The sequence below is a fragment of the Mytilus galloprovincialis genome, chromosome 9, assembly GCF_965363235.1.
Source record: "Mytilus galloprovincialis chromosome 9, xbMytGall1.hap1.1, whole genome shotgun sequence".
NCBI classification, from domain to species: Eukaryota; Metazoa; Mollusca; class Bivalvia; order Mytilida; family Mytilidae; genus Mytilus; species Mytilus galloprovincialis.
In genome coordinates, this window is record NC_134846.1 from 17441315 (window position 1) to 17504521 (window position 63207).

At 32.2% G+C, this 63207-nt stretch overlaps 1 protein-coding gene across 1 annotated transcript; it reads right to left on the reverse strand.

The window, feature by feature from the left end:
* Positions 1–26455: 26455 nt before the first annotated feature.
* Positions 26456–47883, reverse strand: LOC143046503 (uncharacterized). Its single transcript, XM_076219659.1, has 3 exons — positions 47733–47883; positions 46890–47582; positions 26456–27767 (listed from the first exon to the last, which is right to left on the reverse strand). The coding sequence occupies exons 1-3, from the start codon at positions 47881–47883 to the stop codon at positions 26503–26505; spliced, it is 2109 nt and encodes a 702-aa protein (XP_076075774.1). The 3' UTR covers positions 26456–26502.
* Between the last annotated feature and the right edge of the window lie 15324 nt (positions 47884–63207).

Here is a 63207-nt window from a genome sequence, read left to right on the forward strand (position 1 = left end):
TGCACTCATAATGAAACCAGTGTTAAAATTAGGGATGATTTATGCTTACCATGATGATACACCACTATCGCTCTTTTTTGAATTCATGAGATTCGATCGGGTTTTGTCAGTTACTTGTATTGTCCATTTTTAATGTCAAGAGTGTATCTCTGCATATATGAATCACTACGTGATAAACCAGCTTACGTTTATCTAAAATGTCACTGCAACTTTTGGGAATTAAAAGTTGTGTTAACATTGCAAGTACACTTTGATGGGATATCATCTTACTAGAAAGTAAATAAAACAATAGGGAACGAGACAATGTGTCTCATGTCGTTAAACTTAGTATAGTGTTTCTCTTTTGAAACGAAAATAACTAAATTAGGACTATTTTCGTGTTTACATAAGATTATTCTAAAGTCAGTTCCCGTCGGTACTTTTTCGTAATCTTTTATATATAATATAGTGTTTCTCTTTTGAAACGTAAATAACTAAATTAGGACTATTTTCGTGTTTACATAAGATTAATTTAAAGTCAGTTCCCGTCGGTACTTTTACGTAATATACTAGGTATATTCTTGATAACTTAAAGCAAAAATACCATCATAAAATGAAATTACTTGGCTTATTTTACAATATATGGAGGCTGAAACTAGATGACTTCTGATACAAAGTTATGAAAACAGCCTTTGTAATCCTTTTTTAGTGCATACCTATTTTGTTTTCGTTAGTACATGAGAAGTACAAAAACTGCAGAAATATGAAATATTAATCAAATAAATAAATTATCATCTTTCAACTTTTCATGATGATTGTGAACGCATATTACCATATAAATGTGGTTTAGCAACACAGGCATAAATCATAAACAAGACTTTGAAATCCCTTTTGTCATGCATTAATTCCACTTTAGGTTTTAATCTAAAATTGTACTACGTTGTACTAAGTTGCATACATTTATTGAAATTTAGCAGATGAATGCAAATAAATCATATAGTTATTGCAATACAGCCTCCAAAACACATAGTAAGTCATAGGATGTTGCCATTGGTATGTAGAGAGTATACATATTGGTCTTTTTATTATTCATCTTCAATTAGTACGCGTCATTTTACTACCGTTGATATTTTTCAACATCCTTCAAGGCCGTATTTTACTCTATTTTACTAAAAAGGAATTGCTGTTCGTGCATTTTGTAAATGCAATTTAATTACAAATGTTTGTTGCTTCATTTTTCTATTTTCCATTGTACAAAACCAAAATTATTTTGATAAAAGATTTTTTTATTATGAATTACTTATGTTTATGATTACACCAATAATCAAGTTTTAAGATAGACGTTACCAAACACGTTCTGAAAGCGATGAAGAAATAAGCTCTTGATTAATTCCGTGCGTTGGAAACGATGTTTTGAATTTGCTTTCAGTAATATACAATATGGAGATGTGATATGATTTGCTATCGGACAACTATCCACCGAAGTTCAAATAAAGTGGTTGTAATCAATAATGGACAACCTCGCCGCCTTCAACAATAAGAACAAACATTACTGTATAGTCGGTTGTAAAAGGCTCCGACATGCTAAATTTCAAACAAAAAAGTTAAGGACTTATTTAAAGTCATATGAAACGAGTGACTTTCGAAAAAAAATGTTAATCAAATTCTTGAACCAATCTATGTATAAATCATAAACTTAGTATTATGTGCACGATTTTATCATTTTTAATTTTTAACGCATCAATACCGTATAAGCGTCAAACAAGTATTTTACTCGGTGTGTTATGATGTGAAAATGTGGCAGCTAATAAGTTTTAAAGCTGAAGTTTGCCAATTAACACTTAATAGACAATCAACAACGATGCATTTTAAAACCAGTTGTTGGAATGATACGGGTTATGTTCTTCTCATATACGTTATGATGGTATGATACTAAAACCCTAACGGGAGGAATTGCACTTGATTTTCAATTGATGAAAACACAATCTTTCAAACAGTTTAATTGAGGTCTTAGGCTGACATGTCAGTAACTGCGAGTAGTCATTTGTTAATATGTGTATAATTGTCATTTTGCTTTTTGTTACATATTCTGACATCACACTCGGACTTCTTTAAAATTCTTTATAACTGAGTTAAACAGTGCGTATTGATATGTGCCCCATTTCCATTTTGAAATTTTATGGATATTGAGGACGTGTATAAAATGTTCAGTTAGATAAAAGTTTATTTCAGTTTAGTTCAAATAAGTATTATAAGAAGTTGTATTCGCATAAGCTAGATATTCAGAAAAATACATTCATTACGATGTAATATATATATAAACATAAGAAGAATGAGCTTGATGACAGAAACAGTTTTAGGCCACCAATGTGTTTTCAGCTGGTCCCTTAGCAAAAATGTATACTAGCTCAGCGAGTGGCCGCCCAATAAACTCCAAAACATACATATGAACCACAATTAAAACAAAACCACAAGACTAACAAAGACTAGAGGCTCCCTCCTTGGGAAAGGCGCATAAAATGTTTATGTATAGAAACAAAACCACTGCAATATAAAAAAAAAAGAAGTTGTGGTATGATTGCCAATGAGACAACTGTATACAAGAGACCAAAATGACACAGACATTAACAACTATAGGTCACCATACGGCCTTCTTTCAAGTTATTTTTGACAAATAAGGAGATAATGTAAGCATTCATGGTTTCACTAGTTAACGTCTCAGACCAAAAACTTTGGGATATTTATTAAATTGACATATAACAGTAGTTAATGGATTTTCAAATCTCATCAATAGATTAAAAAGTCATAACTAGATAACAGACGGAAACTTAGGGAATATTTTCCAAAACATAAGTATTTGGTTTCTTAAGGGTACATAACGAGAATTTCTCGGGTATTCAATATCTTTAATCGTGTTGATATTAAAACAAATCCTGATCAAAAATGAATTCGCCCGTCATTTTGATCATTAGCCGAATAGCTTAAATTACTTTTTGTGGTTTTTGTTTCTTCGAAGTCATTGTTGGCGTGTTTGACATGGATCATAATAACATACCTCCCCTAACATTTACTACACCTGAAAGTGTAACTTTTGAAAACAAAACAAAAAATAATTTAAGATAACTAAATGTTCCTTTCAAATAATATTTCTCTGTTTGGCTATTGCTTAAAAAACTCATTTTTTTTTTTATCTTTACCTTTACGCCCTTGTCAAAACAAACTCACGACACATCTATGCAGCACAACGACATGACATTTGGTCAAAATTGGTCATCTGTGATCGTCCTACGACAGTGGCACGATATTTATAGCATCGTGGCGCTGTCGTGTGTCGTAGGACGAAATTGGACATGCACTTTTTTTGCTCTACAATTTTTTGCGTATCACTGTCTTGCGGCTGTCGTGAGAGTGTCATGCGATTAAAACATTGTCGTGGGTACCAAAATAAACCATTTTGATAAAATAAAAATCGTACGACTATCGCACGACGGTCGTAAGATAATCACACGACTGTTGCAAGAGATTCGTAATACAGTTGCACGATTGTCTCACGAATTCCAAATTTCGTACGATGCTCCCACAACATTGATTGTCTGTCGTACGACAGTGGTACGTCCGTCATACAACATATTTTCGATTTATTAAAAGAATACAATTTGGCGGGAATGAAGGTTTGGAAAACACATACAGTATGTCGTTTGAAAGGAATGGGTATTCCACCAGAACGATTACGCTTGGCCCTGCTAAATAGGCGCCTTGCCGGACTCTAACAAGAGTAACATATGGTCCTGTTAACGTTGATTCGAGCCCGTGAAAATCATAGAAACCAGTGAGACGCCCGACGTTGGTGGGTTAAGCCATAAATCGAACGGCGCCTGATGTTTGTGCAGTTGAGTACACTGAGGCAAGAGTTGGAGCTGGAATCTGCCAGTGATTTCTTAGGATTCTTGCGGATTTAGCCTGGCATGTTTCAAGACCTTTTGCTGAAATTCGCCCCTCGCATCGCGAACCCAATAAATCGGGCCTTTCTTATATACTACTAGTTCGGAGTCAAAAGGCGCGAGTGACCCACCACTATTGTGCGACAGTCGTACAACATTGGCACGACAGTAAAACGCGCCTCCAATGACATCAAAACCTGAAAATTAGCCCAAAATAACTCCCGATTGTCGTACGACTGTCGCACGACAGACTTGCGACAAACCCACGACAGTAAATTTACATTTTTTTTCTGTCGTGTACTCATGGTAGACATGTTGTAGCTGATGTGACCACTCGAAATATTTTTTTGACATTTTACACGACAGTGCCACGACAACTTATATATATATATATATATCTTCCACGACGGCTTTACTCATGTTACTTCTAAAAGAATACTATTTTTCGTACGAAAGAAAAGTGACGTGAATATAAGCAGATACCTTAAATTAAACTTCTGTGAATTAAGATATTAGAAAAAAAAATCTATTTTGGAAATCCATATATCTAATTTTACAAGGAAAATATCAAAATCAAATCTTCTTTTAGTAAAAGTCATCATTATTTTAATTTGAAATGTAATAATTGATAACACATTTCGAATAAAAACAATATAAAACAATCAAAGTGAATACCAATTTGTGTGCATGCAATTTTCGTAATACGGTAATTTCCTCTAGTTTCAAAACCAAAAGGCGACGTATAAATCATAACAAAAGTTGATACAATTATCGTAATATAGTTCCTCTTTCAATCGGTGCTAAGAAATCCAAAATCATTAAATTAGGAATACAGATACTATAGGAATCTTTACATTTTTCTGCAAACTTGACATTTATAGTTCCTATATTTTCGTATGTTTTCAATCAATTAACAATCTGACTTATATATAGTAAGGTTTAGTCCTTTACTTCTGTATTCACTTTGCAGCAATGTTCGTTCAGTAATGACTCATGACTTGGCATCAAAGAATACCAACAATATGCTGTAAGGTAGATACGGTGTCTTCCTCCATCTTGGATTTGGTAATACCAGAAAACAAGATATAGATCCTTAATAAAATGTGCAAATTTTGAGAGTAGTAGGAAATTTCATTTCGATATAGAAAATGACCTGTTTTAACATATTTATGGTTGTATTTTTACAAAAAACAGAAAACTTTTGTTTGAGTAAATTTTTTCCAACTTTGCCGCATAAGGGGAGGCAACTCAAATACAAGGGCAGAAAATTCAGACAAAGGTACTTTTACAATAGAATGTGTTAGGAATTTACCTATTTTATCATGTAGCAAGAAAACGGGTCCGGTGACCGCATTTTTTTCTTTCTATTAACTGAAAGCATACTATTAAAGTATCTTCTCATATGCTATCTCAAAATTCTATGGTGTAGTGTTCCCTTTATTGCAGAAAATTGAGTTTTCCATGCATAATTTATACAAAAATCTGTCAATTGTGAACACCGTGTAGGATATATAGATAAGCCCCGTGACCTATTCTTTTTATTCTTTTTTTTTAAAGCATGATACAAACTAAATTTTGGCAAATTATTCAAATATTCTATGGAATATAATTAAGACACCCCATCTACCTTAAATGAACTTATCTGAGTGAGATAATTGAATTACAAGTAAAACCTTACCAAAGTCATGAAAGTAGTGATATAAGGTTTTGTCAATGACGTCAGACAATTAAGTTATTTGATGTTCGTATCAAAGCGTATATTTAAGTATATAGAGATTTTTCACCACCAAGACTAGCAACACGTTAGCCGTAAGTCTTAATACAGTTTAGGCATTTATTTCAGTGACATACCATATAACAGCTCAGAGTCAAAATTCTTTAAATGTTCCTTCTGCACATGACATATAATCTATACACACTAGATATATATGAATTTCATGCATGCTCAAAAGCATTTATGATGTTTTGATCTGTTATTGTCTGTTGTTATATCGTCCTCATTTATTTTGTATTCATTACTATAACGTAATACTTAAGACTAGTTTTGTGAAATTCAATTTCTTAATTAAATGTTCTATAATTTCAATAATGTCTTCAATTTATTTAATGACAGAACACAAACAAAAATAAGTCTACATATAACCCGTCCGAATCCTTTCAGGTGGTACCTAACACTACAGGGAGATAACTCTGTAAAGTTTAATTAAGTTGTGTTGTAAAAGGAATATTAAGCTTCTCAATGATCAAAACGGGTGTTTGTCAAACTGCTATATAACCAGTGTAATTTTTCTGACAAAACGGTTGGTTCAAAATTTTTGAAATTTTTATATTTTACTTACTTTTACAAAATTTTATGAAAATTAAACGAGCCAAATTAATTTTAGTGCAAGTGTTGGGTACCACCTTAAATACTTATAATTGACATTGACTTGCTGTCTTTCAATTTGACTAAATGTCGGATTAAAATTTTTCTTTCACGATTTTGTTTTGACATAGAATATTGCTTTTGAGCAATGGACTCTGAATGATGCAGTTTTTCGGGCGACAGAGCGGCATTCTATTTATGATAACATTATTGGAATTTCCCCATATTTTTTACTATAGATTGATTTACGGAAATATAAATGAGTAAATTTGAATGGTGTATGTTCACATGGTGTATTTCACTGGCGACGTACTTCCGCTGTTCCTAAAATAATATAATTAATCTACGGACAAACTGTACTCAAGAAGACTATACATAAAATAAACAGCAGTATACCGCTGTTCAAAAGTCACAAATCTGTTGAGAGAAAACAAATCCGGGTTACAAATTAAAATCGAGGGAACCACATCAATTACAAGAGGGAAAAAACGAAACAACAGAAATACTGAAGTGCAAACATAAAACAAACGACAATGAAACATACAAAAAAATGAATTGTTTGAAAGCAACAGCCGTATTCCTGACCTGGTATAGTTCTGTTTAAGAAAATATGGTGGGTTGTACCTGGTATTGTGGCTAACCAAACCTCGCGCTGTATGGCAATGTTAAATATACCACAAAAATGACAACATTACATGACAGGAATACAGGAAAAAACAATGCAAGAACATTCAGCAAAGAAAAATATATTATTAAATAATATAATAGTATATTTCAACATTACTGTATAAACTTCAAAAATGTCAGGCCACTTCTGTTTGATAGTTTCTTATTTACAGAAATTGACTGTAGGCTAATGCTGACATTTAAAACCATTTGAATGGCTTTTTGTTTTCAAAATAGACTCAAATGCGACAGAGGGAAACCTTGCAGTTTCATCTCGTTAGCTACAAAATACACGTTATTAAATTACAATTAGATGGAATTTCGGAGCTCTTTGTTTCTTAGAATCGATTATTATTGTACCGAAACGCCTGTTTTCCAGGAATCCTCATGCACTTATTTAAGGAAAATCATTGAAGAGAGAAAAATATTCAATATCATTAGTGTACTCTCCTGAAATAAACAAAATAAATAAGATACTTTCAACCGTAGATGAACATATATACGTTAGGTGGTGGAATTATTCAGCTTAAGGCTAACAAGAACAAAAAAAGTCTGAACTATATTCAAAACGTCATACTTAAGTAATGATACGAAGAAAATCGTCACCTGGAACGTCATTTTTGAGATTCATATTTCAAACAATATATCTTTTTTAATTACTGGAGTTACTTCTTCATCCATGGCAATGTGAAAGCAAACGAAATGACGTTTTGGAGTTTTAATTTTTCCACTTCTTCAAATGTTGTTACATAGATAATATTATGAATGTCAATAAAATATTAATTGTAGAGTTGTTACAAATATTAATTTATTCAGATATTTATACTAACTTTATTCATAGTTAATTTCACTTAATATATTCCCTGTGTATTCAGCGGTAACTTTAGCAGGTGATGGAATGCTGTAAATCAAGTTTAATTAGTAAACAGCAATATCTACAATTAATTTGATCTTATGAGGATGTATGAGATGTGCTGTGTATTTACATAACAGGTATATATACATATGATAAGGACAATGTTACTTTGAGTTGATGTTAAGGTGGTATCTAACACTTCGGGGAAATAACTTTGTAAAACCAGCTAATTGTCTTAATAACGTTATGTTGTTAAAACCAGTGTAATTTTTTTTTAATAAATTGGTTGTTCAAATATTTTGAAATTTTTATATTTTTGTGAAAGGGTCAAAGTAAATACTTTGTCAAAATTTGATGATAATTAAACGAGCGAAAATTAATTTTAGTGCAGGTGTTGGGTACCATCTTAAAAGAAGTTAGAGTTGTTAAATTTTTAGTTAAGATATTTCATTTACGTCTTTGTCAGATAAATAGGTCAAAACAATACTTATAATGAACAATCACTCCATTGTTTACTGCTTTGTTAGCGTGTACTAAGACATAAAGTGAAAGGAGTTCACTTTTTTGTTTAAAAATTACTAATTGTCAAAACAATATCATTATACATAAATGATAAATATAATCAACTGAATAAAAAAAGGCAGAAACAAATGAATTATCTCCCGTGTTTTTTATATAAGTAACATTGAAAATTTGTTTAGAAGTGTTTCTCTCTTCAACTTATCAATAGTGTCTTTAACATGTTTAAAACGAATTTAAGTATTTTAAAAGAATTCGAAAAAATTGGTCATTTAAACTACAGATCAATAAATGTTGACAAAACCATACTGAGAGGATTCGGAATATCAAACAAAACTCAAAAAAAGATCTGCAAGAATTTTCAGTATTGTAAATTACGTTATGATTTAATTTATTGATACCCTCATAAAGCCGAAAAGTGTACAGCTGTATAAACGTTCTGTTCAATCAAGATATCAAGCTCATAAACATTCACACCTTCTCGAATGTCTAGACATCATTCATATACATTTGGTTATAAAAAAAGAAAAACCGCAGGATACTGATAACAAGTCTCTAAACATAGCATAGCTATGTTGAGATTAACAAAAAAAAATGAATATTTAAGTTAGAGAAACATTTGATTGAAAAAATAGAATGTTTCGGTATTTAGATTAATTTGATTTTTTGTATGGGAAAAAAAACATGAACAAAAGACAGATGATAACCAAGTTTATTTGCACTTTTGAACAGTAACGGTATTTACAAATATAGAATGATTTCACTCTCCAAAATGTCAAGAAATATAACTGTTGCAAATTTATAGAAATCTTCCTCAAGCTACCATTGGCATTTACGAATATTTGATTGGCTTTATGTTTTCTGAAACAAACTTAAACGCGTTAAAAGAATCCATACAGTTAAAATCACGCCAGCCAGAAACACAAGATATCCAATTACAATCTTGAGTTCTGTTTTCGTGAATCAATTGTTCACCACTGAAAAGCTTGGTGTCGGATATATGTTGTTAGAGTCATTAAAAGTAATATTATAAAATTCCTTCAAGACATCAAAAAAAAAATTATTCCTACCAATATCTCTATCTTCGTCAAAATAGAAATGAAATGAAATTTTCTTCCTACGCAGCACAGACTGTTATAGAATAATGTAAATGGATATAAAAAGCTTGTTTATAACTCCAGGTAATGAAGCACTTGATCAGATAGTTCAAGTGGAAACACATATCAAACAAGATTATTATTTTTATAATAAAGCAATTCCCATGTTCCCGTTAAAGACAGAAGACAAGAAGTATAGAGATGTCAGAGATCTTTGGAAAAATTACCTTGTTGAAATTCTAGTCCTACTGTTGACATAACTTTAAAAAAACATCACCTTTGTATTAGTTTTTGTGCCATTTTTGTTATCGAGTATGAATTCGCATGATAAGTGATAAATTCTGGCAGAAAATTCTTGTCATGTTGACGTAACCTGTATCTCCGTACCTTTGATAACTATTTCCACAACTGGGTCGATGCCACTGCTGGTGGTCGTTTCGTCAGCCAGTCCAGTATTCAGCACTTCGGCATGAATATAAATTATATGTAAAAAAAGAAGATGTGGTATGATTGCAAATGATGCAACTGTCCACAAGAGACCAAAATGACACAGAAATTAACAACTATATGTCACCGTACTGCCTTCAACAATAAGCAAAACCCATACCGCATAGTGTAAAAGACCCCGAAATGACAATATAAAACAATTCAAATGAGAAAACTCACGGGCTTATTTAGGTACAAAAAATGAACGAAAAACAATATGTAACACATACACAAACGCCAACCACTGAATAACAGGCTCCTGACTTGGGACAGGCACATAATACATATCATATGTTAATTTTTATAAATTTCCTATTTACAAAACTTTTAATTTTTTGAAATACTTAGGATTTTCTGACCCAGGCATAGATTACCTTAGTCGTGTTAAATTATAATTCTGGTACCTTCAATGATATATGTTCCTTATGTCGTAACTACAATACCCTTCCCTTTCCACGACTATTTACCGGGTTTTTAATAACATAAGTATTACGACGGGTGCCACATGTGGAGCAGGATCTGCTTACTCTTCCGGAGCATGTTGTCTCTTGTTAGCTATTATTTGTCTGTTTGCCTTATTGTTGTTTAGCTATGGCATTTTCAGTTTATTTTCAACCTATGAGTTAAGCTGTCCCTCTTCTATCTTTCTCCCCCTTTTTGATAGCTATTCATTTGTAATTTCTTCCTGAATTATATATATCCAAATTCGATTAATGAGATTTGAACTACGTTAGGTTACTTTTCCTCTAATTTTTTTTTTTATCTTTAAAGTTGCGTTTTATAATTTCCATTTTTCCAGTAAGAACAAACTTGCTATACCCTATTGATTTACATCTATGGAACAGTTATACATGTTATATATAATGCATGACGATGTGTATGTTAGCATCAATCTCAGCCGTTATTTTTTCGCTACGATACTCTCTGGAGGAGTGTAGCATATCACAACATAATGAGACGGTGTTAACATTATATGGAATTCATTTACTTATAACATACAGTCATATATCACCCAGCCTTTAGTTAAAGACAAAATGACTTTATAATATACAAGTTCAAGTAATGATCAAGTCATCTTAAGTGAAGACCTTTCAAGGGTATTAACTCCTAAGGAAAGGGAAATTAAGTGATGTAAGATCACCACTCGGTCAGAATTGAGTAAAAATTCTAGAAGATGTAGCAAACAATTTGATAAAAGAGTTCATCTGTATCTTTTGATAACGGAGGACATGCACTCATATTTAAACCAGTGTTAAAATTAGGGATAATTCATGCTTACCCTGATGATACACCGCTATCGCTCTTTTTTGAATTCATGAGATTCGATTGGGTTTTGTCAGTTACTTGTATTGTCCATTTTTAATGTCAAGAGTGTATCTCTGCATATATAAATCACTACGTGATAAACCAGCTTACGTTCATCTAAAATGTCACTGCAACTTCTGGGAATTAAAAGTTGCGTTAACATTGCAAGTACACTTTGATGGGATATCATCTTACTAGAAAGTAAATAAAACAATAGGGAACGAGACAATGTCTCTTGTGTCGTTAAACTTAGTATAGTGTTTCTCTTTTGAAACGGAAATAACTAAATTAGGACTATTTTCGTGTTTACATAAGATTATTTTAAAGTCAGTTCCCGTCGGTACTTTTTCGTAATCTTCTATATATAATATAGTGTTTCTCGTTTGAAACGGAAATAACTAAATTAGGACTATTTTCGTGTTTACATAAGATTATTTTAAAGTCAGTTCCCGTCGGTACTTTTTCGTAATCTTCTATATATAATATAGTGTTTCTCGTTTGAAACGGAAATAACTAAATTAGGACTATTTTCGTGTTTACATAAGATTAATTTAAAGTCAGTTCCCGTCGGTACTTTTACGTAATATACTAGGTATATTCTTGATAACTTAAAGCAAAAATATCATCATGAAATGAAATTACTTGGCTTATTTCACAATATGTGGAGGCTGAAACTAGATGGCTGCTGATACAAAGTTATGAAAACATGTAATCCTTTTTTAGGAAATACCTATTTTGTTTTGTTTAGTACATGAGAACTACAAAAACTACAGAAATATGAAATATTAATCAAATAAATTATAATTATCATCTTTTAACTTTTCATTCTGATTGTGAAAGCATATTACCATATACATGTGGTTTAGCAACAAAGGCATCAATCATAAACAGGAATTTGAAATTCCTTTTGTCATGCATTAATTCCACTTTAGGTTTTAATCTAAATGTGTACTACGTTGTACTAAGTTGCATACATTTATTGAAATTTAGCAGATGAATGCAAATAAATAATAGAGTTATTTCAATACAGCCTACAAAACACATTGTTAGTCATGGGTTTTTACCATTGATATGTAGAGAGTACACATATTGGTCTTTTTATTAATCTTTTGTTTTGCAATCAGAACGTGTCATTTTACTACCGTTGATATTTTTCAACATCCTTCAAGGCCGTATTTTATTCTACTTTAATAAAAAGAATTGCTGTGCATGCATTTTGTAAATGCAATTTAATTACAAATGTGTGTTGCTTGATTTTTCTACTTTCCATTGTACAAAACCAAAATTATTTTAATAAAAGATTTTTTTATTATGAATTTCTTAAGTTTATGATTACACCAAGAATCAAGTTTTAAGACAGAAGTTACGAAACACGTTCTGAAAGCGATGAAAAAATAAGCTCTTGATTAATTCCGTGCGTTGGAAACGATGTTTTGAATTTACTTTCAGTAATATACAATATGGAGATGTGGTATGATTTGCTATGGGACAACTATCCACCAAAGTTCAAATAAAGTGGTTTTAATCAATAATGGACAACCTCGCCGCCTTCAACAATAAGAAAAACATTACCGTATAGTCGGTTGTTAAAGGCTCCGACATGCTAAATTTCAAACAAAAAAGTATAGACTTATTTGAAGTCATATGAAACGAGTGACTTGCGAAATGTTAATCAAATTCTTGAACCAATCTATGTATAAACCATAAACTTAGTATTATGTGCACGATTTTATCATTTTTAATTTTTAACGCATCAATACCGTATCTATATAAGCGTCAAACAAGTATTTTACTCGATGTGTTATGATGTGAAAATTGGCAGCTAATAAGTTTAAAAGCTAAAGTTTGCCAATTAACACTTAATAGACAATCAACAACGAAGCATTCTAAAACCAGTTGTTGGAATGATACGGGTTATGTTCTTCTCATATACATTATGATGGTATGATACTAAACCCCTAACGGGAGGGATTGCACTTGATTTTCAATTGATGAAAACACAATCTTTCAAACAGTTTAATGGAGGTCTTAGGCTGGCATGTCAGTAACTGCGAGTAGTCCTTTGTTAATATGTGTATAATTGTCATTTTGCATTTTGTTACATATTCTGACATCACACTCGGACTTCTTTAAAACTTCTTTAAAACTGAGTTAATAAGTGCGTATTGAAATGTGCCCCATTTTCATTTTCAATTTTATGGATATTGAACACGTGTATAAAATGTTCCGTTAAATAAAAGTTTATTTCAGTGACGGGTTAATGCGTATTGCGGTCATCGGATTTTCAAAAAAAAGATAAAAGTCACCTGAGTTCACTTCATATGGGAAACATGTCGGCAAATTATTGTCTGGGAAGCCAATAATTCAAAAAAAAATCTTTTAAATTTGGACAAATTATAGAGTAAATGTCCATAAGTTTTATGATTAATCTAACCATTTAGTTATAGAAATATATGCATCATTTCTTTTAATTTGAAGTTTCATATGACTTCAAAACAAACAAAATTTACGAGAAACAAATAGACAAGAAGCAGCAACCGCTACTGAACCACCGGCTACTGACTTATGACAAACACATAAAGAATGTGATATGTAATACATCTGTGTGACTGATAAACCTCCCAAAACCTGGGGACGGCACAGTGTTGTAACAGTACAACATAAAAAAATCTCGGGGTATTTTATAGTAGACTATGCGGTATGGGCTTGACTCATTGTTGAAGGCCGTACGGTTACCAATAGTTGTTAATTATGTGTCATGTTGGTCTCCTGTCTCATTGGCAATCATACCACATCTTCTTTCTTATCAAGTATCAATTGGTTAAATTCAAAATATTGCTTCACTGAATTCTTATATTTAAACTTCAGAGATGCGTTTATACGTTGAATCGTTAAGAGATAAATGATAAAAAAAAAAGAATATGAATAAAACAAACATATGCGTGTAACATGTCTTAGATCCAATTTTCCTCACGGAAATGGATCATATGTTTTTAAATAGGATTCTTCTTTATTGATCGATGAATGTCAATAATGTATGACTTTTGATAAGTCGTCCTCGTGCACAGACTTTAATAAACATAACCGATGGTCGTTTAAATCGTGTTATCATTGTACAAACTGATATTTCATTTAATCATATAAAAAATTGGCATTTACTTGCTTTTTCAACAAATAATTCAATGTTTTATTGGAAAGAGCACAATAGAGGCGTGATCCAAATACAGACAATAATAATTTAAAAACAAGATATAAATGAAATATAGATGCATATAACAACAAGTCATAAGTATATTCTATGAATACCATCACATTCAAAACTCATTTTGATACCATACATATAAACAGCACGTTTGTTAAAAATTTTCATAATTTTACTTAAAACACACAGTCACCTATATAAGATATATGTGTATATGCACAAACTGCCATGAAGGATTATTATCTGATGAAACAGTAAATAATAAAGATATATCAGAAGGATATATCAAACTAATTAGTCGAAATAATTGACATCGCCATGGTTGTAAAATACAAACAGTAAAATAACAGTTCACAAAACCAAACATAGAAACATAAATGATGAGCGACACGACCCCTCCCCCCCCCCTCAAAAAAAAAGAAGAGAAAACAACCGGGATAGATCACAGGTGATCTGTAATGGTAAAAAGAACCTCCTCCACATTTGGCACCTGTCGTGTTCCTCTAATGCTGTGTTATAGTATTGCCGTTTATTAATAACAATCCAAAATTCATTCGAACTAAACATTGTGCGTCGTAGTTTGTGATTTGAAAAACAAACATTAAATCGATAGATTGAACGGTTTCATACAATAAAACAAGAATTGTCCATATTACATGGATTATCTACACGCACTATCATTTTCTATGTTAAGTTGATCGTGAAATTGGGATAAAAATACTAACTTGGCATTAAAATTAGAACGATGATATTATAGGGGTTTCCGGTTGATTGGAATTCAACTTCATCAAAAACTACCTCGACCAAAATCTTAACCTGAAGCGGGACAGACGGACGGACGGACGGACGGACGAACGAACGAACAAGGAAACATAATGTCCCTCTACTGTAGTTGGGCATAAAAACGGTATACGAAGAGATACAAGTAACTCCAAAAGGGTCCAATAATTAATCGATTATACACGGTAAATGGTCAAACTATCATCAATATTTGACATAACGGGAGAAAAACCTTCCCGGTATTAGCGAAACAACAAAATTCTACGCCGGTCCAACATTAAACAAACCAGAACAAAATCATTTTTAAGTACGTTATAATTCTGCATGATTAAACCATTGTCGTGACTTAAAAGTCATCTTCGTCCCCTGTGATGCATGTTCTATTATTTGTATTATTTTGGTGTTATAAAGTCCATTCTGTTTTACCTTAAAATAGTTTTTCATGTACCGCTTTGGTCCTCCCCTTTTCCATGCACCGACTTGGGCGTCGCCGTGGTAAGAAATGCATGTATGTGTGCCCCAACAAAACTATATCATCACAATTATATAGTCCTTACAAAATCAACATGATCTGACGGTTGATTTGTCATTCGACCGGGGAACTAGAAATTCTTTAGTGTATACCTTTTTTTACGTTTTTTAAAACGTGTTTATGATCTTAAAGCTTTTGGTTATGCAAAATAACATTAATATTTTTGGATTATCTTTTTGACATGTTTTGTTTTGTTTTTCGGTAACGGGAATAAATATATAAAAGGAAAAGAATATTCTGTAACATCAAAAATCATTAAAGAAATGGTTCAAACTTAGACATTTAGAAAAATTAGAACAGTACTTAAATCACATCATGGTCTCATCCTGTAGTTAAAGACTGAAGAACAACAGCCATTATAAAAAAAACCGCTATTAAAACCGTTAGGCATGGGAGATGAGATACAATTCTAAAACAAATGAAATGACCATACTCTGAAGAAAAAAGTAATTGATTTAAACGCATGCCGATGACAAATCAACAAATATTCTTAAAAAAAGGATCAGTTCCCTAAAATGGAATAATAAGTCATATATGAAATGTTTTATGCAATTTTCTGAAGTGTTTTTTGACAAACTATTATTTTAAAAATACACATAATATTACAACCTCGAGATTAAAAGATGATCAAAAATATTTTTCAAATCTAATGAATGTAAAACTATTCTTGAACAACAATACCCTTTTAATTTAAAAACAAAATCAACAGACATTTCTTATGATACTACCCGTCTGCCCGATAGATCAATAACCATTTTGAACTAAACTATAGGTCAAACCCTTATAATTGAGAGTTCATTTACAATGCGTCTTCCCACAAACATGTTTATGAAAAGAAAAATAAGAAACCATGTAATTCAACTTATTTGATGAGGTTAGAGATTTGAAGGAAAGATCGACTCGCTTATTATAGATAATTCTTAGGATGATTTTAAATATGTTATCATGATACCTAAGAGGATGATGTGGCTTCTTCCGCTTTTTTGTCATCACGAATTCACAGGAAGCTTTGAAACCTTAATAAGATTCCTTTCTCTGTATCATCCTAAAATGGCAGCAGATGGCAATTGTATGACTTCTGCTGATATCTTGAAGACTTATCACAGAGAAATTATACACCAATAATGTAATGTGCTAATTTTTGCTATTGCGTAGATTATTGTCAGCAGTTATCAAATTCCCACAGCAGACGACATCTTATTCTCAGCAGCAGACGACATCTAATTGTCAGCAGAAGACAACATTCAAAAGAAAAGAAACCTTTGGTAATTCTGTTTTATGTGAGAACTGTAAAGTAAACTGCTTTAATTTTACTTTCCCACCATGACTTATTATCATTTGATTTTACTCTAAGATATAACATATGTGTTCAGTGTGAAATTACCGATCTTCAGGCTTTTTTGTTATTTCTAAATACAGCTGAAAGGAAAGCTGTTATGAGGCCATACATTTTAACAAGTAATTAACCGAATAAAGTCAAAATACAACAAATGTGCAAGCTTTCATAGAAAGTAAAAGAAAAACTGACAATATCGTGACAAAAACTGAAAAAAAAATGATAAAAATTAAGACAAAAAAAGCTTTTCGTGTTAGACGATCCATGGAAAACAAATCAAATCAGAAATCTGAGATAAGTCAAGCTGCTTTCGAACTTAAAGGCAAATCCACACTTGACAACACTACTGATACATTTTATTACTACCACTGGGTAGATGCCTCTGCTGGTGGACCATTAGTCCCCGAGGGTATCACCAGCCCAGTAGCCAGTACTTCGGTACTGGGTAGCCAGTACTTCGGTACTGGCATGAAAATACGGATTTTTTGTGTTATTCAAATTTGCTGTTACAAAATATTAGAAATTATTTAAAATTAAGGAATGTATCTCCCTTATGCAAAGCTCTGATTCCTTTCATGAATTTGACTATACTTTTTGGACCTTTTGGATTATAGCTCTTCATCTTTTATATAAGCTTTGGATTTCAAATATTTTGGCCACGAGCATCACTGAAGGGACATATTGTGTCGAAATGCGCATCTGGTGCAACAAAATTAGTACCGTTGATTTTATTACATGAGAAATCAACCAATTGGTCAATTCTTTTGTTCTGATAGTTTTTTTTATATTCCCCGTCGATAAATGTAGAAGAAAAAAGAAACTAAAGATCCAACAAACCAAGCCAAAAGTTGACCTTAAATGAAGTTATCGTTCTTCTTTTTTTTTAGTCATATGGCTATTGTCGTTGTTTTTTTTTATAGTGTTCAATTCTGGATTTCAAATGTTTAATTTTGACCGTTTATGGTATAGATAAATCCAGAAAAAAACGCTTCAGACGCATGTAATATATAAAAGAGGGGCGAGAGATAACAGGGGAATATTCAAACTAATATCTCGAAAATAACACTATGGGTAAAAAACAAAAGGATCGATAGACAATAGACAACCAAATATACACAAAACACAACAGAGAGATCTAAAGACTGATCAACACGAACCCCAACCAAGGAGAAGGGATCTTAGTTGCTCCAGAAGGGTTAGCAGATCATATTCAACAGGTGGCAACCGTCGTGTTGCTCATGTTATGACAAACCTGGTAATATGTCTAATTTTGTAGGTCACATTTGGGAAAGGGTAGTGTTATTTTCATTTATCATAAATTTAATCAAATGGCTATTTGATGGCTGGGAGCTGCATTCAAACTATCAATTCAATACATTATTCAATGGTTGGATTTGAATCTCCCAAAAGCGTTCTGTTTTTCTGTTAACCAAAGTAAGTGTTATCGTAATTTCTGGATTTTCCCTTGGTAATGTAAGGAACTTGATGTATTACTAGTATGTTCAAACAACCAAAAAAATAATAATAGTGTTATTCTAATTATGTGCAGGAAGATCAAGGTGAGACGTTATTCACTTTTTATTTTGAATTTCTACCTTTTCACAATTTGACGAATTTTTAACGGAACATCTGTCGGCGAATAAGAAAACGATGAGAATAAACAATTATATTTTCTGAAATTATGATACAATAAAAGATTTCCATTATCAAAAGAGTATACATTCACACGTTTTATAATGAAAATAAGTCATTGAGTTATGTTAAACTTATTCACCTTCTTTGCTCACTTCATATGTCCTCTATCTTCTATTTTAATATAAATGAACTATATATGTATTTATATTGAAACATAGAAACAAAGAACAACAGTTTACCTTTTGTGTTTAACTATTGTCACAATATGGTACTTTTAACAGCATTAAAGCTACAGAAAATTGTTTTAAGTGGTTGTTACAAGAAGATGTATGCCCTACATGTAACATTATTCTGAATTCAAGACAACTAATCATTGTTTTATCTAATCCATGTTTCAAAAGTCATATTAGATGAAAAACAACGAATCCCAAGTTGCATGCCTGGTTGACTCTTTCAATGATCGAACAGACGACATTACAAGAAGCAGTTACAAACATTGATTCCAACTATGTGATTTATGATTTGTTACGTTGCGAGGATGTGTTTTTCAACAGAATGTCGGAATTATAATGGGAACCAATTGTGCCCCTCTTCTTGCCGACTTGCTTCTTTAATATTATGAGGCTGACTTCATACAGGAACTTCTCAGGAAGAAAGATAAAAAGTTAGCAATATATCCTTTAACTTTACGTTCCGCTATAAATGATGTTCTCTCACTAAATAATACAAACTATGGTGACTATGTTCAACGAATCTATCCCATCGAACAAGAAATAAAGAATACTAGAGATACAATAAAGTCTGCCTCATATCTTGACTTGCATCTAGAAATTTACAATGAGGGTCGGTTGAAAACAAAACTTTCCCAATTGTGAACTTTTTAATTTCTATGTAGTTATTGCAGCAGCACCTGCATACGGAGTATATATCTCCCAATTGATACAATATTCCCGGGTTTGTATTTCCTATCATGATTTCCTTGATAACGGATTGCTACTCACAAGGAAACTATTAAGCTGGGGTCAAACATTCACGATATTTGCTGCCGTCCTTGACAGGACCATTCCCGATTAAAATTTGTCAAAAGTCTGATCAAGATCCTGTGAATCGTGGATGGAAATTCGATTTGTATCTTTCACCAGGTAAAATTCGACCGAGTCTGTCACGACTGCGTCCCGATTCTATCGAATGTAACCCGACAGAGATCAGATAGTGACAAGACAGTGAAGCGACGCTGACGGAAGTTATCAGTTCGAAAACTGTCGGCATAATCGGGATGATCAGGTACTGTCGGAACGTAATCCTATCACGGTCCGCTCTATCGCATTGCAAACGGCTTTATCTGGTCTCAGTCGTATTGTATTTTGTTATTGTCGGGACTTCTCCAGATCATTCCTGTTCCACAGGACACCGTCCCGAATACACAGAACATTGTTAGGAATTCGACCCGATACAGCAGAATCTGTCACGACATAGGCACGATTGTAATCCGACTAGACAAAATCGGCTGAGTTTCCCCGAATGTTACGGGACGCACCTAACTGTGGGGGTGCTTTGCCGAACTATTCGGACCATTCCCGACCAGTAGGAATCTGTTACGAACTTAAACGACTGCGTTCAGACATTAATAGGACATTCCAGATAATTGAGGATACTAATCCGACTTTTTCACTTTTCGTGTCGTATCGCTGTCTGATCTCAAACGGGAGCAATAATCGGCAATGTGTGAACTCCGCATTAAACCAAGAGTTCCAAATGGTGGAGTTGAAATCATCCCTTTGTTAAATATTACGGACGCCATAACGAGTTGGTTGACCGTTATTGAATAACCGTTTCACAGATGATAGCGGATATGTTCCTTATGTCGTTGCTACAATGCCCTTCCCTTTTCACGAATGTGACCTACTGAATAAGACTATTTACCGGATGTGTAGGAACATAAGAAACACGATGGGTGCCACATGTGGAGCAAGTTCTTTTTACCCTACTTGAGCACTCAGTTTTTGGTGGAGTTCGTGTTGCTTAGTCTTTAGTTTTGTATGTTGTGTCTTCTGTACTATTATTTGTCTGTTTGTCTTTTTATTTTTAGCCATGGCGTTGTCGGTTTATTTTCAATCTATGAGTTTGACTGGTTTCTTTAGTCCCTCTCTTATGAGAATTATATATAAGACGTGTAACGGTACTTATTATCCAACATTCATGTATTTAGTGATGATGTTGTTTTGGTAATTCTGATCGGATATTCTCAAAGTCTTATCGTTTTTAATTGTAATTCTGCCCCTTTTTATTTTCTAGTCGTATGTAAAAGTAATGATAAGAAATCACCAAGTTCATTACTAAAGTTTGAGTTTTAAGGTAGTACCCAATACCTTCGCTAAAATTAATTTGGCTCGTTTAATTTTCATAAAATTTTGGCAAAGTATTAACTTTGACCCTTTGACAAAAATATCAAAATTTCAAAAAATTTGAACCAACCATTTCATCACAAAAATTACACTGGTTATATAGCAGTTTGACAAACACTAATTTTGATCATTGAGAAGCTTAATATTGCTTCACAACGCAACGTTATTAAAACGTTTGGCTGATTTTACAGAGTTATCTCCCTGTAGTGTTAGGTACCACCTTAAGTACTATATGTACACATTTTATTATTTTTACAGTTTGATTTAAAAAAAAATACCAACATAAATAGATAAAACAATCAATTATCTAATTACTAACAAAATTCTATATCAATATTCTTGTAATTGTTATAAAATATATCAAATGACATAGTTACAAACCTGATCTTGAACAGTATCATTTTTTTGTGACGTCACTTTTGTGGCAGACAGTTCGTGGTTCTGTTATGCTTTTTTATGTGCTGTCCAATGTTGTTTTACGTGTTCGTTTTTATTCTGTGGTAAGCATGTCGAAATTTACTATCGTATTATACACTTTATCTGTCCTGAATGTGCTTTCATTTATTTGTACTGTATTCCTGTCATGTAATGGTGCTATTTTAGTGTTATGTTTAACATTGCCATAAAAGTGCAAGGTTTGGCTAGCTACAAAACCAGGTTCAACCCACAATTTTTCTTAAAATGTCCTTTGCAAAGTCAGGAAAATGTCAGTTATTATCTTATAGTTCGTTTCTGTATGTGTTGCATTGTCGTTTGTTTTTTTGTTCACTTCAGTGTTTCTGTGGTTTCGTTGATTTCCTTTTATAGTTGATGTGTTTCCCTCGGTTTTAGTTTGTGACCCGGATTTGTTTTTGTCTCAATCGATTTATGACTTTCGAACAACTATACTTTTGTTCCCTTTATTTAGCACCGAAATGTTCTATGCTGACGTCACGCACATATTACGATCCAATTTATCAGCCTGGTATCATTGATGGTTTTAAAAAAATGGATCAGACTTTAAATTATGCTTATTTGAGAATACAATCAAATTGAGAGCGTACATTTAGTGAACCTTACCTCGAATGTGTTGAAATCTATAATCATGGAAATTGCAAGATTTGTCACTTGAAATTAGTTAAAGAAAGGAACCATGGAAATATGTTATGGCAATGGAAGAATCAAGTTTTTTCAATGGTGCTTACTACACGTAGATCTGGTGTTGGCTGTGTATATCACCTGGTTTTGCTGGGGTTTTTTTTAAACTTCAAATTTATGAAAAGCATAAAACTTATGGGTGTGGAATCGCTTGGTATGTATCGTGTATCGTGTTTCTTGTGGTTAGTACTTCGCTTTAGGGTTAGTAATGAAAGGCGTTGTGTTCATATCAAATTGTATTAAAGTTATGAGACGTTGCGCACAAGGCAACGTTACGTAAACAATAGGCAACGTAAACAATAGGTAACGTTAGTGACGTTAGTAACTTAGTAAATGTACAGCGGCTAATACTTGACACTGGGGGCGCCGAAAAGTGAAAATAAATCTAAAATTATGAAAAAGAAATTAACATACAAAGTGTGAAATATTAACTAACTATTTAAAGTCCATGTAATAATATAGAAATTGTTAAACTGTCTATTCACTATGATCATTATCAAAATTACGGCGCACTTGATACCAGTAAGTATATTGTCATGAAAATATTAAGTCCATGTTTGAATCTTTAGCTTGGCTTCAGTTTTACTCGGTGCTCTGTCTCCGTGGATTTTCATCATTCCTTGTTCCCTGCTAAATGTGTGAATCCTACCATTGTTCTTCATTGTGTTGCTTTTTGAATGATACGTCTCAAAATAGTCTTTGTTAAATTTCATTGAATTGTCAGATACTTCTCCCATTGATTCGATTTTCCCAAAACGTTTCAAATCGACTTCTTCGATCTTGTGTTGTAACATGAAAGATGAGGATGTGGGTCCAGCTGAGTCTTTCATTGGTCCAGAAAGTATGTATCCAAGTTTTGATTCAACTGCGGTCGGGCCTGGTCCACGGATAACTGTGTCTTCTACGATATCCCAGTAGTAATCAGAACCTATTAAAAATGAAATCCTGAATTTATCCATGTCGCTTACAGGGTGCGCTAATCTAAGTCCACTGAGGTAAGGCAGATTAGCAGCATTGTATGGCATGCGATTGTGTAACGGGGCTGCGATAGTAGGGACAATAAATACTTCCATTGGTATTTTCTTCCCATTCTGAGTTTGTAAATCTATTACGGCAATGTCCAAATATCGTATATTTCTGTTTTCATCTCCAAATGCTGCTAGGCTAACTGTCGAGGTTCCATTCGGTTTTAATTGCAATTCAGCGGCTAATTCCTTGCTAATAAACGACTTCTGAGATCCTTCATCTAAAAGAATATTAGCGGTAGCTGACCTGTCATCTACCCAAACTGGTGAAATGGCTGTCTTTAATAAAATGTCTGTCCTTGGTTTAATGTTCAATGTCGACGTGTAACATGTTAATGCATCATTTTCGCTCTCTACTGTACTTACTATGGTGTTTTGCGGTAAAGATTTTGCTGTACTTACGCTTACGCTTTCCTTTTCTTGATTCTTATTACTGTCACAAAGACTAGTGTGGTGCTTGTTATCACATTTTCTGCATCTAAAACGCGAGCGGCATTCTGAAACTTTATGACTTCCAAAGCAACTGTAACATACTTTTTTCTGTTCAATGATAGCTAAGCGGCTCTCTCTGTCTACAACACTGGTACATTCGACTGACGAATGCGATTGTTTGCAATAAATACAGGTTTTGGGTTTGAACTGATTTATTACATATTGAGGTCTTGCAGTGATTTTGGGTTCAACTGTTGTGTGAAATGACGCTGTGGGTGTGAAACTGTCTAATTTATCTGAATTACCAGTTTCCTGTACGTACATCTCTTTGCCGATTGCTTCTCTAAGGGACCTTATATCCCAATTCCGTTTTCCGTGTTCTCTGGTCATGAGTTTTTTCATTTCGTCGGGCAACTTTCCAAATATGATTGGTACTAAAAGTGATCCGAATGTGTCTTGCGATTGTCCGAGCGACTCTAATCCCCTTATGCACGATTCCATTTTATCGTAAAATACTCTTATGCTGTGCGGCGTAAGTGACGGATGCGTAAGTTCAAGTAGATTCTGCATGTATGCGTTTATAATGGTTTGTGTCTGTCCATACCTCTCCTTTAACAATATGATTGCGTGTTCATAGTTGGCGTTTGATAGAGATAAACCGGATATGCATTGTGCGGCTTCACTGTGTACCTGAGATTTGAGATAGCTGAACTTTTGTATATTTGTCAAAGAGGGATGTGATGAATGGTTGTCTCAAACGATTCCCAAAATGTCTGCCATGTTAATATATCTCCCGTAAAGTTCGGTAAATCAAGCTTAGGTAGTTTGTGATAGAAGTTTGTTGCTGTTGTTGGGTTTGCATTCGTATAAACGGAGCTATTATCTACGGTATATACATTTTCTGAATGGTTTGAATTATGATTTGCAATACTTGTTGAAGGAAAATTTGATGAATCAAGTGTATTGGCTATTGGAACATAAGTTGTTTCACTCACCGTTTGCTGAAATGGGGTTGTTTTGTTTCCAGAAACTATGTCCTTGAATCGGCGAATGGCGACTTCCATATTCATTGCATAATCGTCCGCGTCAAGAATTTCTTGTTCCATGTCTTCTAATTCGGTTCCATCTAAGATCTGTGAGTCTAAAGAATCAAGCAGGTTCCCCTTCTTTGTAAGGTTGTCTGCGGCAGCCGAAAGTTCTTCATGTCCAATATCATCTTGTGAAATTCTTTCCTTCGTTCTTTTAATTAATCTTGTAACTGCACTACGGTGACCACCACGAATTGCTTTTAATTTCTCCATGGGTCACGGCACCAATATCGTGTATCGTGTTTCTTGTGGTTAGTACTTCGCTTTAGGGTTAGTAATGAAAGGCGTTGTGATCATATCAAATTGTATTCAAGTTATGAGACGTTGCGCACAAGGCAACGTTACGTAAACAATAGGCAACGTAAACAATAGATAACGTTAGTGACGTTAGTAACTTAGTAAATGTACAGCGGCTAATACTTGACAGTATGTGCATACCATGTTGCTCAGTTTTTAGTTTTCTGAATTGTGTTTTTTTATACTGTTGTTAGTTAGTTTGTCCTTTCATTATTTGCCAGGGCGTATTTAGTTTATTTCCAACTTATGAGTTTGGATGTCCCGTTTGCATCTTTCGTCGTTCTATCAAAAGAAAAATAACGAAAATACCAAACTCTGATGCAGTTAAAAACGGAGAATCCCTAACCAACCGACAAAATCAAAAGCACAAACACAGCAAACGAACTCGAGAGACTTTAATAGAACTTTTATAGGTAAATTAATGAACGAAGAGAAAATAATTCAATAACAGTTGGATTTTTTAGTTCATAGGATTGTCCTAGGTTTCATAAGTTATTTTAATTTGTATATCTTTATTAGTTATTTAATTTGAAAGTAAACTAATATACAACAAATGTGTATTTTTATAAATTCCAAAATACATATTTTAAAAGTCTTTTTTATAAGATGAAGACAACGGTAGTCTACCGCCGTTCAAAAACATACATCGATTAAGAGAAAACTAACCATGGTTACAAACTAGAACCGAGGGAAACACATTACAAATGAAACTATACGAATCAGGCAAAGAGAGACAAATCTAATTTTAAAAATGGCTACAGAAAAGAACTTGAAAAGTCAATAAGTCTAAACAGATGTATGTAAAATCATGTGCTCATCCCAAATGTTGAATGAGGTGAATATATTTTTAAGAAGAATGACTATGTGTCGTGTTTATGTTAATGTTTTTTCTGAGTTAGACATGACACAAACGTCTATCACATATTCAAAGAGTTAAAGACTTTAAATCAAATTCAATTAAAAGTTTATTAAGGATAGCGAAGATATTTCCTGATGTGTTAATCTTGTCAAACTTCAACACATTATATGATAGTTTCTCGTTTTTTCTTTCGTACATAAATTATACAGTTATTATAATCGTGTGGGTTATTTCGATTTTTAATTTCTGTGCTCTTTATAGGTATAGTTTTTATAGCTACTTGGGCGGTATTAGTTTAACTCGTTGTGCAAAGCCGTACGGTACGGTGAACTATATAACTACTCAATTCTACAAGCCAAGAATGTGTAAGAGAGGGACCAAAGATACCAAAGGGACAGTCAAACTCATAAATCTAAAACAAACTGACAACGCCATGGCTAAAAACGAAAAAGACAAACAGAAAAACAATAGTAAACATGACACAACATAGAAAACTAAAGAATAAACACACTGTAAGCGTTATATGACTATTATAGCCAAATAGGTTAAGACTTAATTTCTTAAAAGCCCGAGTATTTCACTTTATACAAGATAGCTTTTACGGAATTAGGACTTCTCTTTGGAGTACTACTGCCAATATAAAAATGTCCCTCTGAAGACAGAGCCAGAGAATGTGGTAGTCTTATTCCTTCATCATCAGTACTGATATATGAAAGAAAAGTTCCATCACTGTTCATTATATGCAGGGTATGATTTAAACAGTCCGCCACAATGACATTATCTGCTGGTGTTGTTAGTAGACCTGTAGGATTAAATGGTCTTTCTTTAGGGTTAACCTCAGGATGACCATTGTATATGTGTATAATGTTTCCTGCCTGTCCCAGCACTACTACTCTACCTCTGCCATCTTCATCCAACATATCTACCATCCAAATGTTACCATTACTGGTACTCGTTATCCTAAACGGGAGTGTAAATAATAGTTTATTGTTATTGTCATGTTCATATTTCTGTAGATTACTTCCCTTCTCATCCATTGCTATCACTAACTGACTTCCTGTACGATATCCTGATCTTGGTGTTTTTGCTCCTATAATTATTTTCTGATCTCTGGTTACATGTACACCCCATGTACACAATGGTTGTACATTGTAGTTGGATTGCGATATTTGTCTTGATCCTTTCTTTAAAATCTTCAGTCTTGATTCACCACTTACTGATACAAGTAGGTTATTATTTGTAGTAGTCATGTCGTACACTGAAATATTAAACTCAGTTATGATCTGAATATTGTCATTTTTCAGTTTCACATTCTTTATAACATTTTGTAACAAGTCTGAAATCCACAATGAATCAAACGAACAAGAAACCATTGCATAGATTTGCCTAAAATCAGTGGTATATTTCCGAATTACTTTAATGGTCGGTTTTTGTTGTTTTTCACTTTCATTCAACTTCATTGTTTTATGTTCGTCATTGTACTCATCCTCATCAACTAAATTATGACCTTTGTGAGTTTTGGTAACGCACTTTATACAGATCGGTGTGTCACAACTTTTACAATATAACACACATAAATTGTCGGTATGGTCCGGACATTTAATTTCACTAAAACTCAAGATTCCCTTTGATTCATCTTGCGGTCTCACGTCCTTAATATCTACAATGTTATGATCGCTGGAATTGGTAGCTTTTAGATGAATCTCTTTACATTTACTACACAGTAGTAAAGAGCAGTGTACGCAATTCCATTTAATCTTAGTTTCACTGACACAAAGGTGACATCTTACTAGAACTTGTGCCTTTTGCATAATTTTTGTACCGACTGCACAAACGCCATTTTAATTTACACTATATAAATATAACATTATAAGTAAATGCAATAGTGGTATACCGCAGTTCAATAAACCAATTGTCAATCGATAATTTGAATACATTTTAATTAGTTTAAGTAAATACAGTTATTCAATGTCATTTTATTAATATATTTAAATTTAACGCGTCATCTATTTTTGTATATGTACTGATAAACTGATAGCCGACATTTCAACTAGTATAAAGTGTGTACTATGCAGAATTAAAACAATAGCTCTCATGATAGTAATATCTTTAATTTTAAATTTTAGATAAATTAATGCATATGATTTATAATTCGTTATTTATTGTATAATGTACTAAGATTAGTCCGAAAAAAATGTGTGGAGTTCAAAAACTTATATATTTGTCTAAATTAAGAATGAAAAAATACAGCAATCAGCTTTCACTACAAGTGAAAGCACTTTAATTTTATTCGAGATATTAAATATATTTTTGTTTGAAAAAGATAACTTGCTTTAACATAGGCTAAATAATGTGGACAAATGTTATTCCTTTTATTAATGTGTTCCCTTTAAAAGTGTTTTTATATGAAACTTATATATTTACCTAACAAAATTGCTATCAAGGTTACCTCCCCTACACCACATCTATACTACAACAATAACGATGTCCAATTTGTTAGTTGGCATGACGTTAAACAACAAATCAAAGAAATCAACTGTATATGTAATAATCATAAGACACAATTACATCGTTTCAGACCTTTCAGTTTTCTACATAATGTATTAGTCCCAGGTCAACAGTCAAAAAGCTTTTTTTTTTTTAAGTAGCGAAACTTATAATCAGTATGACTTTATCTGATGGGAATACGAATATCAAAAATCCAGACTTAAAATAATAAAATAACGAGTAATGTAGGTACTTAATTTGTTAGTCGGCATGTCGGAAAATTGACGAATCAAAGAATTTGATTTTCTGTTTAACTGATATAGGACAATGGTGTTGCTTAAACATTTAATACAAAAAAGCTATATGGTTATATAGTAGCCAATATGTACATAATTTTTTCTCTAATACAAACGAATAATAATACGTTGTTAAACCAAAGTACGACAAATAAAAAAGTGCACTGACTTCAACATCAATTATGCAAGAATATTACGACATACATTATAGCAATGCCACCCCTTCGGGTTATTAGGTACTTATATCAATAATTTTACCGTAAATCGACAAGAAAGAGACATATCAGAGTATTCATTATTTCTTTATCTTTAAATCTTGGGGCATTTTCTTTATTATTAAATGTTTTTCCTGTAAGTAAAATAGATGGATAAATCTGCATTAGTTTATATGATTTCTTTATTCTGCAAATCGTTCATTTCTGTTTATTTCTTTATATATTTTCTCATTTTCATATAATTCCAATACATTTCTGTATGTCGCAAATATCTGTTCGGTAAACTCAATCAATATTATTAAACCGTTTTCAGTCTTAGTTTGCAGTGTATGTAAAGTGCGGATCCTAAAATATCATTTTCACTGTATATGCCAGAAATTTTTGATGTAGAATGATAAATAAACAGACGACTTTTTTTTATTTTTCAAGAAAATGAAGAAAATTGGTTAAAAAGTATATGTTAAGAAACACATAATACTAATAAAACAAAGTAAGAGATGCGAACGGGTTTTTTTCGCGCCTAAATCCAAATAGCTGTGAAATATATACCAAAATAGGTGAATATTTAGGACATTTCACGAACAGATCGTGCAGGTGTTTTATAACTAAAAGGTAAGATGTTGTTGCAGAAAAAATATTCATTTCAACACAATTATTAAAGTTGTATAACGTAGAATAGGTTTTGTCATTCATTTTCTTCATATTGAACTGAATTCCACTATGATGCTTTCTTTATGCGAGTCATGTTTACTGTCGAATAACGATATTTTTCTTTCATTTTCACTGTAGAGCGATTCATTAGTATTGTATATGCGGCGCATTTTCACTGTATGATATATTTATTTTTTTATCTATTACAGCGTATTTTTTTAAGCATGTAAAGCAAGACTTTAGTTAGCGTGCTTGGTTTTTTTTTTTTTTTGTGAATCATTATGATAACACCCAATTTAATTTAAATATAATAATTATATATCAATACAGGTTAAACTATGTCGATACATATTGTTTAAAGATGTCAATCTTATTTACAAAGTTTGTATAAACAATTATACAAACTAAGCAATTAATCAAGTCAACCAAAGTTTTGCTTTACATGCAGTAGTAAATTAGCTGTAAAGCCTTAATTTAGCCGACTTGCTCAAACAATAGATAAAGTAAGAGACGTATTTGATAAAATTTAACTTACGGAGGAAAGTTTGGTTTTAAAACACTCTAAATAAATTCAATAGAAATAACATTTATTTCAAATGTATTCCATTTTTTAAATTTCTTATGAATCGTATAAGGATCTTTATCCTTGTTTTTTTTTTTTATCCATTTCCATATCCTTGTTTTTTTTATCCGTTTCCATGACACTTCACCACTAATTACGTACATCTTGATAAAGATTGAATCGTTGGGTTTCCCGTTTAAAAGGTTTTACACTGGGGCCCTTTATAACTTGCTGTTCGGTGTGAGTCAAGACTCCATGTTGAAGACCGTATTTTGACGTATAAAGGTATACTTTTATAAATTGTGACTCGTTTTGAGAGTTGTCTCATTGTCACATATGACATCTTATCTATCTGTGGCTCAACCCGAAACGAGACGACATAAAAAGGGATAAAAAACACACTTTTTTAATATATATATAATGGGCTTAATATGAGTCAGAAAAGAGTAGAATAGTGTGTCGCGTTGGGGTATAAGCGTGACGCGGAATTGCCGATTTTTTTGTAAGCGTGACACGTGATAGTCAAATGATTGTGTCGTGAAAACGAGAAATAAAGTATAGCGCGACACGGAAAATTTCAAAAAATGAGAACTGCATAGTATAAGCGGGATACGGGAATCTGATAAAGCAGTAAGCGGGATCAGGGATTAGACCCCTCCCCCCCCCCAAATGAGACCCCAGAATAAGATATTTTTTTATCTTCATCCTATTGTTACAGTCATGCCTTCAATAACAAATGTATCCAATGCATGCATTTTTATAGACAAAAGACCTTATGGATATTTGGGGTTCTTTGACATGCTGAATCCAACCTTGTATCCAGTTTGGGGATTTTTACCAAGTTACCGAAATAGCCCACATAGAGGTCCAAAGGGTCTAAGATCATCAAACATGAATTGTAGCATGCATGTTGAGTACAATTACCCAAATGTGCATTGTTTGACCTCTGTGGTAGTATCCACTCGCGGCGGATCTAGACATTTTTATAAGTAGGGGTCCAATAACTACCTAAGAGGGGGCCCGCTCCAGTGATTCCATATAAAAGTAACCAAATGTTTTCCCAAAAAGGGGGCAACCCTCTGTCCCCCTAAATCCTCCCCTGGTATCGAGCTGTTCATTACGGATAATTTTTGTTTGTATCAAGGGTGCTCTACTTCACGTACCAATGCAAACAAAAAAGTTCGCCCACACCTTACCTTTCATGTTTTAATGACTGTGGATAATTTATGTCGCATACCGTTTCACCTTGTACAGTTAAAATCATGCAAGTGTGACAGTGGAAAAAGCAGCTTCGTTTATTATTTTGGACTTTAATACAAAATTCTCAATTGTGATATTTTAGACTTTAATTCTCTGTGTTTTATAATTCATTTTATTTTATAATTTCGTTTCTATTTACATTTCGTATCCAGGACTTCAAATCAACATGCTTTTTAATTCTTAGTTTGGACATTGAGTGACATGTTTCAATCTGTTACCTAATTAGTGACATTTTACCTTATTCATAATGTATGTTCTTAATTGTCATAATCAGATTATCATTTAATATCTATTCTTCAAGTTCTAAAAATAGTTTAATCTTTGTCAGTGAACAATATCACTCAAATTAATTGTTATTTGTTATGTCTATTCTTGTCATTTCAATTGTGTATAAATACTTGCTTATAATTTCAATAAGCAAGATTTGGACTCAGGACTTTACACTGAACACAGTCCATCTGTAATAAAAGTATTAGTATTCCATGCTGAATTATTGGTTTATTCATTCGCTAGTTCCAAAGTCTCAAGAGTTAGTTTTCACCAGAGTTTCAGTCTCAGAGTTCTCATTGCTATTCACAGCAATCGTTCATTGTGTGATCAGGTGCATCACACAGTTTCAGCAACAAGAGGCCATTCAGTCAGGCTCTTGTTGCACAACCTCACAAGTCACCCAGTTTCCCCGGTGACAGATTGGTGGACGACGACGGCGTGCTGACTTCTATGCTCAGCACACGATCCAGAGACCTCAAGCAGCCAAGCAAGTTCCCCAGACAAGAAGCGTAAACAATATTCAGTGATGGAGTACAGCTTCAGACCACAATGGAGACCATGGAACGTCCAGTCAGGTTACAGTCCAGCATGTGGGAGATGCGGTAAATTCCATAAACATTATATTTGTAATTCTGTCAATCAAAGGTGCTTTTCATGTAGAAAATTCGGACATTTCTCAAGTAAGTGTTTTTCAAAAGCAACAAAAGACAGACAAAGTACACCAGTTCATGTGAAATCTAGAAAACAAAAAGAACGTGATATAGCTAGAATACACAGCTATATTGAGCGCAAAAACATCATCCGAGCTTTACCGTTCTCAGGTATGAGAAATTCGGCCTTCATTCAACATTTGGACATTGCAAATGTGTTAAAAACAGAACTAAATAGTGTTAAGTCGAAATTATCAGAGGAAAAACGGAAAAATTCAGAACATCAACGGTACATTCAGAACTTAAAATTTCAAATGAACCATCTAGAGAGTGTTAAATCCGAGAGAGATCAGTTTAAGCAAGAGCTTGCAAACATTAGTAAACATAAAGAAGAAAATGCCTCGCGTATAAACGTACAGGAATATGTGAATCAAATTCAAGAATTAAAGGACCAAGTAATTGAAAAAGACAAGACTGTGAAAATGGTTCAAGATCTTTACTTTATGCGTTCAACCGAATTTACGGACGAAATAGAAACATTGAAAAATGAAAAATCAGACCTTCATTCTAAACTTCAATCTCAAGAAAATTCTGTCAAACAGCTGACAGAAGAACTGCAAAGCCTTCGGCATGAAAATTATATGTTGTCTTCCAGTCAACACCAACAGCGACCCAACTATAACAACAGACACTATAACAACCGCAGAGGCGGCCGATTTAGATAGTGCTAAGTCCGAGGACGGACTTAATTGGGAGGAGAGGCATATGTGACAGTGGAAAAAGCAGCTTCGTTTATTATTTTGGACTTTAATACAAAATTCTCAATTGTGATATTTTAGACTTTAATTCTCTGTGTTTTATAATTCATTTTATTTTATAATTTCGTTTCTATTTACATTTCGTATCCAGGACTTCAAATCAACATGCTTTTTAATTCTTAGTTTGGACATTGAGTGACATGTTTCAATCTGTTACCTAATTAGTGACATTTTACCTTATTCATAATGTATGTTCTTAATTGTCATAATCAGATTATCATTTAATATCTATTCTTCAAGTTCTAAAAATAGTTTAATCTTTGTCAGTGAACAATATCACTCAAATTAATTGTTATTTGTTATGTCTATTCTTGTCATTTCAATTGTGTATAAATACTTGCTTATAATTTCAATAAGCAAGATTTGGACTCAGGACTTTACACTGAACACAGTCCATCTGTAATAAAAGTATTAGTATTCCATGCTGAATTATTGGTTTATTCATTCGCTAGTTCCAAAGTCTCAAGAGTTAGTTTTCACCAGAGTTTCAGTCTCAGAGTTCTCATTGCTATTCACAGCAATCGTTCGTTGTGTGATCAGGTGCATCACACAGTTTCAGTAACAAGAGGCCATTCAGTCAGGCTCTTGTTACACATCCTAACAAGTCACCCCAGTTTCCCCGGTGACACAAGCAACAATCGAGTGAAAAACATTTGTTCTACCAAAACTGTCTTTTTCAGAATATGGAAATTGAAGCAGTTGAGGGTACAACTGGGGAAAGTTAATCTTTTATAAGCCTTTCTGTCACCATTGCGTTTCAAGATGCATATTTCTCTGTTCGCAAGTGTATTTATTGCGTGGAAGATAACGTCATCAAATGTACTCGTCTCTATTTTACACAGACTGCACTTAAACTCCGCAATATCAATCTTTGACTTAAAAAAAATACAGAAATATCTTTTAATTTTTTTTTTAAATCAAGGAAAAACGTAATTTGAAGAATACAATATGACATTTTGAGAAGCGTTTTTGTTACAAGTTTGAAAACCTATATATTTGATAAAGAATGAATGAGGAGTTTGTATTTCAATTTGAAAATACATTTATCATAAATTCTAAAGTCATCAACTAAGTTTTTTCATTTGTTTCAAGTGCATTTATCACATAATTCTACAATAAAAATTCCTCGCATCTTCGAAAATTCCACATCAGAAATGACTGCACTAACAGTGATAATTCATCGCATCTATAGTTAAAATGGATCGCTTTCAAAAATGGATATGCAATATTATGTTGCTTTTATAACACTTATTTGAACTTTAATGCTATGTTTGTACATAATAAAGACATATCACAATGAAAATATGTTAAAACTTTCCTTCAAATCAATTAATTTGGTATTTTCAAAACGTAAACAAATACAGTTTTCCCATGATCCTTTATTCTACAATAGACATACCCGCATATGACAGTGAAAATGAACTAGATGGATTCGCACTTTATATACACTGGTTTGTCTGTGACTCAATTTGAATAAATAACATACCACAAATGTTAACACTTTGAACTCAGAAAATGAGCCACTATGAAACATTTTTATACAAAACAAAGATAGAAATAAACAAATGGTTAAGAAAAAAGCATCAGTGAAATATCGACCGAAAACACCAACACTGCCAGAAAAATGACTATATTGCTGTGTCTGGTATTCGACATTTGTTAGGTGTAATGGGAGGTTTGAGATCTCAGAAAACATATTGACCTTCCTCGAAATTTTTGTGTCTTTCTAAGTCTGGAACCTCTAGTTAGCCATTGCTTATATTGCATTTTGTTTAAATTCTATTATATTTGTATGTTTCGGATTAAGAGTGATCCTTTTCGTTGAACTTGTATACATTTGCTTTTAGTGGTCAGCTGAAGCCCTGTTTGGGAGCGGGATATTCACTCTACGTTGTAGACCCTTTGGTTACTTTGTGCTGTTTTCTGTTTTTTGGTCGATTTGTCTCTTTTAAAAATTTCCTGTTTCAATTCTCTATTTTAAATTCAACCAAAAGAACAATGAACATGTTGCTGTAGGTCATTCAATGTTGAGCAAAAATCAAAACATAACGTTTGTTATAAAATAATTAAGGCACATAAATGTTATAAAATAATTAAGGCACATAAATGTTATAAAATAATTAAGGCACATAAATGTTATAAAATAATTAAGGCACATAAATGTTATAAAATAACTAAGGCACATAAATGTTATAAAATAATTAAGGCACATAAATGTTAAAAAATAATTAAGGTACATAAATGTTATAAAATAACTAAGGCACATAAATGTTATAAAATAATTAAGGCACATAAATGTTATAAAATAATTAATGCACATAAAGTAAATTTGGATTAAGCTTGTCTGAGAGAACTAACACATTATTCCTTTAATGAAAATATATTCAAATTTGAGTATAAACGGTTATTTTTATGAGATAATATAAGTGTCTCTTATAAAAAAAAAAAACTAAAAAAAAACACCATTGCATTTAATAGGTATACACACGAAATTCAGTTTTCAATTTTTAATAAACCACCAATAGGTATAAATGGGTAGTATATACATAATCATACACTATTGTGGACATCTTTCTATTTCCATTAACTGTGCGTAACTCCTGTACTAGATTACAAGTATCTGATGTTAGTTTACAAACATCCGAAATCTTATACTTGTTGGTTGTTTTAAATGATTGAAATATGACTCTTACATTTTTCATATCGCATATGGAACATTTATTTGATTAAGGACGTTGAATGTTTAACTCTTTATGCAATATTTGTCATCTAAAAGCAGTAGCATTGAACGTGTAAAATCTACTGTTCTGAATATTATTATTAAACCCTTTAGATAGGTATAACTTTTTTTAATTTGATCATAAATAGAATCAATCCGAACGTTATGCATCGTTAATAATGAAACCAACTCAATCAATAGTTAAAACGTCGACTTTACAAATTTTATTATTTTTGAATGCAAACTAGCCTATCATAAATCACGTTATTCATATGGCTGTCTTTCTGAGTCAAAAAAAGTAGTAAAAAGAAGAAGAATAACGTCTGTTGTCCTTGATAGAGGACGAATGCTTAAAAGGAAGTTTTTGAAACAAGAATTCTAAGTAGTGAGGTTGAAATCTTCCCTTCGAAAATTTTACGGACGCAATCGCGATTTATTTGACCGCTTTGTAATATCTGTTTCATCGATGAAGACGGATATGTTCCAATTGTCGTGACCAAAGTCCTTTAGAATGCAACAAACCGAATTAGACTTATCAAAGTGTCTTTATGTAAATGCGCAACACGTTGCATGCAACATTCTGCTCACCATTCTGGAACAACTGAGATATCTCCCGATTTTTGCTGGGGTCGGTATTGGACAGTCTGCAGTTTTCTGTGTTTTGTGTATTCATGTTTGTCCTTTTGTCTTTCTTCTTTTTTTCCAGTTTATTAACGAGTTATGAGTTTATATATAGTTTTATCCCTATTGTATTTGTCGCCTCTTTTCTTAATAAATAGGAAACCATCTGTTGTAGAAACATTCAAAACATAGAGTTCATTAAATAGAACAACAAGAACGTGCACGTGACAGAAAGCACCTTTTGTTTAAAAAGACATGTGGATTGTTATACATTTGTTTATATCGATGACATACATTATCTTATTAAACAATATTTAATTTTGCTGCAAAAATTTATTTATCAACATAGAAGATGACAGGATTAAACAATGTTGATTTGAAATTGTTTGATGGAGACGTAAACCTCGATGCAAATAAGGGGAAAGACTGTAAAACGTAATTTTCTAATAATCAGTTTTGATAAGTTTTTGTTAACAAAAAGTCATAGAAAATGATAAGCATATTGTATCAAACGTTATGTGAACTTTCCAATCCAAGGAATCACCCTTTCAGACAAACCTATGACTTGGTTTAAATTTGAACAGTGGTCCGAAGCAAGCTTGAATCGGAATCATTTAATCCAAGGATTTAACAGGGAGTTTAATTGAACCACAGGATGAAAAACAGAAAATAACCTATGGCTGAATTTTAACCAAAAGTTATGATATCTTACCATTGCTTAGAATTTCACCAAGAGATGACTACCGAGTTCATGCATTAATGACACAATTTACCAATCAATCAATCAACATAGGAGAGAACAATTAATAAAACTGTAACACATCGTAAACAAACGAAAACAAGGAAAATTTAACAGATGCAAAAGCACATCAAATAAAAAAATTCATACAGTCAACTGCAGAAGAAAAAAAAAATTGATATAATGATGACTTTTTGACTCTTGTGTTTTCCGTCTGATGTCCCGTTGATCCATTGGTGCATATCTGAATTCAAAGGAAATACATGTTTAAAAATTACAATAAAAGTATTATGTTGTACGACTATACACTCCTAATCTTTTCCCGATTGGTTCAATACCCGGACCCGGTTGTTCATCTCTTGGTAAAATATCATAATCATTGGTTAAAAATTAAACATTACTTATGTTTGGTTGTTGAACTTGTGGTTCATAATAATAATAATAACATTCTTTATTAACGAAGGTTAAATTGATTCTTTTGTTAAATCTTTGTTTAAGATATTCAGATTTCAACCTTGCTTTTGGCCTCTGTTAAAAAAAAATAAACCAAGGAATATATTTGTCGAAAAGAACGATTATCTGTTCATTACTAGTATGAAATGGTCACTTAACGTATAAAACAGCATATTCGTTTGATGTGTTTTAATTATCATTTGATTTTGCCATTTGATTAGGGAGTTTCCGTTTTGAATTTTCCTCCGAGTTCAGTGTTTATGTGTTGTTTTATTCAACGATCAAATCATCTTTATTGAAAAGTAAAATCACAAAAATAATGAACTCCTAGGAAAATTCAAAACGGAAAGTCCCACATCAAACGAATGGCCCAAACAACTGAACAAACAGATTTTCTAGGACCAGAGAAAAGTGTTCATAATTCTTATTTTGATACAAATGAACATTCAATAAACATTAACCATGGGTTGCGTAACTACGGTTTAAATGTAAAATTTGCGGGAAAAAATTGAAAAAAAACGATGATGTAAAATCTCCATCATTTGTTTTTCTCCAAAAATGGTGACACATTTCAATACGAACTTTCCTGAAACCATTCTTTTAGTGTATTGTCAGAAAAATCCTTAAAGTCATATCGTTCTTTTTCAAATTGTTCACAATGATTTCTAATCTTCAAAACTAGTATACTAAGTATTCTTTATTCTTGAAATCCAGAGTACATCACCTCATATAGTTAAGCTTTGAAAGAATCTAGACTTGCATTTGTGTACATCACCTCATATAGTCTAGCTTTGAAACAATCTTGACAGGCATTTGGAGAAGCACACTCTATATAGAAATGTCCCGGTCTAGATAAAAACAGCGAAAATGGCTTCATTATACCTAAATCATCAGTCCTAATGTATGTTATAATTACTCCATTACAGTTAAGTATATGTAGTGTATAATAACCACAATCCTCCACAACAATATTATCTGATGGTGTTGTTAGCATTCCAGTAGGTCGAAATGGAGTGTTATTAGAGTTAACGTCGGGGTGACCGGTGTAAATTTGTAGGATGTTGCCATCTTGTCCCAGGAAAACCACTCTACCTCTGTGCGATTGGTCTAACTTATCTATCACACATATGTTACCATCATTAGTACTTGTTATTCTGCGAGGAAATGTAAATAGTGGTTTGTTGTCCCTGTCTGTGCATTTATTAGATTCTTTGGTTCGTCCTATTCTTACATAGAATTGTGAAATTTGGTATATGGATGTGTACAAATCAATCTATAATGCAGTTGTTAGGGCCAGAAAAAATAATTCTCATTTGTATAAACACAGCTTTATAGATAAGAATCCTCCTGAAAAAAATCACGATAAGTTTTGTAAATTTAAACTTAGTTGAAAAGTATGCTAGTAATATTGCTTGAAGATCTGAATTAAGAAGATTCCACCTTTTTTCTTTCATTGCCACCCACTCACTTTTATATGAAGACCGACTTGTGAGTGAAAACTCGTCTGATTTACTTAAAGAGTGTTACTCCCTTTCTAAATCAATTCATGGTCAAGGTATATACTCATGGTACTCATATGTAAATCATATTAGGTCTAATAATAATATTAGCAAACCCAAAGATGTTACTACAAACAACAACGGAGACTGTAAGAATTTGAGTAAAAATTACTATAGCAATGAATTTCAGCAAAGATATAAAGAAACATATGACAATAAAATATCATCTCTCGACCAAAATAGCAAACTTCTATTGCTTAAGAAAATAAAAAACTGAATATAAACAAGAAATTTCATAATCTACCTCATACAAATGTAAATGTTTTATATTTATTATGATATGAAATATATACATGACTGAACATATTTTACTGGTATAATATACCTAAAGTATTACATCATATTTATAAAAGGTATAGTAAATGGAATTGAAATTGTATGTAAGCTTTTAACAACGAATTTGAAATGTAGTTTATTACTTCAAAATTCATACCCTTCGTGTAAGTTTCTTTATTCAACCTGTTGCATGTTTCTATTTGTTTAGCAATGTAAATAATGACGATCGATAAATTTTTATAGAAATATAGAAGATGGTCCTTTTACGGGAAAAATGCAAAATATTTCTTTAAATATTAAATACCTTTTTTTCAGATATTGTTGGCATGATCATGTTGATGAAAAAAGCATCTGTTGTGCATTCACTTTTTATCAGAACACTTGACTTAACTATTGTGGATCAATGTTATTCGTTAGATACCAATTGTCATGGATTTAGTAAGTACAGGTTAACCACGAATTTAAATATTCAACGAATTGATATTCTTATAGGATTGTATGTAGTTTTGGCAAAACCTAGAAATTCAATATCCACGAAAAAAAATATGTTTTAATCCACGAAAATTGGTACCCACGAAAATAAATGAACCACAGTACTTAAGAAATCAAACAAATACTTAAAATTAATGTATAAATTCATTCATATAAGTTGTCTAAATTAAATAATGTGTGAAGCTGGTAATAAAACAAAAATTTTACTTATTGGTAGCGAATAATTTGAATGTTTCTCATTATAAAGAATAAACCAATGGATTTTGAACTTTTCATTTAATTTTTTCAAATCCAGAATACTGAACTTCATAAAGTTTTGCATTGACATGTTCGTAGTTAGCGGCCTTCATATAGAATTCACACCCTATGTAGAAATACCCTGGTCCAGACAGAGCCAGAGAAGATGGTTCTATTATTCCTACATCGTCAGTCCTAATGTATGTTATAATTACTCCATCATGATCCAGTATATGCAGTGTATGATTATTACGATCAGTTACAATTATATTATCTTGTGGATCAAACGGTTTGTTCGGAGAGTTTATATCGGGATGACCATCGTATATTTGTACGTTGCTTCTTGTCTGCTGCAGCATGACCACTCTACCGTTGCCATATAATTCTATATGATCTACCACCCAGATGTTACCATTACTGGTGCTGGTTATCCTATGAGGAAGTGTGAATAAAGGTTTATTCTTATTGTCATGTTCATATTGAGTTAGACGGTTCCCTTGTTTATCCATAACTATCACTACCTTACGACATTCATGTACAAATGGTGTACTAGCTGCTCCAATGATGACTTTCTGATCCTTGGTAACATGTATTCCACACGTCCACATTGAAGCCACATTGTATCGGGAATCTGACCCTTGTTCCGTGTTAACATTAAACAATCTAAGCTTTGTTTTACCAAGCAATGATAGTAGAAGATTGTTATCGGAAGTAACTGCAATGTCATACACAGGAATACCGATCTGTGAAATAACCTGAATATTGTCTCCAGTCAGTTTCACGTGCTTCATGACATCAAATTTATCATCTCCTATCCACAATGTATCCTGGGAATATTTTATCATTGAGGTAAAACTCTTAATACCTTTGGTAACTTGTCTAATTACTTTAATAGTAGGTTTCTTCCGGTTTTCTTTTTGTTCTCTTTTCTCTGATCTAAATGTCTGTGAACTGCATTTCCCTGGCACACCATCCGACAAGGTTAAGTCGCTCAGCATACTCTCTGAATCGCTCATTTTGTTTAAATCAGCTTTATAACTCTTCTCATCGATTGCTTATTGTCCCTTGTGAATAGTAGTAATGCACTTACAACGTTTAACAATGCAACACATGCACACAGGTATGATCAAAATGTTCTTGACAGTTTAATTCAATAAAAACTACACCGAAATAATATTTCAGTTGACACATTTCCACTTAATTTCAATTTCACTCTCACAAAGCTGATATCCAAAAAGAATTTGTACCTCTTTCATCGAATGCGTAAGCGCCATTTTGATTTTATACTGTAATATTCAATATCTAATAAATTCTATTGAATTGCAAAGTCGTTTATAAAGTTTAAATACTCATTTGAAACTTCTGTTCAGCGATTTTTATATCTTCTTTTCTAAGTGAAATACTTGTATTCTTTTATTGGGTTATAGTTCTATGTTATATAAAGTTGAAATAGATATATATATGCACAAATTATTCTCGATTAATAGATTTTGAATTATCAATGATCGAAACAAATTTACGACTAATTCACCATTTCTTTTGGTGTCTTTTAAACATTTACGCGTCTCAAACACAGATTGATATGGATAATATGCAATACAATACAATGGTATTTTACGCTGGGATATTGCATATCAATTAGTTCCTTAAGGGGGAGGGGGTGCTAGTATTTTAAATTAAACTATCAAAGGAATGCATTGACAGATAGCACACATACCATTGAAAAAAATACTAGTACGAATAACACATGTCACAACAGATCATTCGGGGTAGATCAAACACCGAAACGTGTGGTACGTTGAAAATCATCCTTAGGCTAAAAGTTGTAGCATTGAAAAAAAACTACAGGCCTAATTAAGGATGTACACCTCTGAGAAGCCAAATATTTCTAGAATTAAACTTTTTTTCTTAACCTGATTTGTGGGTTTATAAGACTGTAACAAAATAATTGGCGAAGAAAAAATCATATGGTGGTGCCCTTCTTTTTTTGCTCCGGCCCTTTGAAAATGCCCAATTTTGATGATTTTCCCATTTTTCATCGACTTTTACCTATTGTTGGGCTATTATCGTGAAAAAATCACATTTCCACAATTAAACTTTATATCATACTTTCTATAAAGATGAAATGGACCAATTTGAATAAATTTTACTTAAAAAAAACTATAGGTAGGTGTTAATATAAGAAAGTTTTATCATATTTTGACGCTTTTATGTGTAAAATTTAGCATGCTGCCAACTTTGTTCTTTTGTAATTTTTCTCAGTTTTAAGAACAAAATGCTTATTATTTCAACTTTTTTGTTATAAGTGATTGAAATAATACATATCTAAGAAATCTGAAAAGACCAAAATGATATGGGATGTAAATGATTCTTGTAAAATCATTTTTTGTATCCCTAACCCATTTTCTCAAAATTTTGGCTAAAAATTCTGACTTGATTGGTCGTAAAATTTGAAAACTGGATTACTCAAAAACCATTCATTGTAAATACACAATTTTTTTTCAAAGAGTTATGTTTGATTATAATATTTTTAAAACTCATTGATATTTTCCACTTGTACCACATGTTTTGGAAATAATTCAAGAACGAGATTTCAACGAGACTGAACGAGACTGAAAAGTCAGAAGAATACATCCTTAAGGTAAATGAATATCAATGTTAAGACCAAAATGACCAACGACAATATTTGAATTACAGACACATACTGAGGCGGGATTAAACATGTTTGAGAGGGCTTGACCATTCCCTTAGAAAGGAAATTGCCAAAATTAAGTGTGCGTTATATACAAATAATTGTTTGATATATATAGCAGTAGTCTTGCAAAGTTTGAAATCGATTAACTGACCAATATTTATTTCATACTCTTAAAGCTTACGGAAAAGTCGGCAAAGATTTTCTTCGAGTAATGAGTAAAAAGTCAATAGTAGTTTACTGCAGCTCAAATTTCATTGATAAATGCAGAAGACTAATAAAGGTAACAGACAAATATTGAAGTAATCGTTTGAACTAATAAAAGTAGAGGCTTGGTGAGTTGAAAAACAATACGTATCCTGCTATCTGCCATGCCAACCCTAAATGTTATAATAATGAACAGACGCTAGTGAGTTAAACCTTATATCTCAGTACTTAATGATGATTACCATAACGGGTAGTGTTAGCTTTTATTTATTTTTCTAATAACCCTTGAACATTATTTGTATAAGATAAAATAATAAGAAGAAAAACCTAAGTAAAGTTCTGAACGGAAAGTCCAATATCAAATGGAAATATCAGAAGCGCAATCACTTCAAACAAACAAATAACAACTGTCATATTCCTGACTTTGTTCAAGCATATTTTTGTGTAGAAAATGAGAAATCAAACTTGGTTTTATAACTAGCTAAACCTCGCACTTTTATGATAGTCGCATATTATTCCATATATATGGAAAAATTATCTGTGAGTAAAACAAACAGACAAAATAGGTAAAAAAAAATAAAAATTAAGATATAGCAGTGAACATTGTATTATAATTTTAATCACTATAAAAACAAACAACTATGGCAGCATATTGTATGGAATATACCATGTGTAGAAGCCTAATCCCATAGCTGACCTGAATATAAGAAGTAGAGGGTTGTGTTTATATAGATATCGAATAGAAACAAAAAGGTTGCAGTGACGTTACACGTTTGAAAAAACATGGCTTGTCTTTCTGGTTTGATCAGTAAAAAGAATTATCTACAAGATAAACCATTATTCCTTATGGCATTCTGTTAACTAGGATAGATGTTTTTATTACTGTTTTTAATCAGTAATACACTCTGTGAATAATATTGATGTGATTTGGTTTCCTTGTACATGCTCCGTACTGACATATTTTTTAGTCTAATATAATTTGAGTAAGTTGTAGTTGTCTTTAAATTAGGTTTCAGTATCAATGAATACTCTTAGGTCGTTAATTTGTGTTTAGTCGTTTGTTGTCGATCATTTTTTTAAGACATATAAATGTTTGATTCCTAAATATTTCCTGTATACAATTACCCTAGTCGTCCAGGAACAGGCTAAGAGTTTGTTGTCGATCTAATGAGTCAAGCCTTTTCAACTTATTTAAATAGCTTTTTGAGCTATTTCATCACTATTTCAGGTCAAAAAGAGGATTATATAGTCTTAATCTCGCAATATATACGTGTCTATCTGTCCCCAATCCGGAACCTTTTTAATTCAGTGTGTTTCGTTTACTGCTATGAATCATATTGTATTTTCGTTTATTGTTTTGTACATAAACAAAACCTTGTTTATTTTATTTAAATTGGATTTTGTATCTGTCATTCGGAATCTTTTATAGCTTGCCATGCGGAATGGTTTAGCTAATAATCGAGAACTGTACGGTGACATATAGTTGTTAACCACTATATAGATGTGGAAAGTTTGCCTTCTGCCATTTTGCAACATTTTCTAAAAGAAATTATGTCAATTTCACACTTAACATGCTAAATATATTAAATATACTAGTACATCAATAACACAACTGTTTTACTTAAGGTGTAATACCACCAAATCATGGTACGTCACATCCGGTAGGTCTAAAAAAATAATCCCTTGAATTTGACAGTTGTAGAAAATTAACCCTGCATTTCAATGCACTTAAATGTTTCTGAGTCATAAACATGTATGTTGGGTGTCTGAAAGTTTCATTCTTATTTTATTTGATGGTCTTATAAAATATTTTGGAACGTTAAGGTTACATAGTTATCAAAGCAGGTAACCAGTAAATAACAGTGTAAAAATTGGGTTGTTTACTTCCGGTGTTGGTTACTTTCTTATATGCAATGAAATGTAGTGTGAAATTTTCACTGTAGCACTGCACAGGATTAAACTTTATTCATGCAAATTATTTCTTTGGTTAAAATAAAGGTAAATACTGTACAATTTTTTTAAAAGTGCCAATTTAACAAAAACTAATAGGGGAAAATCAATGGTGGTATTACACCTTAATACTAAAAGATAAAAATAATGTGCAAAATTCATATTTAACTTTTAGACATATTGATGATGTTCTGTCACTTAATTAGCCACTTTTTATTCAGTGCTTTTCGTATGTCGATGTATATCATATTTCATTTTCGTTTATTATTTTGTTTATAAATTAGGCCGTGCATCTCATCTTTGAAGTTTGTTTTTTTTTCAATCTGTTTAAGTTTGTCATGCGAAATTGTTTAGGTCATAGTCGAGGCCTGTACGGGGGGAAATAGTTGCTAACTTCTAGTATTTGGTGGAAAGTTTTGTTGTCTATTGTACCACATTTTTTTGGTAAATTTTTATATGACGTTCACCTTTAAAATATTAAATATACATCATTAACACAACTATTTCATCCGAATACGAAAAGATGTTCAAAGTTCATTATTTCACTTTCATATATTTTATCATTCAGTAAAGCACATATCATTCAGTGCTTTCCCTTCAGATTTTCCATTGAACTTCAGATTAAGGATACTAAATTATCATTGTTCAGACGATGACTTATATAAGCAACCAGACAACATCCGTAACATCGCGGATCCGTGACTTAAATTAAGTACCTACGCCTTATTTTAAACCTGTTTTTTAGTATTCGTTTACACGTTGATTCAGAATGCGCGACAGGGTATAACACACGGATCAATAACGGTCCCTAAATTTTTATATTTCCTTAAATAATTGGCGGTTTTTTTTGGGGGGGGAAGGATTGTTTCAAAGAGAAAATTAGGAAGTGAAAAACACTACATGCGTACATCATATCACAAATACTTCCGACTTGGTATGGTTTCATAGGAATTGCGAATCAATTAAATCGGTCTTTCTTTCATTAGAAATTAAGAATTGATCTGTGCAAATATTTAACAAAATATCCTTTCAAAAAAATATTTCATAATCTACCTCATACAAATGTAAATATTTTATATTTATGGTATAATATACCTAAAGTATTACATCATATTTTTAAAAGGTATAGTAAATAGAATTGAAATTGTATGTAAGCTTTTAACAACGAATTTGAAATGTAGTTTATTACTTCAAAATTCACCCTTCGTGGAAGTTTCTTTATTCAACTTGTTGCATGTTCTTCTTTGTTTAGCAATGTAAATAATGACGATCGATAATTTTTTATAGAAATATAGAAGATGGTCCTTTTACGGAAAAAATTGCAAAATATTTCTTTAAATATTAAATACCTTTTTTCAGATATTGTTGGCATGATCATATTGATGAAAAAACCATCTGTTGTGCATTCACTTTTTATCAGAACACTTTACTTAACTATTGTGGAATCAATGTTATTCGTTAGATACCAATTGTCATGGATTTAGTAAGTACAGGTTAACTACGAATTTAAATATTCAACGAATTGATATTCTTATAGGATTGTATGTAGTTTTGACAAAACCTAGAAATTCAATATCCACGAAAATTGGTACCCACGAAAATAAATGAACCACAGTACTTAAAAAATCAAACAAATACTTAAAATTAATGTATAAATTCATTCATATAAGTTGTCTAAATCAAATAATGTGTGCAGCTGGTAATAAAACAAAAATTTTACTTATTGGTAGCGAATAATTTTAATGTTTCTCATTATAAAGAATAAACCAATGGATTTTGAACTTTTCATTTAATTTCTTCAAATCCAGAATACTGAACTTCATAAAGTTTTGCATTGACATGTTCGTAGTTAGCGGCCTTCATATAGAATTCACACCCTATGTAGAAATACCCTGGTCCAGACAGAGCCAGAGAAGATGGTTCTCTTATTCCTACATCGTCAGTCTTAATGTATGTTATAATTACTCCGTCATGGTCCAGTATATGCAGTGTATGATTATTACTATCAGTTACAATTATATTATCTTCGGGTGTAGTTAGAATGTCTTGTGGATCAAATGGTTTGTTCGGAGAGTTTATATCTGGATGACCATCGTATATTTGTACGTTGCTTCTTGTCTGCTGTAGCATGACCACTCTTCCGTTGTCAAATAATGCTACAAGATCTACCACCCAGATGTTACCATTACTGGTGGTGGTTATCCTATGAGGAAGTGTGAATAAAGGTTTATTCTTATTGTCATGTTCATATTGAGTTAGACGGTTTCCTTGTTCATCCATAACTATCACTACCTTACGACATTCATGTACAAATGGTGTACTAGCTGCTCCAATGATGACTTTCTGATCCTTGTTAACATGTATTCCCCACGTCCACATTGAAGCCACATTGTATCGGGAATCTGACCCTTGTCCCGTGTTAACATTAAACAATCTAAGCTTTGTTTCACCAAGCAATGATAGTAGAAGATTGTTATCGGAAGTAACTGCAATGTCATACACAGGAATACCGATCTGTGAAATAACCTGAATATTGTCTCCAATCAGTTTCACGTGTTTCATTACATCAAATTTATCATCTCCTATCCACAATGTATCCTGGGAATATTTTATCATTGAGGTAAAACTCTTAATACCTTTGGTAACTTGTCTAATTACTTTGATAGTAGGTTCCTTCCGGTTATCTTTTGGTTCTCTTTTCTCTGATCTAAATGTCTGTGAACTGCATTTCCCTGGCACACCATCCGACAAGGTTAAGTCGCTCAGCATACTCTCCGAATCGCTCATTTTGTTTAAATCAGCTTTATAACTCTTCTCATCGATTGCTTATTGTCCCTTGTGAATAGTAGTAATGCACTTACAACGTTTAACAATGCAACACATGCACACAGGTCTGGTCAAAATGTTCTTGACAGTTTAATTCAATAAAAACTACACCGAAATAATATTTCAGTTGACACATTTCCACTTAATTTCAATTCCACTCTCACAAAGCTGATATCCAAAAAGAATTTGTACCTCTTTCATCGAATGCGTAAGCGCCTTTTTGATTTTATACTGTAATATTCAATATCTAATAAATTCTATTGAATTGCAAAGTCGTTTATAAAGTTTAAATACTCATTTGAAACTTCTGTTCAGCGATTTTTATATCTTCTTTTCTAAGTGAAATACTTGTATTCTTTTATTGGGTTATAGTTCTATGTTATATAAAGTTTAAATAGATATATATATGCACAAATTATTCTCGATTAATAGATTTTGAATTCTCAATGATCGAAACCAAATTCACGACTAATTCACCATTTCTTTTGGTGACTTTCAAACATTTACGCGTCTCAAACACAGATTGATATGGATAATATGCAATACAATACAATGGTATTTTACGCTGGGATATTGCATATCAATTAGTTCCTTAAGGGGGAGGGGGTGCTAGTATTTTAAATTAAACTATCAAAGGAATGCATTGACAGATAGCACAAATACCATTGAAAAAAATACGAGTACGTATAACACATGTCCAACAGATCATTCGGGGTAGATCAAACACCGAAACGTATGGTACGTTGAAAATTGTCCTAGAAAGCAAAGTTGTAGCATTGAAAAAAAAAACTACAGGTCTAATTAAGGTAAATGATTATCAATGTTAAAACCATAATGACCAACGACAATATTTGAAATTACAGACACATACTGAGGCGGGATTAAACATGTTTGAGAGCGCTTGACCATTCCCTTAGGACGGAAATGGCCAAAATTAAGTGTGCGTTATATACAAACAATTGTTTGATATATATATTGTCTGTGCTTCTTCATTTTTTATCAAATCGTTTAAGATAGTTGTGCTCTCAATATTCGGTTTAAAATTTTTAATTAACCAACAAATTAAGGTTGCAACATTTTGATGAACTCTTATCTACTGGACACCTCAAAGAATACTTCTTTACGTCACAGCTACAATTTGTAAAATAAAATTGTATCCGTCTAAATATATTGAACTATTTTTATAATGATTTTTTTTATCGATATTTACTAACAATTCCAGTAGTCTTGCAAAGTTTGAAATCGATCAACTGGCCTATATTTATTTCATACTCTTAAGGAAAAGTCGACAAAGATTTTTCTTCGAGTTATGAATAAAAAGTCAATAGTAGTTTACTGAATTTCAAATTTCATTGATAAATGCAGAAGACAAATAAAGGTAACAGACAAATATTGAAGTAATCGTTTGAACTAATAAAAGACGAGGCTTGGCGAGTTGAAAAACAATACGTATCCTGCTATCTGCGAAGTAGGTATCATCCGCCATGCCAACCCTAAATGTTATAATAATGAACAGAATACAGTCGCTGGTGAGTTAAACCTTATATCTCAGTACTTAATGATGATGAACATAACGCTTAGTGTTAGCTTTTATTTATTTTTCTAATAACCCTTGAACACTATTTGTATAAGATAAAACAAGAAGAAGAAAAAAACTAAGTAAAGTTCTGAACGGAAAGTCCAATATCAAATGGAAATATCAGAAGCGCAATCACTTCAAACAAACAAATAAAAACTGTCATATTCCTGACTTTGTACAAGCATATTTTTATGTAGAAAATGAGAAATCAAACTTGGTTTTATAACTAGCTTAACCTCACACTTTATGATAGTCGCAAATTATTCCATATATATTGAAAAATTATGTGAGTAAAACAAACAGACAAAATAGGTAAAAACAAGAATGTGTCCAAAGTACACGGATGCCACACTCGCACTATCATTTTCTATGTTTCATGGACTTTGAAATTAGATAAATATCTAATTTGGAATTAAAATTAGAGAGATTATACTATAGGGAACATGTGTACTAAGTTTCAAGTTGATTGGACTTCAATTTCATCAAAAACTACCTTGACCAAAAACTTTAACCTGAAGCGGGACGAACAAACGAACGGACGGACGGACGAACGAACGAACGAAGCCACAGACCAGAAAACATAATGCCCCTCTACTATCGTTGGTGGGGCATAAAAAAATTTAAAAAAATTGAGATATAGCAGTGAACATTGTATTATAATCTTAATCACTATAAAAACAAACAACTATTGCAGCATATTGTGTGGAATATACCATGTGTGAAAGCCTAATCCCATAGTTGACCTGAATATAAGAAGTAGAGGGTTGTGTTTATGTAGATATCGAATAGAAACAAAAAGGTTACAGTGACGTTACACGTTTGAAAAACATGGCTTGTCTTTCTGGTTTGATCAGTAAAATAATTATCTACAAGATAAACAATTATTCCTTATGGCATTCTGTTAACGGGGGTAGATGTTTTTATTACTGTTTTTAATCAGTAATACATTCTGTGAATAATATTGTTGTGATTTGGTTTCCTTGCGCATGCTAAAAAACTAAACTGAACAAATTCGATCCGTACTGACATATTTTTTAGTCTAATATAATTTGATAAGTTGAAGTTGTCTTTAAATTAGGTTTCAGTATCAATGAATACAGTCTCTTAGGTCGTTAATTTGTGTTTAGTCGTTTGTTGTCGATCATTTTTTTTAAGACATATAAACGTTTGATTCCTAAATATTTCCTGTATACAATTACCCTAGTCGTCCAGGAACAGGCTAATGGTTTGTTGTCAATCTAATTAGTCAAGCCTTTTCAACTTATTTAAATAGCTTTTTGGGCTATTTCATCACTATGTCAGATCAAAAAGAGGATTAGGGGTCTGTAAATAGTCTTAATCTCGCAATATATACGTGTCTATCTATGCCCAATCCGGAACCTTTTTAATTCAGTGTGTTTCGTTTACTGCTGTGAATCATATTGTATTTTCGTTTATTGTTTTGTACATAAACAAAACCTTGTTTAATTTATTTAAATTGGATTTTGTATCTGTCATTCGGGTTCTTTTATAGCTTGCCATGTGGAATGGTTTAGCTAATAGTCGAGAACTGTACGGTGACATATAGTTGTTAGCCACTATATGGAAAGTTTGCCTTCTGCCATTTTGCAACATTTTCTAAAAGACATTATGTCAAGTTCACACTTAACATGCTAAATATATTAAAAATACTAGTACATCAATAACACAACTGTTTTACTTAATACTAAAAGATAAAAATAATGTGCAAAATTTATATTTAACTTTTAGACATATTGATGATGTTCTGTCACTTAATTAGCCACTTTTTATTCAGTGCTTTTCGTATGTCGATGTATATCATATTTCATTTTCGTTTATTATTTTGTTTATAAATTAGGCCTTGCATCTCATCTTTGAAGTTTTTTTTTCAATCTGTTTAAGTTTGTCATGCGAAATTGTTTAGGTCATAGTCGAGGCCTGTACATGGGGAAATAGTTGCTAACTTGTCGTATTTGGTGGAAAGTTTTTTTGTTTATTGTACCACAATTTTTTGGTAAATTTTTATATGACGTTCACCTTTAAAATATTAAATATACATCAGTAACACAACTATTTCATCCGAATACGAAAAGATGTTCAAAGTTCATTATTTCACTGTCATATATTTTATCATTCATTAAAGCACATATTATTCAGTGCTTTCTCTTCAGATTTTCCATTGAACTTCAGATTAAGGATACCCTAGAAATCAAACTGTCTGCATCATATCTTCATAAATTCATAGATATTGACACAGATGAACAATTTCAAACTAGACTTTATTACAAACGTGATAATTTCAACTTTCCATTTGTCAACTTTTCATTTCTAAGTAAATGTAGTGCAATCCACTCAGCTGCATCGTATGTAATTTTCATATACCATTTGAAACGTTACGCTCGTCCGTGTTTAAATTTTTTAATAGGGAAGTACTCCTTACACAAAAGCTGCCAACAATTTGGGGAGCACAAACCCACCAATCATTTACTTATCTAGATTTTTGTTGAAAAAAAACACAATAATCACAACACAGCTATATATACTAATTTGGATACCATTTTCTATTAGGGGAAAACTAAAATAAACTATTAGAATTTCTAATAAATTTTGTATGACATACCAGCTGGTATTGATTGATAATTATTATACATTTTTTAAAAGATAATAGAATCTAATGACCTGAGGAAATATGACAAGGTTAAACTAACTAAGTTGCACATAGTGTCTCAATAAAATAAAATTAAAAACAAAAATATCAGGTATATAATTTATTTAAATCTATGTTGTTAACTGTTTTTGTAAATAATCAAATATTTTGTTTAAAGCAAATTCTTGCGTGTAATTATTTATATAAAATCAAAACCAAGTGAACAATGTTTAACCAGAAGCGACATTTCTGTGTTTATTTAAGTCACTACTGGCTGAACAAAACGTAATAACTTGAATCAAAGTATATTTCTTCATTATTTACCAAATTATCAGCGCAAATTCCAAAAATAGGAATGACTTTATTTGTTCATTATCAAAACGTTTTTTTTTTCTTTGAACATGCATGAAGTTCGAAATAAACTCATCATAGATACCAGGACTAAATTTTGTATATACGCCAGACGCGAGTTTAGTCTACAAAAGACTCATCAGTGACGCTCGAATCCAAATCCAAAAAAAGTAAAAAATGCCAAATAAGTACGAAGTTGAAGAGCATTGAGGACCAAAATTCCTGAAAGTTAGATTGTGTAACAACTCTGTTTTCATTTAAAACAAATAACCAGGAAAATATAACGAGATAACAGGAATCACTAAAATTACTACAGTTCATATGGCCACATCAATCATTGGCACCAACCAAGTCTCCAATATAACGAACAAACAAATTAGGTAATAAACCATCAAACAACACAATGTCAAGACATGTACAGTATGGCTTAGTTCAGGCAGACCATATGATGACGTTAGACCATGTTCATGTCAAAATTATGTAAAATTCATCGGCGATATTCAAATGTTTTTATCTTTTCCTTTTAGACTTAAAAAAATGTGAAAATGATACCAATATACATGTACATAGGAAAATATTTTATATGTCAGTTTTAAATTGGAAGAACATTTTGATCCGATGAATCAAAACAATATTGCAAATTGAATAACAAGAAACCAGTTTATTAGACAGTTTTCAGACCTATCTACAATGATGTCAACCTGAACAAATCAACAAACAACTGAATTATCTCGTAGCTATTGAACCGTTCTGGAAACAGAAAGATCGTTAACATATGGTTAAATCAAATGTTCAATCAAATCAAATGAATGGATAACAACTGTCTTATTCCTGATTAGGAACAGTCGTTTCATTATGTAGAAAATGGCGCATCAAAATTTATTTTAAAGCTAGCTTAACCTCTCATTTGTATGACTTGAATCAACCATATTTAATAAAATAGCTGGTACTGAAAAATAAGATTTACTCGTCACCAGATTTCACATTTTGAATTTGATTTTACTGCACTTTGAATAGACATTATATGTTCATTAGATACATCTGAATGTGATTAAAAAGTCAATGGATGGTCGTTGTGTTTGTTTGGGTCTCCTTTCCGTATAACAAAATTGTGATAAATCTCTCAAGATGTGTTTTCTTAGTTTTAATTCCTCGTTCGTCCACTTATGATCCATGCAATTATGTTCGTAGTACCAATTTAACTTTGAAAATACTTATTTGTTTATGAGTTTATGGGGTTTAACACGGCAAAAAACTTACCCTTTCGGAGCAACTGAGATCACCTCCAGTTTTTGGCGAGGTTCGTGTTGCCCAGTCTTTAATTTTCTATTTTGTTTCTTGTGTACTATTATTTGTCTGTTTGTCTTTTTTTATCTTTAGCCATGGCATGGTAAGATTATTTTCGAATTATGAGTCAGACTGTTCCTCTGGTATCTTTCGCACCTATTTCAAACATTTCATAGTTATTATCACAAATTGATGGACCATCACGATGTGTATTTGTTTAAAAAAAAAAAGGGATACATGATTATTTTTGCGGTCGTAAAGTACAAGCATGATGGTCTGATCCAATTGTGTATTATTGTACTGGAGACTATACTGTGATGCAAGTATTGCTAGTCTGAGAGATGTTTGATATGGAGACGCATCCGATCTTGCTTTTATTGTAACTCCATGATGCAATTCCCTCGGCTTTTACTACTTTGTTAGTATATTCAAGATTTATCTAGGGGTTCTCATTTGGGGGGAGGGTCTGATCCCGGATCCTGCTTTTTGTATAGTGTGATCCACTATCTAGACAGTAGATCCAGTCTTAGGTCAGTAGTAAACAGCATGACGAATTTATGGCACACGGGATTTTTTTCTGCAAAATTTTGTGTAAAAATAAACATTGAAATATAATGACACTAATAGATGACGTCACCATCAATAGTAGACGTGACGTCATGAACCCATTATGAAATTTAATGACCCCTTAGGAATCCATATGGTTCATCACATGACGTCTTTAAATCCATCATAGCGTTATTAATTTACCCTAGGTACGATAAAACATCATATGTCTATACTCTTCAAAACTTCATATAGTTAAAAACTTTAAATACACCTTATTTCTTTATTTAAACAATGTTCTTAGTCACAATTTACCTACATAATCCTCATTACATTGCAGGCATGACAGAATTTCAATGTACTTTTCCAAGCCCATGGACAGGTCAAACTTTTGATATTTTTTCTTGGACTTGGATATTTGACTCTGATTGCCAAACAATCACTCTACCCAATCCAGCTGGACCGACACAAACGTGGCTTTGTCACCAAATAACAGAACGCTTCCTTATTGTCTGGTATGTGATCAATTAACGTTAAATCTGCAAATCATTTGAAAACTCACTGTAGCACTAAATCTGCTATTCTGAAAACAGAAAAACAAAATATTCCTTATTGAGTCAAAACTTCTACCGATGGATTATTAATTGCCGAGGGTATCACCAATCATTCAGCAAGTGTATTCGCTGAAACCATTTAGAACTTTTGTTTTAATATATATGGAAATCCTCTAAAATTAAAGAATGTATCACACTGATACTTAGCTAAGATTTCTTCTCTTCTCTTCGTTGGACCTTTGGTTGTTTGTTTTTTTATCATTTCGTCAACATTTACATTGGGTTCGAAATACTTGGTCTCAAGCATCACTGAAGCTATATTAATTGTCGAATTACGAATCTGGTGCAGTACCATTGGAGGGGGGCATTGGTGGCCAATTGGTCTAAGTAGTTGAACTACTAGCTGTAGCACTAGCCTGTCAACACCGAGGTTTTGACTTCTAATCGTCCATCTGGCAGGTGCGCCCGATTCCAATCTTAATTCCTGGAATTGTTAGTTTTCCTACCGAACTTCGCGGTGGTTCTCTCCGCTTGAAAGCGTTGGAACCCCCTTTAAAAATTTTGCTTGATTGGCACCTGATTAGTGGACAAAAGGTTCGAACATACAAAAATAGATAAGAATTGGGATGTTTTAATGAAATGATATAGATTCCAAGAATCAGTACTGCACTTTGAACACCACAATCAACTGAGTTTTACTTATTGACTTTGTGAAAACTAAGATTGGGGGAAAATAAGTGCAAAATGTATGATTTTTTTTTTATTTCAATCATGGGTTGTATCTGTTATAGTATCTAAATAACTGTTTAAAATATCCTATGATGCTTTTTTCACTGATCTTTGCGTTGAACTTGTGTTCAAGGAGATTTTTCTATTTAGCTTAGTATATATGAAAGTCTTTCGTTACTTAAAAATCGATTGATTGATTGTTAGTGTTTTAACGCCACTTTTAAGTGCCGCTTTTAGTATATTCCGTGGCGGCCAGTTTTTACTGGTAGAGGAAGCTGGAGGGCCCGGAGAAAACCACGACCTTCGAAAGGGAATCTGACAACCCGTATATTTTTGAAGCGACAAAGTCAGAACAAGAATTAAATAAAATAAAATAGCTATAATCGTCTAGTAGGTTTAAAATATCTATGCTAGTTAACATCGTTTCATCAAATATTCAGATATGATGTCCAAGCAAGATGTCAATAAAATCAAGAGACAACATTTTTGTTGGTCAGCCCACAAACATGTAAGAAACTAAACTTTAAGCTATCAATGTTCAATTTTTGTCTCGCTTGACGGAGTCAAAAAGCGAGACATAGGTATGCTGTTTCCGTTTGGTTAACGCCCTGTCACTGTCTTGTGATTTTTTGAGTATAACTAGACTTTTTTTTATTTTTGGAGTATAAGGGTCGTGTGTAAATTTGTTGACGAAGAGCTAGTACGCTCTATCTACTCACGATTCGTCTTATACCGTGTCTGGAATATAGAGCTGATTGTTTAAGACACTTGAAATGGTTAACTTTAGACATTTCTAATTTGAAAACTTATTACCAATTAATGCAGTTGCATTTAATTTTATGTGTATTTGTTATATTATAGAAAAAAATATAACAATTTTAATGGATATAAATCGTTAAAAAAATGGGTGTGAGTTGGTAAAAATACGAGTTGGTAAATATTGGGTACGAGTTTGCGAAGGTACGAGTTGACATGGCTCCACAGCGACCTCGTGTTCCATTTTATTCTAGATTTGTATTTCTAGATTTGTCAAACTTCTTGATTTGTAACATGTTGATTTGTAACTTGTATTTTTTCTTTAGAAACGGAACTTCTCATTGGCTGGCAGCGGTAACAATTACACAGACACATCTCACAAAACGTGACTCAAACAAAGTAACTACATTTCACAAATTAAGAAATGTAGAAATTCATGTAATAAAGAAAATACGTTAACAAATTAACAAATTGTGTTTACATATTAAGAAATTACAGTTTACAAATCAAGAAATGTAGAAATTCATGTAACATGTGTAACGGATGGAAAAACACATGTTACAAATTAAGAAATTACATTTTACAAATTAAGAAATTGCATGTTACGAATTAAGAAATTGCATTTCACAAATTAAGAATTATATTATTTTGCCGGATATTCCCTTCCATAAGAATATAATTACAAGAATGATAAGTGTACACAATACAACACTAGTCTTGTAACAAATCTTAAAATGTCTTGTACCAAGTCAGAAATATGGCAGTTGATATCAAATAACCCGTTTCTATGTATCTTGGTGTTTGTTTCTGTTGTTTCGTTGTTTTCCTAATATAACTAATGTGTTTCACTCTGTTTTAGTTTGTAAGCCGGATTTGTTTTCTCTCAAACGATTTATTACCTTTGAAAAGCGGTATACCACTGTTGCCTTTATTTATCATTATTTCAATTTTTTTTTATTTCACAATAATGTGAAAAACTACTTGCATACAAAACGGTCAAGTCATATTGTTCCATTCTATGGCATATGCACTAGGTTCATCAATTCAATACAAAGTAAATCCAAAAACTAATTGGCATACACTATTTATTTGTTTTATTGACTTAATAAAACAACGGTCAAGTACTATAGTTATATTTCAAAGTGTGTACGTTAAATTCTGATGTTCAAAATAAATCCTAGATCCTTAAACAAGTTAAAATCCAGAGTACGCCACTCCATACAGTTTAGCTTTGTTAGGACTTCCTTTTAGAGTAACACACCCTATATAGAAATGGTCAGGTGAAGACAACGCAAGGGAACATGGCCACATAATCCCTATATCATCAGTCCTAACATATGTTATGAATACTCCATCACAGCTCAGTATATGGAGTGTATGATTGTTACAGTCAGTCACTACAATATTATCCAAGGGTGTTGTTAGTAAGTCTGTAGGTCTAAATGTTCGGTCCTGATTGTTGACATCATGATGGCCAGTGTATATTTGTATAATGTTTCCTGCTTGTCCCAAAACTACCACTCTACCCCTGTTTAATATATCTAACTGATCAATCACCCAGATGTTACCATTACTGGTACTGGTTATCCTTCGAGGAACTGTAAATAGCTTTTTGTTGTTACTATCTAGTTCATATTTCTGCAAACAAGTCCGTTCCTCATCCTTCATGTCATTGACTGTAACTATCGTTTGTCCTCTATGTATAAACGCTGATCCGTCTTTTATAGCACCTATTATAAGCTTTCGATCACTGGTAACATGTATTCCACTTGTACGTAATCCTATGTGTAAATAGTAATCAAAATTGCATATTTTCCCAGTACTTTTATTCAGCAGCTTCTTTATACATGTTATAAGCCAGTTATCTTTGATGAAAATTTTCAGATCGTATCCACCAACTGATAAAAGAATATTATTGTGTGCATCTACTGCCATATCATATACATCCATTTTGAACTTTGATAGGATTTGTATACTTGTGTTTGTTATCTGCACGTGAGCCAAAACGCTATTTAAATAATCTGCTATCCACAAGGAATTAGGAGAATTTGAAATCACTGTATCGATATTACTCAAATTTGTGGTTAGTATCCTGGTAACTCTAATCTGTGGTTTTGTTTCTTGATCTGTCACTTCTTTTTCTGATTCCAGTTTCAATGGACTGTCAAGAATACATTTCGACAAATCTAACTTGCTGTTAAGTTTACTTCTCGTCTCCCTCTGAATTGCTAGCACTTTATCGATCTCGGCTTTGTATTTTGAATTTTCGTAATGCATTTGGTACAGACAATTTCTTCTATAATCTTAATATGAATAAAACAAAAATCTGACACTGCTATAACACAGTCTGAGAACTAAATATTAGGTTATTTCCCTCCTTTATTGCAACTATTTTTAGAATGTACATCTTGCATTCTTGTTTTAGATGAATATATTAACATTTTATACACATTAGTATTACTGAACGGTGTACTCATTTTCTATATATCTTTTAAGTTCCACTGTCAGCAAAACTGGCATGTTCGCTCATTGAACATTTTTATTTTAACTTTATCATCGACAAAAAATACTGTAAACTTCCCTCCCTTCATGGTAAAGAGCAGTATATATGCTACCACTGTTTCGGAGTTATATACTTTCTTATCGTACTTCCACTTTTACCTTTATGCGGTTCACATTTTTTACGGGAGAATTTAAACAGATTATTAAGAACTTATTTTGCAACATTTGTTCAAGGGCTTTCAATAAATTATTGATAATGTTTGTCAGACATAACACATTATGTCTACATATAAGTACGTTTTAATATTCGAGTCATAAAGAAATTATCTGATTATCTGAATAAGATTTTTTATTCGTGTAATGACTGTAATTGAGAATTTGCCCCCTTTTTAGGGAATAACAATCTCAGTGTAATTGCCTAAAATCGGTTGATCAAAATGAAATCAACGAAGCATGTATCTGATATCAACATTTGTTGTTTATAAATAGATGACAAATATGTCAGCTTTATTTGGTATCGATTTTGTTCAATCCAAGTACTGACGTGCTGCTAACTCGGTTGAATCTGTATTGAGATATCTTGTAAATATTTTTTTTCTCAGAATTCCTACTCTCGAAAAAAAGTGCTAAAAGTAACAGAATGTTTTTTTTTTATCATCATCCACAAGTTTATAAGGTATTTAAGAGTCAATTAGTGGGTAAGGTTATGTGGTCACAGTGGGTCAGAAGAGACTGATAAAAAAAGAACGTGATAAACCATTCTGATCACTTAAGATTCCAAACAATGTTCGAATGAAACGTGACTCTATATCCAACGGTCAAACATGCACCCTTTTCCGAATATGTTTTTCTAATAGATTGAAAAAGTCAAATCGATTATAAATCGTGTGGGTTTTTCATATGCGTGATTTCTTTCCCTTGGAATTGCTGATAAGACCTTAGTTTGAAGTCTTAAATTTATATTGATAAATTAATACAAGTTCTTAGTTTAAGAGCAGTTTCTCTTCTTTTTGTTAATCTTGACATGATGTTAAATTGTTTCTATAAACAATTAAAATTCGTGTGTTTTATACAATGCTTAAAGGAGTAGGTTCAGTAAAAGACCCTTTTGGCCCCAAAATATAGCAGTTTTACAAAATTGTTAAAATGTATCCTTTCAGTTCTTTATTGGACATTATAATACTTCTGCTAAATAAAAATGGGCTGTGTTTGACAATACTATGCACATATATCGGGTACTAGCATCATTAAGTCATGCTAAATTACTGGAAATCTTCAAAATTGTAGCATTTTAGTTATATTTAAGACGGTTTCCGTCTAAATGGAAGTGGCCGCATTCGTGTTCATTCTTAATATTGAAATGCAAGTTGTATTTGATGATAATACATAACATATATAAAGGTTGAGGATGAACCCGGATGCGGCCACTTTCATTTTTGACAAAAACCATCTGAAAAGTGACGATGTTTGGCATATTTGATAGATTTTTCATATTTAAGCTAGAATCGGGGCGTTTTTAATGAGTAAATCAGTTAAAATCTTTTACATATTCTGATTAAATCAACTAAAATAGACACTTAAGTGTTTAAAAAGGGTCTAAAATCTGTGTCAGATGAACTTAAGATTTGAGGCCAAAATCGGCCCATACCGGACCTACTCCTTTAAAACATATTTTAGTTGATCTAACTCAATGTTACACTGCTTTAAATATAGACTGCAATTTTTAATTGACACTCTTTTTAAGGTTAAAACTTTGTCACTTGTACTATTAAGTTTCGTAAAAAAGTTATATCCTAGAATCGAAAATTCATATGCACTCATATTTTGTACAAAGGTCAAAAGTTAGGGCTGCGCAGCATATTTTCAACATTTCTATGCCCTGAACTTCCAAGATTTATAACCTCACTTCACGTTGGGTCTTCCTCAGAATTCAGTTTAGCCGCTATCCAAGTGCATTTATACAAGTAACAATGGATTTTGATTGTCGTTTGCCGAATTCCAAATAGGTTATTCATAATAAGCCAAAAACATGGGTATTAGATAATTCTCTTTTTTTTTTATTTAGAAATTATCTTGGTACAGGAAGTTGACTTGAATTAAATAATTTGATTAGTTTTACATTTGCCGTTTCAAGGTTTTTTTGACTGATTATGCAGATGGGCTTTTTCTGATTTTTATAGCTATTCTCCTCATACTAGCAAGTTTAAGATTTATTTGACTTGCTTGCTTTGTTAGTATAAAAGATTGCTCAAGCACCGTAATAAAGATAGGCATCTGCTATCAATAGATAGGCGAGGCTTCAGCTTGTACAACTTATATGCTTATAAATTGTATGTTATTGGAAGTTAAGCATATAAGTTGAAGACCCACATATCTATTGATTGCAAATGTAAATCTTAATTAGAATGATTGGGTTAACATTTATACAAACAAAGCAAGCAAGCCAACCACACTTTAAACTTGCTAGAATTCAGATAACAGCTTTAAAAGGATGTACACTGACCTAGTTATTTGTTAATTTCTATCACGTCATTAAGTCTACTCGAGGGTTGTCTCATTGGCAATCATACCACAATTTCTTATATTCAAATACCATGTGGATGTAGAATTTCAACTGATGAATTCCAAAATGGGGAAACAGAGAATATCCATGTGATCTGCATGTAAATTACAGCTCATGTATTACTGGTTATATTTAGGTCTATCAAATTAATTTGTTAAACACTTGTTTTCTTCAAGAAAAGACATATTGCATATGCTTAAATCCGGATAAGCCTGTGTTGTTCACCTGCATCTTTATTGATTGACAGATTTGAGAAAAAAAATCATCATTGAAGGCGAATAACTCTATTAAGAATGAACTTGCAATTCCGGTCATATTGACAAATGTATTTTGCTGAACAAGCTTGGTTAAATTTGGCACAGAGGTGAGGATCTTTGTAAAAGATAACAGACAACAGCAACTGACAACAGAATACGAGTGATTGCAAAAGCTAACAACAACCATTTGGGCCAGATGAGCTAAAATTAAGATGATGCATAGAGGGCAATGAAAATCAATATGTCCAATTAAGAAAGATAGACATTACCATGTAGAAAAATGAAAATCAAAAACCATATCGATTACCTTAGCTGTATTTGGCAAAACTTTTAAGAATTTTTGGTCCTCTATGCTCGTCAACCTCATACTTTATTTGGACATTTTTTTTAATTTTTTTTTTTATTTGAGTGCACTGATTAGTCTTATGTAGAGAAAACACATGTCTAGTGCAAATACAAAACTCTATCCTGGTATCTATGATGAGTTTATTTACATTACATTACAGTGATTACACACAAAATAACAATTAAACAACATGAACCCCGACAAAAAAAAGTAACTCATGTGCTCTTGATGGGTAGACAGTACCTGCTCCAAATGTGGCCCCATGGTTGTTGCTCACGAAAGTAAAAATTCAAGAGGTCCACCTCATTCACTTATTTCTGTATTTTTGCTCTGTCCCAATCATTGATCTTGTGTAATATTGATGTACCTTAATTGTCAATAAACTCCACAATAATATGACTTCAACTTTACTATTTCTATCATTCCTTTGATGCAGTAGTCTCTCTTTTAGTAATACCTTTTATGAAGAAAGAACAAGTCCAGGAAAGTTTGCCTCCAATTTTTTAGATTTCATGCATCTTTTGTAAAACATAACACACTTAAGGTGGGCTGAAAATACAAGCCAAAATTTGTGATCTAGAAATTTAAAGATTATCAATACATTTATTGAAATTCACAACATTTGTTCCTTTATAGCAATTTTTTTCAATGTGTCTCTTACTTCTATTTAATCTGGTTGTATCGCCTCTGATTAGATTTATTTTAAATGGATTTAAAACAATTAATGACAACACGAAATATTTATTCTAAGCAATCAAGACCACCACATTTTTTTTTATTAGGCATACACAATTTATCAACCAACCTCTTGGATAAATTTTTGAATTATCTTATAGCTATTTTCCTAATACATGTAGCATAAAGGTTGGATTTAACCAGATTATAAAGAACTTATTTTGCAACATTTGTTCAACAATAAATTATTGATAATGTTTGTCAGACATAACAAATTATGTCTACATATAAGCACGTTTTAATATTCGAGTCATAAAGAAATTATCTGATTATCTGAATAAGATTTTTTATTCGTGTAATGACTGTAATTGAGAATTTGCCCCCTTTTTAGGGAATAACAATCTCAGTGTAATTGCCTTAAATCGGTTGATCAAAATGAAATTTACGAAGCATGTATCTGATATCAACATTTGTTGTTTATAAATAGATGAGA

Bases quoted from the DNA above. Each gene is read 5' to 3' on its own strand.
- LOC143046503 (XM_076219659.1), bottom strand. From the start codon at position 47,883: ATGAGCGATTCGGAGAGTATGCTGAGCGACTTAACCTTGTCGGATGGT. The intron at 47,583-47,732 runs GTATTAAGAGTT...ATGACATTGCAG, and splicing joins AATTAGACAAGTTACCAAAG to TTACTTCCGATAACAATCTT. The intron at 27,768-46,889 runs TTAAATGAAAAG...GCGTTTGTGCAG, and splicing joins GTATTCTGGATTTGAAGAAA to TCGGTACAAAAATTATGCAA.